This window comes from Adiantum capillus-veneris, chromosome 11, assembly GCF_014529385.1.
Source record: "Adiantum capillus-veneris isolate H3 chromosome 11, ASM1452938v2, whole genome shotgun sequence".
NCBI lineage: Eukaryota > Viridiplantae > Streptophyta > Polypodiopsida > Polypodiales > Pteridaceae > Adiantum > Adiantum capillus-veneris.
This window is the reverse complement of record NC_140941.1, coordinates 135,982,159-136,043,907: the sequence shown is the minus strand read 5'-3', so window position 1 is coordinate 136,043,907 and position 61,749 is coordinate 135,982,159. Positions and strand designations below refer to the sequence as shown.

At 39.0% G+C, this 61,749-nt stretch overlaps 1 pseudogene; it reads left to right on the top strand.

The window, feature by feature from the left end:
- The first annotated feature begins 25,094 nt into the window (after positions 1-25,094).
- LOC147448072 (uncharacterized protein At4g28440-like) lies at positions 25,095-25,611 on the top strand (annotated as a pseudogene).
- The last annotated feature ends 36,138 nt before the right edge of the window (positions 25,612-61,749 follow it).

Here is a 61,749-nt window from a genome sequence, read left to right as displayed (position 1 = left end):
TGTAAGTTTCAATAACTTTTAATACCCTTCTGTTGAACTCACGTGATAGGTTACATTTTTATTACGTGACCTCCCCGGGATTTGTCAAAGAGGTAGTAAGATTACATGGGATCCCTGCAAGAATCATTAGTGATCGGGATGCCAAATTTACTTCTAAGTTTTGGCAAGCCATGTTTCGATCTCTGGGTACCCAACTGAATCTCATCTCAGCATATCATCCGGAGACTGATGGTCAAACTGAGCGAGTGAATCAAGTCATTTAAGATATGCTTCGAGCATACTGCAACCAGTAGCCCCAGCAATGGATCAAGTTTGTTCCCCTAGTTGAGTTTTCTTATAACTCTTCTCACCCCATCGCAGACTTAGAATGTCACCCTTTAAAGCCTTGTATGGTCAGGAATGTTTAGTCCCTCTTCGATTTGCCGGCCTAGCTCTTCACGTTCGTGTTGCATTCAGATATTGTGGACCTTTTGGAATCCTTAGAAAGATAGGAGAACAAGCCTACGAGTTAGACTTACCACCTCACATGCGCATTCATAATGTTTTGCATGTCAGCGTCCTTAAGAAATATGTTGCTGACCCTCTACATGTTTTGAATCATGATGACACCATTCTCGTCAATCAAGAAGACTTTTAAATGGAACCAGAACAAGTTCTGGAAACTATATAGAAGCAACTGCGGCACAGGACAATTTGAGAAGTACTAATCAAGAGGAAGGGCTATCCAGTTGAAGATGCTTCCTGGGAAGATTAGCACCAGCTAATTATCCAATTTCCAAGTTTTGGAGGATGAGCCCATGCAATTCATCTTTTGGAATCAAATCAATATCTCCCTTTTGTCCAAACCCTTGATCATATTTTTGGTTGGTTCTTCGGAACAACTTATAATTATTCTTCAAGATATCGATGGCACTTTTTATGTAATGCGGATATAATCAATCGTCATATTTATGGAATTCAAGCATTTCTAGTCAGTCAATTCTTTTGAGATTCAAACCACCCATGGTGTTTTACAAGTCTAATTGTTATGACATGTGAAATATCTGATTACCAAGTGAAAGATGAGGCATTAAGCTATAGACATAAGAGAAATAAGGATGGAGGAAATAAATTGGGTACACATGGGAGGAGATATTGCAAGATTAATTGAAAGATCAGTATGAAATCCTTAACTATCAAGAACATGGTATCAGTTAGATGATATCAATAGAGAAATGAGTCAACGCTCAACACGGAAAAAGTTAAAGTCTAGGTAAGAATGGTAAGATTTTTACAAAGTGTATTGAGGCTAGATAGAGAGCGAAGTGAAGAAATGATCTTCAGACCTCACAAGAGAAACACAATCCGGTCACACCAAAGATCAATTCAGAAATTAAAGTAACCCCGAGTCATTAAGACTTCTTTATGATTAAGACTTTTGAGTCAGCGCTTGAAAATGGAAGAGAAGTGTATTATTCAAGGTCCATACCAGCTTCACTATCTTTTAATCTAAATACCCTAAAGTTATTGATCATCTTTAATCATAAGTTGATCGAAGATTGAGTCTGACTACGCTCTAAAGACTGTCCCGAGGTGAGGACAGCTCTTTCTTTTTGTTGAGGAGTTTGTAAGGTCCCTTCCTAAACCCTAGGGCCATTCAGAATTTTTTCAACCTAGAAAATAATTTAGAAAAATCAAGACCGACAAAGAAGTCATGCGGACAACGAGATTTTACTCCAGAATGAAAAGACAAGGATATTCTGGATAAGAATTTACGTCATCCCTATATTTTTCCAAAAGATTAAGATTATTTTTATACTTCTTCGCCAAAAGCAGCGTGGGAAATGATCTAGAGCGAGAAGTGGCAGAAAAAGGTACTAACTGGATTGGAAGATAAAGTTAAGAGATGGGAATTGAGAAGAAATTGGGGTTCAATAAGAATTAAGAAGAGAATTGGGGTCCAATAGAAATTGAGAGGAAATTGGGGTCCTATAAGAATTGAGAAGAGAATTGGGGTCCAATAGGAATTGAGAAGAAATTGAGGTCCAATAAGAATTAAGAAGAGAATTGGGGTCCAATAGAAATTGAGAAGAAATTGGGGTCCAATAAGAATTTAGAAGAGAACTGGGGTCCAATAGGAATTGAGAAGAAATTGGGGTCTAATAAGATTGAGAAGAGAATTGGGGTCCAATAGGAATTGAGAAGAGAATTGGGGCCCAATAGGAATTGAGTATTCTATCCACCATTTCCTATATAAGCACCCCCTCTCCTTTGTAATTTTACACATATTGTTAAGATACTTGCATACTTTCCATGCTCAAGATTATGCTAAAGTAAATCAAGGTTTCCATTAAACCTTGCTCTTGCTCTCTCCCTCTCTTGAAGACCAAACCCTTGAGGGTTTTGTGAAGAAGCTTCTCTCTCCTTCCTCTTCATCCTAAATCCCTTTCCTTCTTCCTTGAGCCTCACATCTCTTCAAGAAGGACTTCACTCCCACTTCCCCCTTGTTTAGAAGAGGTAATTTTCATTTCTAGTAGGATTAATTAACCTAAACCATGTGTTTTAGTACTTGGAAGGTTTATGTGCATCATTTTAGGTTTGAGTTTTAATGGTAACCTTGGACTTAGGGTTAAGTATTAATGGTAGTTATGCATCATTAAGTTAAGCTTCAAAGTTAGATTTGCATCCTTAAGCTAAGCTTTAATACTAACTTTGCACTTAGGTATAAGCTTTAGTGACTTCCTCTTATTTTAGGTTTAAGCATGAATGGTAACCTTGGAATTAGGGTTAAGTATTAATGGTATTTATGCATCATTAAGTTAAACTTCAAAGGTAGATTTGCATCCTTAAGCTAAGCTTTAATGTTAACTTTACACTTAGGTGTAAGCTTTAGTGACTACCTTGTATTTTAGGTTTAAGCTTTAATGGTAACCTTGGAATTAGGGTTAAGTATTAATGGTAGTTATGCATCATTAAGCTAAGATTCAAAGGTAGATTTGCATCCTTAAGCTAAGATTTAATGGTAACTTTGCACTTAGGTGTACGCTTTAGTGACTACCTTGTATTTTAGGTTTAAGCTTTAATGGTAACCTTGGAATTATGGTCAAGTATTAATGGTAGTTATGCATCATTAAGTTAAGCTTCAAAGGTAGATTTGTACTCTTAAGCTAAGCTTTAATGGTAACTTTGCACTTAGGTTTAAGCTTTAATGTTAACCTCGCAATTAGGGTTAAGTGCTAAGAGTATTTATACATCATTAAGTTAAGCTTCAAAGGTAGATTTGCATCCTAAAGCTAAGCCTTAATGGTAACTTTGCACTTAGGTGTAAGCTTTAGTGACTACCTTGTATTTTAGGTTTAAGCTTTAATGGTAACCTCGCAATTAGGGTTAAGTGCTAAGAGTATATATGCATCATTAAGAAAAGATTCAAAGGTATTTGCATCCTTAAGTTAAGCTTTCATGGTAGCTTTGCACTTAGGAAAATCATTAAAAGACAATCTTGCAATTCAGGGTTTAGCTTCCATGGTGACTTTGTGTGTGATTAGGGTTAAGCTTCCATGGTGACCTTGTGTGATTAGGGTTAAGCTTCCATGGAAACCTTGTCTCATTAAAGAGAGAAAGTTTTAGTCTCATTATGGTAATCAAGCTTAGGGTTTGCATGGTCTCTTTACGGTAGGAAGAATGTATGGTTATAATCGTCTCTTCCAAGCTTTAATGGAAAGCTCTAGATTCCCATTTTATCTCCAAAGTGAGCTTTAATGGAAATCTCGAAGACTCATAAATTATAGGACGACCTTAGATAGCTTCCTAAATGGAAAGATAGGCACCATAAGAAAAGAGTAGTTGTCTAAGCTCGACAGAAGTAGTTCACTTTTTGGTATTGAAGAGTATTTCTAAAGTTGTCAATTTCAAGCTCGTTTGCAAATATGGGATGGGGGAGATAAGGGATAATTTCATGGAATTGATCTCCGTGTTATTTGAACCAAAAACTCTACAACCTTCCATGGAGATGCCCCATGGATGGCAAAGGATTGCAAAAACCTGGGAATTGTACAAAACAGGGAGGATTGAACTTAAAAAGTTGGAATTTTCGAAGAGGCATTAACCATCAAGTGCCTATGGCAAAAAATCGCTTGTATTTACTAAATAAACTTGGCTGGTAGATAATTAATGAAAGTAGGAATTAAGGTTGATAAATGAATGAACGTAGAAATTACCAACTAGGAGTTAAAAAAGAATCTCGAGAGGTGATAGAGATAGCCCATTGCAAAACATAGATTTAACTAGGAGTTTTGAAGATTGCCTGAAAATGACCGGAAACCAAGATGGATCTTCTTGGGGTCTATTTGATTGAAAGACCAGCCCATTGAGAGGATTCTCTTGGGGAACTTGATGGAGATTGGCCCTTTTTGGCTAGGGTAGCCTAACTGGCAAGTTTGTTATACCTAGGTTATTCATGCCTGAGGGATAAGGGATTAATGGGTTTGTTTTATTTTTTCCCGGCTGGGTGAAGTACCCGAGGTTTCTTATTGGAAAGTGGCCATAATCCGGGTATGGCTTGATGCCAATAGTTGGATGAGAAGGTCATACTCAGGGAGGATGATGTGGATTTAATCAAGGAAATTTGTTTGATTTGGTTTCTTAAAAAGGACCTTGAAAGGCTACGAATATAGGGGCTATCCTGTGCATCTGTCACCATCTAGATGGTGATATACCTCTCGAAATAAAATGTTTAGGAAGGAATGATTAAATTACTTGATGAGCCTTTTTCAAACACTTAATTCTGAGAAATATTGTGAAGGTGCTGCCATTTTGATGGCTTGTATCCGATTATCTTGGTCCTGAGTGAGGCAAGATGAATTGGTGGAAACTAAATGTGTTGCATGATTAGTTAGGAAACTAGTTACAAGCTAATTATAGCAGATAAAGAAAAAAAATTAATTAAAAGTTTCTAAATAAAGATGTGGTGGGAACAACCAGATGAATTTCCGTGAACGAGGGTATGCAACAGATTGCATGGTGCTTGTTGTCTGACGATGTCTAATAGACTGTCTTCCCTGATTTTGTAGTAGTTAAGTACTACCTCGAGAAGGGATTTTCATAAAATGGTTCGGTGGGTGGGCGGATCCGGAGGGTCAGATGGCCAGATGCTGATTTAAAAATTTTATGTTAAACATTAGGACTACGTGGGATAAAAATGGGTAATCGAGGACGAGCGAAACTAGGTAGGATTGCAAGATCCCTCTTCTTAGGGGAAAGTGATAACTGTCATGCTTGCTTGTCAGGAAAAAGGGGTTATCGCCATGAACCAAGGGAGAACAAGAAAGCAAGAGCAATCCGCAAGTTAAAGATTAAGAGAATCAAGACTAAGGACCACGATTTTGGGTGCGGAAAGCTGTCAAGGACAGATTGATTATGAGAAGCGGATAGAATATTGAATGAAGGGATGTACCCCCTTGGGTTGGCATTCAAGATAGACTGGAGTCCTGTCTGAGTGTCGGTCCCAAGTGGGAGAGATACCCGCAGATAGATGTACGCCATTCCCTCGAACGGTCTAGAGGACTGAGGGAGGTGTGTAGGGTTGAGTCTGGGTATGGCCCTCACACGTTTGAATGCTTTAGCCACCAAGGGAATGAGGTTTTGGCCTTAGTGTTCAACAATATGGTGACAGGTTATCCATGGATGAACGGGAACTCTTTTACTTAGAAATCGGGACCAAAGTCTTTGGCATACCAACGAGCACAACTTGTTGGAAGAGTGTTGACCGTAGCTACCTTACCTATCACCAAGAATCCTTTCGTCAATTATTCATCTATATTCACTACAGTCCAAGAGATTGGTTTGCCAACCTCAGACTACTTCAACTTAGAATATGGCTAGGCCTAGAATACATGTTCTACTAATTAGCGATGTGTTCCCAAATGTTAAGAAGTACCGAAGTCGCTAAGAAGTTTGAAGCTCTTGCAGCTACCATAGGAAAAGAAAAGGTGGAAGATAACTAGAGACCACGTTGTCGCACGGGAGTCTATGAGAATACCTTGCTATGAGAGTTAAAAGAATATTTAGAGAATTAGCTCCAAGACACCCATAACATTGTAATAAAACCATAAAGATCAAATATTGATGAATAAAAGAAGCGTAGACTCACTTTTGGTTCGCATGTGTACTAAGTTTTCTCTCTCTCATTGTTTTGTTTTAGATGGATCTTCTTAATTTTCTAGATGAACTCCCGAGTGACCTTGCACAAAGAGTCTTTTTGAGTTATGTGGATGGATTGAGTCTCCATTGGGGAATTAAAGTGGTTCAAGTTTCAAAGGGGACTAGAGATTACCTTGTACCCAACACTTACATAGCATGGGAGCTATATGTTGAAGCTCAGCTTGAACATCAGACACAAGTGCCTGATAGGTTTATGACCAACCCACAGCTTTGGGTAAAGGAAAAGATCCAAGAAGGTGATGTTAAAGTGCAAGGATATGTTCTTTAGCTTAACTTATGCTCTCTTTTGGACATACCGAGTCGTGAACTCATACTTAGTAAGAAGGCCCTTATGTTAAACCAAAGATACGGATTTTGTGAGAAGTTCATAATCAGAGTGTGGAACAAGTCAAATGGTGGCAACTAATTCTATTATGTACCCCAAGATTGGTTCAATACAGTCTATGGACCTATCCTCAAATACAACCCTCACAATGTAACCATTACCTTTGATGACTACGAGAAACCAAGGTGCATTGGTGACTTTGCCCGAGCACAACCAATTGCAGTGAACATGAGTAGATACTTCTACAGAAATGATTTAAATGAATGACATGCTCATGTAAACTGCTTTACTGAATTATCACCCAAGGATGTATCACAGGGGGAAGAATTGTATGAAAAGAAAGAAGTGACTTTTAGTGCACAAGTTGAAGTGCTAAACTTTGACACACAAGATGTGAACAAATACAGAGGTGGAACCTCAGTTGTAGGAACCAGAAACTGGCTCATTAAACCCTTTCGTATTTATGTATCTCGCTAGAAACACTATGTATTTTTTTGGTATTTTGCAGTTATAAAAATTTGATTTTGATATAACACATATTGTTTTGAAGATATAATAATTGAGTTTGAATCTTGATTTTATCATTCTAACTAACTTGAGTGATGGGGTGTGTGTCTAGATGATTGACATCTTACCTCAAGGGATATGGGCGGATATACTCTCTCCCTTATGGTGGAGGAGCATTTCCAAACTAGAGTGAAAGTACAAAGACTTGTCACTACCATGCATAACAGGGAAGAGAAGAAAAGGTTGATGTCTACGGATTTCATTGTATCGACTACCTTCCGAGCTTAGTAACCCCAAGTTTAGACTCCCTGAGTAAAAACCCTCGCCTGTTGGGAGTATTGAGTGGATACTATCTAAGTTGGGGACGGAGATTGTAGTCACTAATCAAATATTTTACATAAATGCTTATGAACTTACCCTAAGTCCATTACTTCCTTTAGTAATGGCTACGTGATGCTTTGACATTGTTATATTTAACGTATGGGGATAACAGTGCAAAAACAATGAGACTGACACACACATCCCTTAAAGAATGATTTTTTATGCGTAAGAAGAAGTTTGATCAGGAACTAAACATAATCTCAAAATACCATTTTAGAAGGGTTTATCTATGCATAAATGATATACTATGACCACAACTCACTTCCCTTATACATAGCTCTAGCTATGTGTAAGGGAAGAAGAACTGCAAAAACAATGAGACTGGCACACACGTCCCTTAAAGAATGATTTTTTATGCGTAAGAAGAATTTTGATCAGGAACTAAACATAATCTCAAAATACCATTTTAGAAGGGTTTATCTATGCATAAATGATATACTATGACCACAACTCACTTCCCTTATACATAGCTCTAGCTAGTGTTGACCTAGAAGGGTCTAAAGTTGTTAACACATGTACATGACAAATCTAGATCTATCCTTGAGGTTCCACACATTACATTATCACATCAATCCAATTAATGCAAAATATCCCCACCACTTTGATCAACCATATGCCATAAGTTCACATGTAGGTGCAAAAACACTTTTTCATTTTTTGAATGTGTGCTCAACATGCAAAACAGATTGTTCAACCTCATACTAGTGCATCAAGATCAGCTCTATAACATAGACTAACAAATTATCATATCAATTTGCACATATGAGACTCATGCTAGCAACCAAGACTAGAAAACAAAACCATTTTATGTAAAACTTTCTATACAATTTGGGATGGCTAACCATATCTACACATGGATTTATAGACATCAAATACATGAAATCAACTTAACAAAACAGACCATAAAACACATATGAACCACTTATCAAGATCGCTAATTTATATAGTACTCCCCCTTGGTAACACCCCTACACAAAGGTAATCCCATAAAACCATAAAACATATATGAACCACTTATTAAGCTCACTACTTTATATGGCGCTCCCCCTTGGTAACACCCCTACATGTATAGGTAACCCCATACAAGAAATGGTTAATAACTTGTACTCATGAAATATTGACGGCGATCTAAATACATTAATCAGCATGTCTAATTAAGGTTTGATTTGGCTAAGTGGGTTTTCTCATCCAAAAAATCCAAGGAGCCTAGAGTTCAAAATATTGACTATGCAGTGGAAAGCAAGATATATTTTAATTATAACTCAGCTTTGGTGGAGTTTTCACGACACATAAAAGAGAAGAGACTCTAAATGATTCTTTTAATGTTTGATGTAATGGGGTTGGCCTAATTCATAGCAGCTTGGGAGATATGGCCAAAATAGTGTCCCTATCGACTACGTGAAAGAAAAGAGTCTTTTTTTTGTATCTATGTGATCATAGGCAAGATGTATGCATATATCAACATGCTAAACATGATGAAACAAGCATGGATAATCCTTGTACATACCTAACAAGCCCATACATTTCTATATACATAGAAAAGCACTCACCGTGAGCATAGTAGAGAGGGAAAGAGATGATGGTTTTGGAGTTTGGAGCTTCTTATCATGATCAAGAAGTGATTACCAGTGATCAAAAGGCTTCTTTCTTTGTTGCAAGAGAGTAGTGATGAAAGCTACATAGAGGATTTTTCCACAAAAGGCTACTTATCATGATCAAGAAGTGATTACTGGTGATCAAAAGGCTTCTTGCTTTGTTGCAAGAGAATAGTGATGAAAGATACATAGAGGATTTTGCCACAAATCAGACATAGAGCACAATACGAGAATATAGTAAGTAGAGAGAGATTGTTCTTTTTATTGTTCTTTTCCAAAACAAGAAAGATATTCTTATGGAGATGGTGATGGAGAGCTTTCACCACTCCGTATAATACGTGCATAGAGTCTCATTATATTTTATGCAAGTAATAGCACTAAATGGTGGGTGCTAATCCTCAGTATATGCTAGCTCTACAAGCTAGAGTTCTCCCTCTACTGCCACAAATAGATTTTTTTTTGGTGCTTTTGCTAAAACCATGGCATAGCTTTTGAAAGCCAACTCTGATGACCAAAACCATTCAATTTTCCTTGCAATAATTTACTCCGTAAACAACATCTAGGTAGCTAATGAGACTGTGAATGAACTAGATTGCACTGCGGTGCTCTAGTATAATCACGACACTTATGTACCTTTTTTGTATATTTATGTTAACACATTTTATTTAAAAAATCTTGTAAAAATCCTATTTAATCCTTTTTCTCCATCATATGTTTGTTTTTTACCCATGTAGTGACCCAAAATAATATTTTTAAGTTTAGATAATTTTTAAAAGCACATTAATTTATGAAAATGCCAAAAAGCAAGAAAATCTAAAAATAACAAAAAATTAGAAAATATATTTTTTTCTAAAATTGAACCATGACTTTTTCTAAAATGTACTTGCCATTCACCCAAAAAGCGCAAAAAGCACTCAACAAGTGAATTTTTACGAAAATTGAACTATAACTTCCTTGAGACTCATACACTAAGAATTTGACCCTGATTTTCACGAAAAAAGGATCAAAAAGTGCAAAACACAAATAAAGATAAAAAATGTAAATTTTTCTAAACTTGAACCAAACGTTTGTTTAACCTACAAGAACATGAAAATGACCTTGCTTTCTACTTCAAAACCTTCCAACATTGTGCAAGAAGCATTCTAGAGCAGGAATTAAAGTGACATTCATTGGAAATCTATTTTTCTTTTTTTAAAGAGAGACCCAAAAATCAGGGATCTTACATCCTCCCAAACATGAAGAATTCAAGGTGTGCTCTCCTTGATATAAATATTAAGTCTAAAATCCTCAATAAACATAATCTATATGTCTATTCCATATGATGTTCAGTTATGATCCTATCCTTGAGAGATTTTGGTTGATAGTATGGAATGATGTTGGAGTACTAGCGAGTCCAAACAAAGTTCTTCATTTTTTCCTTGTTCTCTAGTTTTTGTATGAACACGAGCACTTCATTGATTTCATCCATCTCGAGCATTTTGCGTTCTGCTAGCTTCTTGAGCTCCAGCTGGATGTTGTTGATTTCCTCATGGATGAGGTGTTTTAATGTTTTTGGATGATCTATTTCTTGTCAAGATTGGATTCCCAAGTCTAAAATTTCCTTGGTTCTGCGGTGGTTTCTAGTCTTGATACAAGTTCATTGTGCTTCATTAGGGCTAGGCTATGATTTCTAAAGTTCCTAGTGGAATTAGTGTCTATAGTTATAGTATCATTATTTGCTACCAATTTATAATTTGTGGAATCATTAAATGGACAATCGCAAGATATATGGAAAGGTTCAAATCAATTAGACCAACGTTGATCTCTTATTTTCTTCCTACATAGCATGGTTTCTCGAGTCTGAGAATATGAATTTCTAGACTCATCCTCTAGGCTAGGGGTTTTAAACTCATGATTTGGAATAGTCTATGACTTGTTTTCACTATCCCGTTCAACATTTCAAGCTCAATAGGTTCTTTTGCATTGAGTGCATCTACAAAATGTATAAGCTGCATGCCTTGTAATCTAGTCTTTATGGGATTGTGTAAACTAGACACAAAATGTGCTACCTTGATCTCCTGCAACATTCTCACTAGAGCGTACTTGACAAGGGTCCACAGATGTTGGTAGTATGACTCTAAGTTTGTAGTTCCTTTAGTACAAACAATAAATCCATTCATGCAGTCCAAGTGATATACCTGATTTTAATAGTTATTCTCTAAATGTGATTTAAGATAAGTCCAAGTCACTGTGTTGTAATTATCACTATTCTCATCACAATAATACTTCCACCAATATTTGTCTATTTTGAGTTTAAACTTAGCAATGATGGCATTGTTCTTAGTAGACAAATGATTCATATCAAAGTAATCATCCATGCAACCAATGCATTCATTCCTTGAGAACCTTGCCTATAAATTGTTGCCTTCTCCACGGAAGTTTCTAGGTTGTGACTTCCAAATCATAGCAACAATGTCAAATCAAAGCTATTCATCTAAGGTGCCACTAGGATATTGGTGGTAGCAACCACTCCAGTTCCTCTAGGAGGCATAATTGATTATTGTATCATGTCAAATTCAAAACCCTATATCCAATGACCTATGATAAAAAAGTAAAAGGGTGACATTATGTTTCACTATCCTTCTTGCATTATAGGTAAAAAGGATGGGCATGGGGGAGATTTGTAAACCATAATCTCCTAAGGAATGGGTAGTCATTTATACATAGCCAAAAGAAAAAATCTAGTTATAAGACGCTAGAATTTGATTATTATATCACCAAAACCTTATAGCCTTTTTCTAAAGCAACCAAAAGTCATCTTAGGCCATTGGTTTTACAAAATAAACAATCAAAGCGTAAAAAAATCCCATTCAAGTTTACACAAGAAGACAACTCAAGCAAGTATTATCACCAATCAATGTCACTCATCGGGACTCATAAATATAGTATGCCCAAAGCATGTATTGGTGGTACCAAAAAGGGGTGTCTTGAACACTCCTTTGGTAGCACTTTACAAGCCCCATCTTCATGTGTCACATGTAAAATAAACTAGCATGTTATATATCAATGGATAGATTTTTGCATGTAGAATCTAAAAGTATAAAGTTTGACAAATTTTGAGTTTTTTTGCAAAATATTTACTGGATTCCACTTTTTTAAAGGGTACCACCAAAAGGTGCAAAAAGTGGTACCAGCAATACATGCTTTTACCCAATATTATTTTCCAAAAAACACTTATGAATGAATATGATGCATTACTAACCTTAGTCTCTAATACTAGGTGATAGATACCCCTCCTCTAAATGAGAAATATACAATTTACACTTTTATACAAATTCAAAGTATATCAAGGTTGCAAAATCAATCTAACATGGAGCTTAAGCCAGAAAGAAAAAAAAGAATATTTAAATGACTCATCTAAATGAAACAAGAAAACATGAATTGATGAGTGAAAAAATTTGGATATACCATAGCTTTAAAACCTTAAATGACTAAGTAGAAACACCGGACCCTCTATGGGATTGATGGGTCCACCCATTCACATTCACTCTTAGTACAAAAAGAGAGAATTTTAGTTCAACGAGAGTGAGCCGTAACACCTCCAATTTACTTTAGCCAGACGTAAGTGAAGGTCTCTTTTCCTCCCTCCATGAACACTAGCTCTAAAAGGATTTAAAATACTAGCATGTGGTAGAAACTCAACACCAACCATACCATGTTAGGTGCCATGCCTCTTTGGTGCCCAAGCCAAGGCAAGTATCCCTTGATGCGTTAGCCGTGTAGGCCATTCAACCCTTGATGTGCTAATCATGTAAATTAGCCTAACCAAAAAAACATCCACCCCATCTAGAAAGCCCTAGGTCATTGTCATTTTTGTCTAAGGATTAGTGATGTGGAAGTCTAATATTATATCAATGTTACCATCATGAGAAACATAAGAAATGAGTCCAGTCAAAATAGCATCTTGCATATGCATTAATAGTCCTTTCCAAGGAAAATCAAACTATACAAGGTCTCTATCCCTACATGTCTACCATAAACCATAAAAAAAACACAGCACAATCCCATTCAAAACCATAACCCAATTGTCACTACATGGGTGAGCACCACACCCTACTTTGGCTATGTATATCTATCTTGCAAAACCAACTTTAGCACATAACATGGCTCCACCAAAAAGTTGAGCAGCATTTTGTTGGCACACCCATGACCAAAAAAAATCCAAGAGCCACACTAGATTCTACAATCACAAAAAAGCATGTAAATTTGAAGGCAAAGATCCCCCCTTTGGATCAAACAACCCAGGATGTAAAGTGCTACTAAAGTAGCAAAAGATCCACTTGACATCTTGGCAGTGCTTAGACCTTGGTCTATGCATACATCTACTGACCTATGATACTACAAACTCAATATCCGGCTTCACGTTGAATACATAAATAGGGCCTCCAACATCAATTGGGAAATACTTAAGTCCAAACTTACATAGCAGTGTCTCTATGTAGCTTGTCTAACATAAGGCAATACCCCCATCACACTGCTTAAACTGTATACCCAAGTAATGATGCAATAGCCCCAAATATTTCATGTTGAAAGTAGAATTCAAATCAGCCTTAAATTCAAAAATATGTGCCTCATTTGGACTAGTGACCAGTAAATCATCCACATATCAAACAACATTGAGAAGTACATCACCCTCATGATTTATATACAAAGTGCTTTCTATTGGATTGTTACAAAAGTCGCGCTTAACCAAATGAGTGTTAGCTTTCTCATACCAAGCACGAGGAGACTGCTTCAACCCATACAAAGTTTTCCTTACATTTTTACACTTTATCCTCTTGTCCCTTCTTGACAAAAGCATGAGGCTACGTTACATAAACTTCCTCAAATATGTCACCATTCAAGAAAGCAATAACAATATCTAATTGATGTCCCAACCAAAATGAGTTGTCACTGCACATAAAAAATGCATAGTAGTCATGCACCAAGTGAGAGCAAAAGTCTCTTCATAATCTATGCCTTTTTTATGTGCAGAGCCTTTTGCAACAAGTTGAGCCTTACAGTGATCAATCTCACCATCATATTCTGATTGCATGGAAGCCATCCAATTTCCAAAATTTCATGCTTCATCAAAAGATAGAGCTTCATCTACATCACATAAGCTAGCAACAACCAAAGCATAACAATCTAATGCATAAGATGTATGGTGGGAACTTGCTGAACGAGTATGACTAAACAAAGGTGCATCCAATTTACTGTCATGCAAAGTATGCGCCAGTCATTTTGACATACCTCTTGCCTACTCATTCTCAACCCTTTCCACATTAAGTACATCATGTACATCTACATCAGTAATAGGTTGATTTGTAACATTTTCAAAAAACCCCCATAGGTTGTACATTTGCCTCATTCAAACGTAGATTCAAATTTCCACCACCATTAAAGAGGCAACAAACTGTGATAAATATCTTGTGAGCCTACATTATTGTCTATAGTACATGACCTCAAGGGCTAAAATCTTTCACAAACACAACATCCCATGAAACCAAGATACGCTTTGTTAGTGGATGGTACACGGCCTTATCATCCTTTTTTTGTGCTGCATTTGTGGCACCAAAGCATAAGCCAAACAACCAAAAATGCGCATGTGATCAATGGATGGATTTCTATCATGCCATGCTTCATATGGAATCATAGGCTTCAAATATTTTGTAGGAAACCTACTAAGTACATACGTGTCACACATGATAGCCACGAGCCAAAACAAATGTGGAAAAGCTTGACTTTTGACCATACATCATGCCATCGTTGTAAGTGACATGTTTTCTCTTTCAACAACACCATTGTTTTGAGGTGCATATGGCATTTTACATTGGTGTTTTATTCCACAACTAAACAAAAATGCATAAAATTGATGAGACATATACTCCCCCCATCGATCAAAACGGAGGGTGCCTATAGTACATCTAGAGACATTATCAGCCATAGCCAAAAAATTCTTGAAGCACATAAACACTTCAGACTTTTCTTTACATGGATACACACATGCATGCCTAGTAAAATCATCGATGAAATTCACAAAGTATAGGTAATCGCCCAAGGAAGGAGTTTACATGGGCCCACAAACATCACTATGCACAAGTTGCAATGTGCATGTAGCTACTAGCCCTAACTGAACCATCCTTTGGAAAATTCAAACACTACATCTTACCCAAAATACAACCTTCACAAACATGCTTCACATGTGCTTCAAGGGAAGCAAAGAAGCAACCATATAATTTTTTTGCAAACGCACCAGACTGGCAAAATTCAGATGCCCAAAATGTGCATGCCAAAGTTTTGCATCTGAAATAACCAATTACTTTTGTAACTTTTTGAGACTTTTGTAAAAAAATTGTCAACACTATGTGAGTTATTCACATAGAAAATGTTTTTAGGGAATTATGACCAACACTCAATATGAGTTGATAAAAAATAGTAGAGAGATAAATGAAAGTCTAAAGATGTGTTTCCATTGCCATCTTCGACAACTAATTTGTGCGGATGGACAAAAATTTTCTATTTTCTTTTGAAAGTATATCAAATTGTTGCTAAGCAGGCCCAAACTTCTTTGAAAAATCCCTCAATAGGTATGTGATAGATGTACCAAGCTTTTTTAACTCATATACAAAGACTACCGACATTTTTTACTTCTCCAAGTTAAGCGTTGAAGTGTAATTTTACGTAAAATTTACTAATTTTAGAAAAGCAAATTTTTTTATTATTTTTGAGTTTTTCATGTGAATTGTGTATTTAGAAACCTTTTTCATATCTTGAACCCATAATTAAGAAGCTTCATGAAATTTTGATGTCATATATAGTAGTTATGTTTTATTTACTAGAACCCTGATGTGAGCCATTTTTGTGTCTCATTACAAGTCTAGTGTTAAATCCACAATTGCACTTGCAAAATTCTGCCCACACTTGTCATAAAAAGTGAGATTATACAACCCAAAACATAAAATGCTAGATGCAAAAATTTCATCACCAGAGCTGAGATCATGTACTCTACATCTGTCATCCACAAATTTCACAACAAGACCAAGTCTAACAAGAGTAGATATATACAAAAGATTCCTTTTATCCCACGTACAGACAATTCATCAACAAGTGTGAAAGAACCTCTATTCACAGTAGTTAGCACAATCTTTCCAACTCCCTTGACTAGATAAGAGGCATTATTAGCACAAGCGATTGTATTCCCATGAGGGACATCCTTGAGAGAGATAAACAGGTCATGATGAGAGGTAATGTGATTTGTAGCACAATTTTCAAAGTATCACACATGAACATCTGCAACAATTGACATACATGCATCATGGATAGAAGGATCACATTAGGGAAAATTTGGACTTTCAAAAGGGCCCTATAAGAAGGCTTTGCCTTTGCCTCTCTTGTCTAAAGTGGGCAACTTGGTGAAGTACATAAACGCTTTGTCAAAACCCTATCAACATATCATTGGAAAGATCTTAGAAATAGGTTCTAAATCCCCAAACTCCGACAAATTCAAAGTTGATTCATAGAAGTTATGGCCTCTCCACTGAACCTGAAATGTGGGGAGAGATTCCATTCATATGACGGAGTTGTCACATCCAAAAATGGAATCTTCTAGAATATAAGGAATTTGATGGCATGCTATATATCAATGGATAGATCTCAATGAGTACATTCTAAATCCAGAAGTTCTGACAAGTTTTGATTTTATTTGTAAATTTTTTTATCGTGCGCCCATTTTGGACAAGAGGGAGAAAGTCAAAGTCCTTATAGGGCCCATTTGAGAGTCCAAAATTTCCCTAATGTAAGTGCACTTTGCACTAGAATCCCATTCTGCATCCACATCAACATTACAATCTCTTTTCATAGAAGATTCTACAATTGCTACACTTGTAGTGAAACCAACCTCTTTTTTATTAGCCTCTTTTGCCTTCAATACTAGACACTACTTGATCAAGTGATCATTAGATTTATAATAATGGAAACACATCTTCTATTTTCCTTTGTCTTAACTATTACCACTTTTCCTCTGCATCAATAAATGCATGTTTAATTGCACACTATGTAACCCTATTTTTCCTTAAAAGTGAATCTTGAAATAGCAATGTGTATAATGCATCAAACCTTGACAACTTCTAGATTTCCTTGGGTCATAAGTCTCCAAGAACCAGCAAAAGTTTGGTAAGAATCTAGCAAAGCATCAAGAATAGTCTTCACAAAGGAATTATCATAAATGAATTCACCTATAGAAATCTGTTGCTCATTAATATCCTTGATACCAACAAGGAAAGTTTCCATTTCATCTTCCTCATGCATAATGTTTGACTCCAACTCTTTACGCAACAATGCATTTCTAGCCTCATTGCCACTTGCATAAAGACCAGCTAGAATATCCCACGCCTATCTTGCAGATTTAGTTGAAGGAATGTGAGGAGTAATAGTTCCCTTCAAGGATAATGAGATCAATTCATGAGACTACACATCTCTAATATCCTAATGAGATCGCTTGGCCATAGGCAAAAGAGCTCTAACAACAACAATCCTACCACAAAAACCTGCAACATCCTCAACACCACATGCATCCTCAGAACTAGGATGTACATCAATGCCCTGCACATCATTCCACACACCCTTTAACAAAAGAACATGTTGCATCATGTAAACCAGCATTGGGTAATTATCCCCATCCAATTTATCCTCAACAATAAACATCTTGAACACAGCTGTGTTGTTGTTAGCCATGGCAAATCCTGCACGTGATGTGGAAACTTCCCGAAAAGAGGAGAAACAAAGTGAGACTAATGTGTGCTATATAGCACAACCCAAAGACTGCAAGGGACCTTTATGTTGAAAATGGAACTAGAAAAAATTCTGCACAAAATGACAGAATTGCTTGCACTTCATTGCCTATAGTGGAAAATATTTGTCGACCTGCTAATGATTTCCAAAGCTCATTGAAATTGGAGAAAGTGAGTAAGCGTGTGTTGGCGATAGTGATGACTAAGCCTGGGAGGATGTAAATTGCTCTCATACCAATTGTTGGAAATAGGGTTGCAGAGAAACACAACACAGCTTGGAGAAGATGAAGGAAGCTCAAGGCACACAACAGAGAGTTGTATTACTTAGTGTGCAATGGAAAGATAAGATAGCTCTAGAGTGATGGGCATATATACAATGCACAGGTAACATGTTTGATGAAACCAGAACATCTAGATTTTCCACATCATTGTACCTTTGCAACCATTTTTTTAACTGGATTATATCCAAAACAGAGTGTAAACTCGATTTATAGCTTAGTTACTTTAAATGAGTTACTACAACTAAAAGGTGTCTAGATGAATGACCAATTTTTTGAAGGTACTAGAATATGCAAGAAAAAATCTTCTCAACTTTCCATGAAAGAGGCATGCTGACATAACTTATCAACAAAGATTAATTCCTAGACTTGCTATCGTTTACCATCTGTAAACAACCCCACCATAATTGATGATTGAGGTTGAGAACATGAACTACAAATGAAGGGACTAAAACTAGTCGCAACATGCTTTGAATCATGGTAAGCAAGATCCAAATAGAGAGATAATATTTCCAATTGGATTTTTTTCTCCTAAAGTACTCTCTTATATAGGACTGCCGGGGCATTTTTTCCCTCACTAGGAGATCCCCCCCCCCCCCCCCCCCCCCCGTGCATTGTATTTACACCCATCATTCTAGGACTAAGATTCTCTACAGGTATGCATCGAAATAAAAATTCAATTATGATTTATCGAGAAACAAGATTTTTCATGAACCTTACCCGCAAGAGAGATCCAAAGTTTTGGCATACTTACTTCAATTCTGGCAAAATGATCTATTGGGTCACAAGATTCGTAAGTTGGATCCTGCGGAGAAGTGGGCTTTTTCCGCCCTTGGGAGAGATATTCTATTTTTGGCAACAACAAGGCGAAGAGACAGTCTACTAAATATGCCATGTCGTGACATACCTATTTCACTCCAATCGGGATTATTACCATCCAAAGGAATTTTGCTAGTAGGACCTGTAGAAACTGGCAGATCCTCTCTTATTAGAGATGTAGCATCCAACTCCTACTTTCCAGTGGTGAAACTACCACTCAAAAAATTCATATACAACCGATCTTTTTTCAATAATGTACGTGGAAATTTCATCTCGAAAGAGAACGTACACCGATTAAATATCGTCTTTGAAATAGCGAAAGAAATGTCTCCTTGTACATTATGGATTCAAGATATTCATGAATTTCCAAAGGAGTTGCAAATGGATTTGCCGGTTCACCAACCATTGATGGTTCCAAAACAGCCAGCCCCACAGTACACGCAACAGTCCCTAAGATTACTACAGAAAATATATATGAAAGATCATTTGGCCAAGCGGGTTCTCCATAGTAATTATGTCCCATGCCTTTATCTAATTTTGCCCGCAAAACAGGATCGTTCAAGTCAGGTTTTTTTGTTGTTGGGATGGACTCCTCACTCCCCCGGAAGAATCGAAAGTGCGAATTTCTTCCCATACGGCTCGAGCATATACCTCACTGCCCCATTCTGTAATACAACAAGAGAATAGACGCAAAAAGTATTTTGCTGTGTGGCCTTTCATCCGACTCAGCTCAATACCTTAACTAGAAACGAAGCTTCGCAGATTATCTTGTATCCTATAGTTGCATAACGTATTGTGTTATTTTTGACTTACGCAAAATACTCTGCAGTTGCAACCCTATAGAATTTCAACTCGTTACTACTTTAGCCATCCATTTCTTTAGATCGTTTCTTTACCCCGACGGCGGATATTGTTGCGAAAAATTGGTAGCCGATACAAAAGAAATGTATGTATCCTCTTAAAAGCCGTATATACAAAATTTTGGCGTAGTCCCAGGTCCGGATGTAGAGATAGATTTAGGATTTGACGAGGCCTTCAAAAATCTTCGGTTCGGTCATGGAAAAAGTTCTCCAAACAACTCTCCGAATTCTAGAGAGATGCTTCCACACCCAAGTTTCAAATCTTGATTCCGAAGAAAAGTTGGGGAGAGACGTAGTGGCAGTATCTAACTTGATATCTGCATAGCCTACATATTTATTTTCGTGACGAGTCACACACGCCCATAATCCAATTTTTTTTTCTCTTCCTACTCGATGTCCCGACCGTATTATCCCGGTAGTTTGGGACGACAATTCAATCCACAAAGTGACTTATTATCTGTAAGTACTTGCGGCAACGGAACATCAATTTACTTAGGAAATGAAAAAGAGGGGGTCCTATCTATCTTTCATTTTTGCACTAAGAAATACTGCTCTATGTTGTGTGCCTTGAGATTCTTCATCTTCTCCAAGTTATGTGTTTTTTCCTTCAATCCTATTTCCAACAATATTTGGTATCAGCAAAGGCTGCATCCTTCACCTAGGGCTTAGTCGACAGTATTGCCATCACACATCTACTCACTTTTTCAGATTTGGTGAGCTTTGGTGAGTGACAGCAGGTCAATAGATACTTTGTGCTAGGTTGTAGAGATGCATCTATTGAGAATTTCCATTCAGGATCATTTTGACCTCTGTTTTCACTATAAGTAGTATTACGCATGTAATTTTGTCCTTTTGTGTGTAATTTTTTCCAGTGTCATTTTTTGCATAGCTCGTATCTTACAATATTCTCTAGGTTGTTTTATATAGCACATGCTGGTCTCACTTCATTTCTCCTCTTTTTGGGAAATCTTCACATTAGGTGAAGGCATTCACCACGGCTAACCACAATATAGATATGCTCAAGATGTTTTCTATGGAGGATAAATTAGATGGGGACAAGTACCCAATGTAGGCTTACACGATGCAACATGTTCTTGTGTCAAATGGAACTTGGAATGTTGTGCACAGCATTGATGTATGTCCTAGTTGTGTGGATACATACCATGTTGAGGATGTTGCAAGTTTTTGTGGTAGGGTTGTTACTGCCATATCTATTTTTCCGACAGCTCAGCAATCTTGTTGATATAGTAGAGATGCACAAACTCATATCTATTTTTCCGACAGCTCAGCAATCTTGTTGATATAGTAGAGATGCACAAACTCATACATTCATTGCACAATCTGTGAATTGCACTATTACCGCTCACATTTGTTTAGCTAAATGTGCAAAACAGGCTTGGAATATTTTGGTTGGTCTTTATGCAAGTCACAATAACGAGGCTAAAATTGCATTGCTACGTAAAGAGCTAGCATTGAAGATTATGCATGAGGAAGATGAAATGTGCACTCTCTTGACTGATAGTACTGATATTAATGAGAAACTTATTTCTGTAGGCGAATTCATTTCTAATAGTTCCCTTGTGCATATTGTTCTTAATGCTTTGCCAATTCTTACCATAATTTTACTAGTACTTGGAGACTTATGACCCAAGGAAATCCTCATGTTGTCAAGTTTTATGCATTATGCACATAGTTGTTTTAAGAGTCTCTTAAAAAACAGGGCTAAACAGTATACAATTGAACATGCCTTTATTGTTGCTCAAAGAAAAAGTGGTAGCCACTTCTCATGATTCTTTTGTGAGTGGTAAATCACTTGTTCCTAGTGCTTCTACTAGCAGCACTTCGTGTGGGAATTTTGGTGAAAAGGGCAAGAAGAAGATGTGTTGCCATTATTGTAAAGCTAATAATCACTTGATCAAGTAGTGTCCAAAATTAAAGGCAAAAGAGGCTAGTTCCACTACAAGTGCAGCAATTGTAGAATCTTCTGTGAAAGGAGATGGTGATGTTGATGTAGATGTAGAGTGGGTATTTAGTGCATAGTGCACTTATGATCCTTTTGTCTAGGATGCATGTATGTCAGTTGTTGTAGATTCACATGTGTGGTACTTTGATAAAGGTTCTACAAAGCACATTACCTCTCATCATGACTTGTTTACCTCTCAAGGATGTACCTCATGGGAATACAGTCACTTGTACCAACAATGCCTCTTATTTAGTCAAGGTATTTGGAAAGATTTTGTAGATAGCTACCAATGGTAGTCCTTTCACACTTGTTGATACACTTTATGTACCAGGGATAAAAAAGAACCTTTTGTCTATATCAACAATGGCTGGACTTGGCATTGTTGTGAAATTTTTGGATGACAGATGTACAGTTCATGATCTCAGTTTTGGTGATGAGATTGTTGCATCTAGTATTTTTTGTCATGGGCTATATGACAAGTGTGGGTAGAGTTTTTCACATGCTACTGTGGATTAAAAGGCTATTTTGGATGCAAAGCTTTGGCATGCACGTTTTGGGCATCTAAATTTTGCCAATTTGTTGTGCTTGCAAAAATCTTATATGGTTGCTTCTTTGTCGCTTCTTCAAGCACCTGTGAAGCATGTTTTTCAAGGCTTTGTTTTGGGTAAGATACAATGTTCAAAGTTTCCAAAGGATGGTTTAGTTAGGGACACATGCATATTGCAACTTGTGCATAGTGATATTTATGGGACCCATGCAAACTCCGTCCTTGGGAAATAAACTTTACTTCATGACTTTTGTTGATGATTACTCCATGCATGGATGAGTGTATCTACTTAAACCTAAGTCCGTAGTGTTTATGTACTTCAAGAAACTTTTGGCTATGTCTAAAATGTCTCTCAATGTATAGTGGGCACCCTCCATTTAGATCAAGAGGGGGATTATATGTCTCATGAGGCAAGACAATTTAAGGCATCAGATGAGATAGCATAGAGCAAAGGAGAAAGTGGGCACCCTTGTCTTATGGATTTATGCAATGAAATAACATCTGTAAGAGTACCATTAACTGAAATTCTAGCTGACGCATTCCCAAAAAGAATGTGAAAAAGATTTTGAAGTATGAAATCCCATTCAATTCTATCATAGGCCTTATCATACACTCTATGGACGATTGTTTGTGAGAAGAGAGTTTTTTGTAATTTTGCAGTGCAGTGATCAACATCATATCTAATAAGCAATGAATTATTATGATCTTTGAATGTTGTGTGTTGGTGCTAGTACTACTACTTGTAGCCAGTTGAAATATTGGCGGCTGTAGGATTCATATCATAAGAGTGCAAGCTGCTACTCATGCCTCCTGCTTCCCAATATCGGATGGCCAATTAGCTCTCGTTTCCTAATTGCACCTGCATGATTTACTACTTGACTTCCACCATCCAATGCTCGGCTGTATCATGCAACCTTGTTGCTACAGTATGGGGGTATTATACGTGCAAGTGCCAACTTCGATCGCTCAACCCCAGCCAATTCCAATCCGTCTTCTTGCCATCGATTGGGATCTTGTCCCTAGTCTAGTGTGTGAGTGCTCTAAGTTTTGCATGAGTTGATGAATAGATGAGCAAGAAAGTGCCCAAGGCCAAACTCAAAACCACTACCAAGCCCGAGCCAAGAGGTGGGGGATCTTGTCCCTAGTCTAGTGTGTGAGTGCTCTACGTTTTGCATGAGTTGATGAATAGATGAGCAAGAAAGTGCCCAAGGCCAAACTCAAAACCACTACCAAGCCCGAGCCAAGAGGTGGTGCTCAGATCCTCTATAGGGTCTCCTGGCTCCCATCTTGCAAACCTCGGAGACCACAAGGCCTGATGCCCTCAAGCAAGTATGGGACTACATCAAGGCTCACAAGCTCCAAATTAGTATTGAGAAATCGCAAATCTTATGTGGTCCTCCCCTTAAGTAGGCATTTGGACGAGACAATGTTAGTGCTCAAGTACTTGAGTCCCCACGTGTCAGCACATTTTTTTGTTGATGCTATCAGGCTGTTGGCAATGCAAACGGTAGAGGGCAAAGAAATAGAATGAGTAAACGTCAAAGTGGACATGAGGATAGAAAAGCTTATGATGGTTATAATCCTCAAGTACTCAAGCCAGCGGCTTCATGAGAGCAGCTAGTTGCTTGCACTTTTAGCAGAGTGTGTGAGGGGATTAGTGGCAGACAGCTCAATGTTGAGGGAAAGGCATATCTGGGGAATATTGCAATTTGCCATTGGTGCAAGTCATGGTCTGATGAGCCTTTGGCTTCAGTCGCACTCCTTGTTCAGCTCTGTTGATAAATCAATGCGGGCTACATAATTACAAGTTTGGTTATCAGATGAAGTATGAAGACTTGAAAATACTTACTTTGGACATGCAACATAGTCGAGGGGGGGAAGTCCAAGTAGCTGATGAAGGGAGAGAGAGTGAATTAGATGTTTCTGCGATGATCTTCAGTGCAATTCGGCTGCGAGCTTCCACGCGCATGCTGTTAGTGAGATCCCCTTGGATGGAATGCATCGATAATTATCCAGTGGAAATCACTGAAAAAATAACATCGTCACACAAGAATTACAGTCTGATCAAGTTATGTGAAGATGAAGCAAATTTATATGAAGAAAATCTACGGAGGAGGAAGTTCGAGGAAGAATATCGTGGCAAGCGACAAGCTCAGAATTAATTGAGAGCACTACTATGTAAGGGTATGTCCGAGAGTGGGATTGGCAAATATATGTATGTATTCGGGTGTAATTTCTGGTTGATTTCATAGGAGTGCTAAGCTCGCCATCGTTGTGATAATGGTGTACGCATTCAAGATTGAGCTTCGTTGGCATGCTCTGCTCTACTTGGCCATTTTCAACTGCTTCAGCTTCTCATACTTGGTGTTGTCAGCCCCATCTCTCTCTCTCTCTCTCTCTCTCTCTCTCTCTCTCTCTCTCTCTCTCTCTCTCTCTCTCTCTCTCGCTCTCTCTCTCTCTCTCTCTCTCTCTCTCTCTCTCCACATGCAGACACGCACCTCTAGCGCCTCGCTATTAGCTAGCTTTGCAGAGCTCAAGGAAAGAGTGCAAAGTTTACACGTATAACAAAATACCTCGTCCAGCTTTGTTGATAACATTTGATGAGGCAAGCATTTCGAAACGATCTGTAGACAAACATGAACGGATCACTGATTCTCCTCTCTCTCTCTCTCTCTCTCTCTCTCTCTCTCTCTCTCTCTCTCTCTCTCTCTCTTTGCGTGCGCTCTTTTAGAGAGTTTCTTTTTTTTTGACAAAGAGAGAGAGAGAGAGAGAGAGAGAGAGAGAGAGGGGGGGGGGGACAGAATTGTAGGCATGGCGGCATCAAAGGAGAATCAGGGGACAGCAATTAAGGTGCAAGATCTAAGGCCCGACACAGCCGGCCACAACCTGGTGGTGAAGGTGCTTAGCGCCAAGCAGGTGATGCAGAAGAGCCGCTTCGATGCCCCTCAGTGCACCCCTTTGCGCTTGGCTAATGAGCAACTGGATGTAATGCAGGAAGGTGCCATGGTGATCCTAAACAATGCAAAGGTAGATATGTTTAGGGGCTCCATGCGCCTTGCAATGAAAGTGGCAAGGCTCTATTGAGGTGACGGAGCCTGCCAATTTTTCAGTCAAGTCAGACGATAATCTATCAGTCACAATGCTCCTCTCTTACACACAAGATGCATCTTTGACCTCCACCTCTTCACCTCCTCTGCGTTCCCATTTACCTGACTCCTGCACGGGCGTCCACCTAATTAAGGCCAACTTGCTCAAGGCCTTTTGCAATGATGCTTCCAAACAACAGCCCTTAAGGGTGGCAGCTCCTCTTTCCATTCCCCGTCTTTGATGATGTCTTCTCTCGTCCGATCAGCGTCTTCCAAGACCTCGCGTTTGCGAGGTGCTATCATATCACTTCAATCGTTTCATGTAGCAAGAGCACAAGCTTTGTTTATTTCAAGGCTTAGCTTTGGATCACAAGAGCTTGTAGTTCTCATTCAAGTTGAGCCTCTTTGTGCGCTGACAATTCTCTAATGAGCTTACAATGGCTCGCAGTTAGGTTTTGCAATATGTTTAAAAAATTAGGACATTAATAAGGTTTACTTTTTGAGAATTACAAATTTTTTATCATACAATTGGATCGGCTTTTGTAATGGTTAAATTTTGTGTCAAGCGGTTCAAATTTTGGACACATCTAGTACAGCATTCTGGAGAGAGAGAGAGAGAGAGAGAGAGAGAGAGAGAGAGAGAGAGAGAGAGAGAGAGAGAGAGAGAGAGAGAAGAACAAGAAGAAGAAGAGAGTTTTAACGTCGTAGGAAACTATCCCAAGAGACCTTAAAGATCTAGCCAACGAGGAGAGTTGAACTCAAGACCTGTTATTCAAGAGGGACATTGCATAACCAATATACCACACTTGGGTGATAGAAAGGTTATACCATTTTCCTCTTCTTATTAGCACACACACCCACATCCACACACACACCCGAGAGGAAGATATTTTTAGCGTCGTAGGAAACTATCCCAAGAGACCTTAAAGATCTAGCCGACTACGAGAGTTGAACTCAAGACCTGTTATTCAAGAGGGAAATGGCATAACCAATCTACCACACTTGGGAGATAGAAAGGTTATACCATTTTCCTTTTTTTATTAGCACACACACCCACACACATACACAACCGAGAAGAAGAGAGCTTTAATGTCATTGGAAACTATCCCAAGAGACCTCAAAGATCTAGCCGACAAGGAGAGTTGAACTCAAGACCTGTTACTCAAAAGAGTTTCTTTTTTAGAGAGAGAGAGAGAGAGAGGGAGGGAGAGAAAGAAGTGAGATTTAGCAGTTGCACCTCTCCGCAGTCCGAAGGTCTCCTTTTGCTACCTCTACGCGTCCCCAAAGAGAAGTTCTGAACTCTTGCCTCACAGGAGCGCGTGCTCCCCCTCCCCTATCTTGCTTAGTCCAACAACCACTACGATTCTTCGCATTGGATGCTTAATTGGGTTGGGAAAAACCTACTCAAGCCGCAACACCAAAAACGATGGTGTGACAAGAGATTAGGTCGGGTTGTGTCAACATGCAAAATCCCTCCTTGTGACAGAGTACAAGGTCGCGTGACGCACATCAGCACAAATATGTTGATCCTCCAGCATGCACGATCTCTGCCTCCTCCTCATCTTCCCTTCTAGCCTTCCGTCGTCCATATACGATACCCTCCTCCTCCTCTCTCTCTCTCTCTCTCTCTCTCTCTCTCTCTCTCTCTCTCTCTCTCTCTCTCTCTCTCTCTCTCTCCTCCATCTCTCTCAATCCTCTCTAAACAAAAAGTCCACGCGGGCGTGGGCTCTTTCAAAGAATTTTTTTAAAAGAGTTTGAGAAAGAGTGAGGATAGAGAAAGAGAGGAGGAGGGGTTGAAAAAAAAACGTAGGTTTAGTGTAATCCCACCTGCAAATCTAGAGATTTACCTCTAAATTTTAAATTTGAAAATGAGAAAACCTACAAAATTTAGAAAAATTTATCGTCATTTGGTGTAAAAACCTTCAAATTTAGTCAGTTTACCACTAAAATTCTCATAGAGGTAGGTTTGCCAAGTTCTCAAAACAAAGTTTTTTTTTAGCACTAGTCCTTGCCCATGCGTGAAAGAGTCCGCGTCTCTTTCAAAGAGATTTTGTGAAGGATTTTCTTTATACTATATAGTTGTTGACAATGATAATAGTTGAACTTCAGGACCTTCGTGCCTCGTCTATTGTGAGTTTCCTTGCCCAACTCCTTCAAAACCAAATTTGTCAAGGATATGGGACCCTGAGATTTACCTTTCCTAGCCAACACAGTTGTCTCAATGTGGCACAGTGTTGTGTGTTTTAGCACAACCAACCTTCCAGTTACCCCTTTGAGGGGGTTACCTTATGGGGTGCTAAGGACCGAGGCCTGGTCCACATCATTCTACAAGATGACAGATGAAATGCTAGACTACCATCCATTTGAATTGCTATGAGGCATTGATGGACGTACAACTCCCAAACAGTAAATAGAGTACAAACAAAAATGGAGGGCTAAGCCGCAGTAGGAAAATCATTTCAAAGGACTACAATGACAATCATACACCTTGGCTCTAAGAAGTGTATTCAGCATAGGGGCATCACATGTTGGGCGAGTAATCTGGGTCCAGGCATGACAGACAACTCAGCAGACTAGGAACCCCGAGCAGTCTAGGAGCTTTGAGTTGTGCTCATATTATCATTAAAAATTTAAGAGAAGGTTTTTACACTAAATTTCTCTAAAGTTTGTAGGTTTATTCACCTTCTACTTAGAATTTGAAGATAAATCTCAAAATTTGTAGGTGGAACTACACTAAACCTAGGTTTCTATCGATATAGGTAGATGAAAGAGAAATAGCATGTGGACAAAGTTTTCAAAAGAAAATTGTTCATAGCTTTATCAACCTTGCGTACTATTCTATCAAAGCACTCTTTACAATCCCCCACCGTTACCACCTCCCTTGACACGTTTGTCGCCACCACCTTTAGCAACACCACTACCTCCGACTCCCCCACCCCGGTAGAAGGCTACCTATGATGGTATGATCCAAACTTTAATATATACCATGATGTGGATTTTCTCAAAAGAATAGCTTCATTGCAATAATAGAATTATTTTCAAGTTTCCTCCATTTTCTCTAGAGTAACTTAAAATGCATAGTATGTTATCGTACATCAACCCACAATAACTTGAGGTAGAGCAAGAGAGAGGAGAAGCAGAAGAAGAAGAAGAAGAAGAAGAAGAAGTGAAGAGAAGCTCAATCTTCCAGACTCTCCTTATTCATGAGATTTGTTTGAGTCGCAACAACCTTAATATAAAAGGGTAACTAGATCCAAGAAGAGGAATATCAACATGCCATTGTATGGGTTCCAATTGTTCTATCCCATCAAAGGAAACATTCTACCAAACCCTTGTTCAAGGGTTTTTTCTGTCAAAAATTTGTGGTCGTTTTACCATTAAAATTAGGTGTAATCTTGTTCTGATTTTTTGTTGTGCTTGAAGTCACCTAAAAATCTTGTTTGCTTTTTGTTTTGTATAGTATGCCTTGGACAATCTTGCTCATTTTAGGGATTGCTCGGAAAATCTCGCTCGACATTTGAGATTCCTCGTAATGAATCATGTGATTAGTGTATGGGTTATAACGCATGTTTATCATAAGATTGTGGCAAGATTAAGCAAGCATACATTTTTGGTTTGATGTGTGGAATAACCCTATATTTTTTGGAATGAAAACACTTATAATCATTTAACCTACTTCCATTGGATTCTTATAATTTAGCTTACAACTTCTCAAGTTAAGTTAAGTATCTAGTAGTGGGAATGGCACCCAGGAGAACTTGCTATGGTGGATCACACGATCACGAAGCTGAAACTAGTGATGGTAAAGGCAAAGGAAAGGCCTCGATGAATGAGGATGTACCACTTATTCCACAAAGTGACGTTATTGCTCAAGAATAGGTAGGAAATTTATTTTTGTTTCTTGCATCACGAGTAAATAGGAAGGGAAAAACCGGTTATCTCTTAATTTGTGTGCATCCTTTTTTTCTTGTAGCATGCTTGACGTTTAGTTTTTTGTTTTGGGAAATTGTAAAACTCACCTCCTCTATCATTTTCTCTTGCTCACTGGGGTTGTCAGAGCACTCATTATCTGCATTGTCGTCTCGTTCAAGATGCTCTGGAGAGTTGTAGAACAGCTCCCCCTTTACCTCTTCTATGTGTTTAATTTTTCTTGGTTGTCCTAAGACTTGTTCACTATCATCATCGTCTATTACATCAACCATATAGTATGGAACCACATCATAATCGTCTTTGTCACAAAACTTCATCTTCTCCATTCCTTCGTAATAGCACACACATCTAATGTTACTAGAATATGCATCCATTGTAAGGGTTTAGGGCCTACTCTAAGAAGGGTTCTGAAATGTATTCCTTATCCTCAATAACTCTTTCTATCATACACTCTTACCACTTTAAGATTCCACAATGGGATGTCCCACACATCCATAGTTCCTTTGGTTTACCTAACCAGGCTGGAATCTCAGATCCTACAATGTAGCAGAATCCAATTTCTCTAGCGGGGTTCACATCACATATTGGTAACTATGCTCTTTAAGGTTTATTCGCATAGTGGTTTCCATGTTCTTGAGGTATATGATTATAGCCCCAGTCTTGGACCATCTTTAATTGTTGCATGAATGGTCGTACAAGTATTTTGGCGTAGTTATTCTTCTTGCCAAAATCCACTATTGCAAAGGTATGTTCATACTCAATGTCGCAAGAGGATCTTGTTTCATACTCTCCTATATAAGAGGGTAAATTTCTCAGAGATATAGGCTGACTATCCAAAGATCTCATAGATCCCTTGTCCCCCCAATAAGAGTGAATTTTTGATATCTGCTTGAGGTCCCTCTCAAATTATTCAATAGGAGGAAGAAAGACATCTCTTCCCATACTAGTTTGGTTTTTGGCTCAATTCATTGGCCTGATTGGCTTCTCTTATTTGCTTCCAAAGCCCATTCAAGCCATCATCCCCTCTATACATTTCCGATTTGATAGGTTGAAAACCTTCAGACTCTTGATCTGTGGTATTCATCACCATCCTAGGTCTTTCGATCAATTCCTCCGGTTCCAATTCAATTTTTGGACTAATAGCTGTCTTTTCAGAGTCATGTATTGGAGAGGTTTTTGGTATTGATAATGGAAGCTCTACCCACTCCTCTAGATTTCTTGCCATTGGCTCTAGCAAGGCTTGGGTTGTTTGGATCATCTTTCGACACATTTCTAGATTGTTTTTCTAGCTCTATATAGGGGTATGCCACCCACCTTTGTTCTTGTGTTTCATTGATTTTAATCCTTGCTTCATAGGCATTCAGGAGAGCATCTAGAGGCTCGTTTACTTTCTCAACTAATATATATCCTCCCAATCCCGCACTTTTTGGTTCCATTTTCCTCTCAAGCTCTATGACTTATGGAGTTTTTGGTTTTTGAATAGTTTGACTCTCAAGCCTTTCCAATCTATCTTTGGTTTGTTTTAATTATTTCGCTAGGGCCTTCTATTCTTGGTCTTTCCTAGATTCCAGAAACCCATGCTTTCCTAGCCTTCCATGTGTTTGGATGGCTTTTGCGTTCAATGGTGGATGATTTCATTATTGGTTCTTCAATTATGGGTTCCTCTCTCTCTCTCTCTCTCTCTCTCTCTCTCTCTCTCTCTCTCTCTCTCTCTCTCTCTCTCTCTCTCTCTCTCTCTCTCTCTCTCTCTCTCTCTCTTTGAGCTTATGCTCGTGTGATAAACTGTATATGTATCACCATTTTTTTTCCACCACTGCTTGAAGGGATTGCCTCCAAGATGTTCAAAGTTGTTTTAACCACTTTGTTTGGATTTTTGGGACAATTGGTGATCGAATGATTGATGCCACAGTTTGGACAATACACATTCACTTGAGCAATTTCCGTACAAGGATAGTCTTTCATGAGGTGGTTGCCTCCACAATTGTAGCATGGTCTCAATGGTTTTTGTGGCACTCCTAGAGCTCCCCTCTATTGGTAAGCAGGCCTTGGTCCATCTATACCTCCATTGGCTATGAACAACAATTTTCTTTCCTCCAAACTATATCTACTTTCCCCTGCAACATGTGCCACTATTGGTAGTTCAACATGGCCAATCATGCTCCATGGTTTTGGTGCTCTTAGCTCTTCATGTGTGTAATATGCCGGTTGATCCATATGTCCACTTCTCTCTTCATAATATACACATACAAGCACTGATTCTTGTTCCTCTGGTTCTTCCACAATGGGTATATACCTCACACCTATAGGTCTTGCTCCTGGGAATGGTGGTTGTTGCCCCAAAACCAGCTGTGATCTTTCAACCCCTACTGGTCTTGGCAATTTCCTTGCTATATATCTAGGCATTGGTGGTACTTGGGGAGGTTCTACCTGTGCTTGTGGAGCATACTGCCATTCTCGCACATAACCCTTATTGTAGTATCACTCTTCAATCGTGTGATTTGTCCATTTTTGCTTGATGGAGCACCACTTTGGTTGCTTAGCCTACGGTTTTAGCAAACGAGCTAATCCTCTTTAGCACCTCCATTATGAGTTTCTCTTGATGTGCTGCTAGCTCACTCATTTGTGATGATTTTGTGGACTTAGTTCCACTTTTTTGTGATGATGAATCATCATCATTGTCTTTTTTGTCTCCATCCTTATAGATTGCACAATTGTCTATCAAGAATAAATCCTCCTTGGTTAACTCATTTAGGGTGGGGATTTTCTTCATGTGCAAATCCTTTTGAAGGTCCGCATTTCTCATTCCTGGATAAATATCAAGGTGAGTTTGGATTGAGTCGGTAACTCTTCCACCAGAAATTTTTTTACATATCATTTCAACTGTAAGACTGCTTTCCTGACAGATTCTTCCTCTCTGCTTGAACTTATGGATTGGTGAGACTGTATTGTGGACTATCCCTCTTTGAGAGGATTTCTCCACAAATTCATCTTTGGATGGTCTCAAAATCTCGTCTTTCAACAGAATCAAACCAGGTGGGGGTGTCTTCCTCTAAGGTGAGTCCACATTCGGCAAACTGTGTATCAAATTCCTTGATCTCTTCTTCTCTGATCACTCCCAAGAATGTTGCCACGTGGTCTCTAGGGTCTCTTTTCCCTGAATATTTCTCGTAGCCCATTTTTGGACCTAAGAAGGTCTAACACATATGTGGTCTAGCAGCCTTACTATAGAATCTCCTCATCTCTCTCCTCGTACATGTCCTCCTTCATGTCTGGATGTAGTGTCAAATGCTTCTTCCAACCCGTATTCTCTATAGGTTTTATCAACAGGTGGTTATGCTGCAAATCTTCTTTTTGTCTTGATTCTTTCCATATAGGGGAATCCTGTTGTGGTCGGCATCATCCTCAGTCCTTTGCTCTCCTTGGGATAAGAGTAAGAATAAGTGGGCATTGGTGATACTATGGGGGTCACATATAATCCTATTGCGATATGGATCTCTCCTCTATAGTATTCTCGTTCCATTGTCACTGTCGGAGGCAACCAAGATTGAAAGGTTTCAGGGTTAATGTTCAAATATGAAGGAAAAATTGGCATTTCAACCCCTCTAGATTGACTAGATGGAAACCTGGCAGTATCCTCCACTTCTTCCAAGGTATTTGTAGACTTGCTAGGGGTAGGGTTTGGGCTTTGAGTTGTAATTGGATTTGTTGAAATTATTCCAGTGCCTGTCATTCTCACTACTTCTGCTTTCTCTATCGGCGTCTACTCTCGTCCATAGTTGTCAACATACATTATGAGAATCCCTTCATATGATTTGTACAAAAACAAGTATAAAGTCTTTTTTATGCTTAACTCAAAGGTGTAGGGTGCTAGACACCAGAAATACATTTTGGCCCTACCATTCATGTACTCGTAGATTCCTACCAATCCTTGGTTTGTCACTTCTTTAGTCACCTTCTTGTCAAACACCAGGATGACATTATGAAGGTCTATGCAAGGTGGCATTTCTATCATCTCAAAAACCATCTTCCCTTCTGTGATAGTGTCCCCGTATTTGTTATAGTTCTTTGGGTCCTTAGCAATGAGGTAATGTGTTCCCTCATTATCACAGAATCTGTCCCCACCATCGTACACTAGAAGGGCTTCCACTCCGTTGGCTGGGTTTTCCTCTATGCATATGATTTTGCATCCCCTTGCATCGGCATAAACCAGAGCTCCATGGCCATTTGGTCCTTCTAAGAATAGGGTTGTATACCTTATTGTCCAAGTGGGGTTCCTAGAGGTGCTACCTCCTCCCACTTGGTTCTATTGGTTAATAGTGATGTTTTGGTCAACCATGAGGTAAAAAGACTACTTTGAAGAGGTGTAAGTCCCACTACCATCCTCTATAATTGGTGCTAGGATCTACTCTTTCTTGGGTCATACTCTCCCTATTAGACACTAAGCTGGATTGGTCTCCTAGTAATCTCCGATCTCTTTGGAGATTTTTACCTGATCTCAAATACCTCAATTATGTTAAACATGCAACTATCAATCCAAATCTTTTACCTCAAAGGTTTACTTGTAATCGTTATTTGTTCAGGCTAGTCTTCAAACTTCTATCCAATTTGTTCATTTTTTGTACTTTTATTTGGTCTCTACTTGTTGGACCTTGTTGATGGCTATCTGTACAAAACTTTAGACTCTGCAAATCTTTGTCAATTAGTGATTCTCTTTACTATTCAGTGGTGATTAGTATGATTTTGCGGATAATTTTGGTCCAAAAATTGTTTTTAAAGGACTGGGTCCCTATATATGTTCTTTATACTAATTTGAATTGACAAAGGGGTGCTAGAGCTAGTTGGAAAACTCTGGCAGACTAAATTCAACCACATAAGTCCTAAATCTGGCGCTTAGACATTATACGTGTATGATGTTGATGTTCCAAACTCAACTCAAATTCAAATCTTACGTTCTCCTTGATGTATTAAGCCCCAATCCAATCTCCTTATGTGGTCTTAACACCTAGAATCTGGTTAAATCCTCTTGAAACTTTCTGAATATTTCTCAATTCCCTAAGAGGTTTTCTAAACCAAAATATGACTCAAATTAGGTGAAACTGGGTCCTTAAGTTAGCCTTGAGGTGCTAGACCCCTTGGTCAACCCTAAAGTCAACTCTGGTCTCTAAATATTCCCTTAATACATTGTACGTGTATGATGTCTATCTAGCCAAAATCAGAAGATTTCCACTCAAGAGGTTCTCTACCATGCAAGCAACTCCCAGAAGCTTTGAAAACTTAGTTTCAACACTTTTTGTGCTAGATATGAACAATGCAGTCATTCACTTGCCTCCAATTGTCTTTTGTCACTCCAATAGTGCTTCCCACTTTATGAAATTGGTTCTATGTGCTCATTACGTGCTATAGACCACAAGGGTATACTCGTATGCATAATTTGACTCAATTCTGGCCTCTAAGACATTATACGTGTATGATGTCTTTTTGCCCTAAATGGAGTTCTGTTTCTACCACAGTTCCCCCTAGTGCAAGCTAACACAAATACCATTTTTTGGAGTTCTCATTGTAAAACACTTATTATTTTGATAAATTGGGAATATTATAACTCTTATTTTCTTGGATAAACTATGTAATTAATGAGGCGGGGCTACAAGCTTCCAAATTATATCAACCTGTCATTACCCATCTTTGGTAGAACTCCCATATTTTTAGTTTTGACCACCAAAAATCTTGGCTAAGGTATAAAAGACAATTTTTGTAAGTTATTGTTAAGTTTTGGATAATGAAATACACAGCGTGAGCTAACGGTGCTCACTCCTCTCCTTCTCGCGCTTCCTACTCCCTCCCCGGTTGTCACATTGTAGCCACATTTATTGCATTGCAACCGCAGGTAAGAGCTCTACGCATTGACGTAAACACATCATGGTATTTCATAGCTTTTGGCGTCGCCAATCCACGGCCTAATTTCATCATAACCAGGAATTAAAACTATCCTTCTCCAGACATGGAAGCAGCTAAGCTGGAAGCTTATCAAAATTTGGTAAGAATCACGCAATAAATGTTGGAAAAGCGAAAAACCAAGCTTGAAAGTATCGCAAAACCTGAAGAGCTTGTGGTAAGAGACACTAAAGAAAAACCCGATGTGGTGGTAGAACCCCACCTTGAAACAAAAGAACCAGAACGTATAGTGCCGGACAACGAAGATGCCTTAGACGGAATTCCATTTGTAGAGGAAGACTGGCCAGGACACTTATGGGAAAAAGTTAGAGAGGTCAATGATGGGAGCCTAACTTTAATGTCAACTCCTATAGAGGAAGTTCGGTTGGGTAACATACCTTTTGATATGAATATGGATGTACAATCCTTGTATGGGGATTGAGAATTTGAAGCTTCAAGAATATCGAAACCATTGACCTTGAAAACATTACCCTCTTACTTGGGAGATAACAAAGATGAATCCATAGTGTGTAAGACCACTCAAGTAAAAAGAGTTGAACACACCCTAGAAGTAGACAACATTCATTCAATCATGTCTACACCCATCCAATGCACTCTTACCTTGGGAGAACTGTTAAAACTCAAACCATATTTATGTAATGATCTATAGAAAACCCTAGAGAAGGTGGGGATAACGGGGCTAATCTCAAAAAACTTGGGAAAATTGAAAAAGAAATGGACAACAAAGAGATTCGATATGTTCCAATGAACAAAGTTGGAGAATATTACGAAGAGGAGTAAGGAAACACTACCCTTCCAATGAAATATAATGACTGGCAATACTGGATAGTGAAGCAGGCATAGCCATAACCACGAAAGCAGTATGGGAATCCTGGGGACAACCAACCATTAGACAAACTCGAATGAAATTGCAATTGGCTAATGGTGGACACATGGAGAGACCATTAGGGCTACTTGAAAAAGTGAAAGTCAATTCCTGTGGAATTGAATATCAATTTACTTTTTCCATAGTAGACTTTGGGAAAAAACTCAATTATGAAATCATATTGGGAAGACCTTTCATGCAACAGCTACATCTTATCCAAGATTGGGGAAACAATTATCTGTACTTGAAGCAAGTGGGATCTATAACAATGGTAAATCTAAAAAATCACACTTATAGAGATCTCTTGAAAACACCCATACAAGAGTTTTGGTATCATTTCTGTAAGTTATTGTTAAGTTTTGGATAATGAAATACACACCGTGAGCTAACGGTGCTCACTCCTCTCCTTCTCGCGCTTCCTACTCCCTCCCCGGTTGTCACATTGGAGCCACGTTTATTGCATTGCAACCGCAGGTAAGAGCTCTACGCATTGACGTAAACACATCATGGTATTTCATAGCTTTTGGCGTCACCAATCCACGGCCTAATTTCATCATAACTAGGAATTAAAACTATCCTTCTCCAGACATGGAAGCAACTAAGCTGGAAGCTTATCAAAATTTGGTAAGAATCACGCAATAAATTTTGGAAAAACAAAAAACCAAGCTTGAAAGTATCGCAAAACCTGAAGAGCTTGTGGTAAGAGACACTAAAGAAAAACCTGATGTGGTGGTAGAACCCCACCTTGAAACAAAAGAACCAGAATGTATAGTGCCGGACAGCGACGATGCCTTAGATGGAATTCCATTCGTAGAGGAAGACTGGCCAGGACACTTATGGGAAAAAGTTAGAGAGGTCAACGATGGGAGCCTAACTTTAATGTCAACTCCTATAGAGGAAGTTCGGTTGGGTAACATACCTTCTGATATGAATATGGATGTACAATCCTTGTATGGGGATTGCGAATTTGAAGCTTCAGGAATATCGAAACCATTGACCTTGAAAACATTACCCTCTTACTTGGGAGATAACAAAGATGAATCCATAGTGTGTAAGACCACTCAAGTAGAAAGAGTTGAACATACCCTAGAAGTAGACAACATTCATTCAATCATGTCTACACCCATCCAATGCACTCTTACCTTGGGAGAACTGTTAAAACTCAGACCATATTTATGGAATGATCTATAGGAAACCCTAGAGAAGGTGGGGATAACGGGGCTAATCTCAAAAAACTTGGGAAAATTGAAAAAGAAATGGACAACAAAGAGATTCGATATGTTCCAATGAACAAAGTTGGAGAATATTACGAAGAGGAGTAAGGAAACACTACCCTTCCAATGAAATATAATGACTGGCAATACTGGATAGTGGAGCAGGCATAGCCATAACCACGAAAGCAGTATGGGAATCCTGGGGACAACCAGCCATTAGACAAACTCGAATGAAATTGCAATTGGCTAATGGTGGACACATGGAGAGACCATTAGGGCTGCTTGAAAAAGTGATAGTCAATTCCTGTGGAATTGAATATCAACTTACTTTTGCCATAGTAGACTTTGGAAAAAAACTCAATTATGAAATCATATTGGGAAGACCTTTCATGCAATAGGTACATCTTATCCAAGATTGGGGAAACAATTATCTGTACTTGAAGCAAGTGGGATCTATAACAAGGGTAAATCTAAAATATCACACTTATAGAGATCTCTTGAAAACACCCATACAAGAGTTTGATTTAGTCTGTTCAGCTGAAACTAAGCTTCCATTGTGGTTAAACAAAGACACTCCTATTTGGATGTGTGGAGCTTCAGAAAATGGGAGTTTAAAATGAGAAGAATGTATTCTAGAAAGAGATTTCACAGATGAAGCCTTTGTACCTGAACCCTTTCCAGAGCATTTGTTTGAGCCGTTTGAGTGGACTCAACGTCTATGCCTACTCAATTTTGCAATGAGGATGGCTATGACATAATTCTCATCCAAATGATTTCAACCCTCAACATTGAAAATGAAGATGAGGAACCCAAGGAATCGATGAAAGCTTAGCAAATCTTTTCAGACCTCTACTACGATGCAACAGATGAGTTAGATGAACACTCAGTTACCTCAAAAGATTCAGGGTCAGATAAAGAACATATGAGAGGTAAGCTACTCTTGAAAGAAGGGGAGGAATTTTTTTTTGACTTTCCTAACCAGAAATCAGGAAGACAAAAATGGTATAGGCAAAAAAGAGACACCGAAAAAGTGAAAACATGACCTATGCCATCAGTCTCTAGTAGAACACAATTCTCGATGCAGATAGATGCAAATGATTGTGTTACCAAGGACAAAATCACTCGCATATATCCTTCAAATGAAAATCCAAAAATGTCTAAAACATTAAGAAAAACAAGGAAGGATAGTCAAGCAAACAAACAGGATAAGAAGCCAATCATGAGATGAGTTGAGCGAGAAAAGAAATATCAAGAGTTGAAAAAAGCTCTAAAGGAGATATATACAACCGAAATAGAAACCACGGAAGAGGATGGTAACGATGTAATGAGTGTTCCATCCCATTACAAAAAGTATACTCTCCAAGATCAAAAAATCATAGTTGAACAACCTGTTAGGGAACTACAAAATTGGGGTGAGTCCTACGAAGAGCCTAAAAACGCTAAAAAGATAGACCTAGCCGAACTAGGAGAAGAGCTTAGGCCTACTTACATTGCAAACGACCTAACAGAGAAAGAAGAAGAGCTCTTGCTAAGCTTGCTAAAAGAATACTGAGATATCTTCACTTGGTCTTACAAAGATCTCAAGGTTGTTGATCCAAAAATTTGTCAGCATACCATACCCCCATGAGAGATGATGTGAAATCAAGTAGACAAAGGCCATACACGTATAATGAAACATTTGCCAGGAAGATAAAAGTAGAGATTGAAAAACTAAAAGAAGCCGAATTCATTTACGAAATTGAACACATAGATTGGGTGTCTCCAATTGTGGTAGTACCCAAGAAGAATGGAAAATTACGAGTGTGTGTCAATATCAAAAAAGTGAATGCAGCTACCATTAGAGACAACTTTCCTCTTCCAATCATTGAGCATGTTTTAGAACAAGTTGCAGGAAAAGAAGCTTACAGCTTCTTAGATGGCTTTTTTGGGATACAATCAACTTTTGGTTGACCCAAAAGATCAACATAAAACTGATTTTGCAACAGAATGGGGTATTTTTGCCTATCGGGTTATGATGTTTGGGTTAACTAATGCTCTAGGCACATTTCAAAGGTTGATGAGCCATGCTTTTAAAGAATATCTTAGGAAAATCTTATAAGTATATATGAATGATCTATACGTACATTCATCAATCCGGGCTGATCATTTTAAATACCTCAAAAAAGTATTCAAAAAATGTAGACTTTATAGGATTTTCTTAAATCCTGAAAAGTGCACATTCATGGGTAGACAAGGAAAAATTCTTGGACATATAGTGTCTAAAAATGGCATAGCTACTGATATTGGAAAAATTCATGTCTTGCTCATTTGCCTAGACCAACAACAGTCAAGGAGGTACAAGCCTTCATAGTTGTGGATATTACAGATAGTTCATCTACATGTACGCTATAATTGCAAAACCCATGTATAGCTTGATTACACACTACCGAGGCATGTGAAGAATCCTTCATGAAGCTTAAGCAAGCTCTAACCTCATATCCAATATTGAAAGCACCAGATTGAAATAAGATATTCCACATACATGTAGATGCTTCCAATTTTGCTATCGGTTGTATACTAGCTCAACCAGGAGACGAGAAAATTGACTTTCCTATTTCTTATGCTAGTCGACAGTTGAACATGGCGGAAAATAATTACACCACCACCAAAAGGGAAGGATTAGGAATAATATATGCCGTTAAAAATTATAGACATTACCTATTAGCCAATAAGTTTGTGTTCTTTGTGGACCACCAAGCTTTGTTGTACTTGGTCAACAAGCCATGCAACACATGAAGAATAGTGAGATGGTTCATCATTCTTCTGGAATTTGATTTCATTGTGGTTGTAAAAAACGGCACTACACATCAACGAGAAGATAATTTGTCAAGGATTGTTTGGGGAGAATCACCTAAAGGGGTAGACGATGATCTACTAGATGCCTATTTGTTCTCCGTAAAAATGATACGTCGACGATCGGAAAACATGGTGTCATTTGTTGGAATTAGGGTTGTAGAGAAATGCACACAGCTTGGAGAAGACGAAGGAAGCTCAAGGCACACAATAGAGAGTGTGTTTCTTAGTATGCAATGGAAAGATAGATCGCCCTAGAGTGATGGGCGTGTATACAATGCTCGGGGGAAAAAACCTCCTAAAGAGGGAAAAAATGGCCCGGCGGTCCTAGTGTGTTCACACACATCACTACCACATGTATATGGTAACAAATCCCCCCTGGAGTGATGCGGTGAACGAGAGCTGGCACATGAGTAAAGGGAAGTGCCATGCCCTGAGGACATGATCAGTCCACAAAGGGGAGTAAGCCCAAAGCTTTGTGGAAAGCTTCAAGCTTCTCACGAGACAATGCCTTTGTGAAAAGATATGCAAGGTTGTCCTGTGTTGGCACATAAGCCAAGCTGATCTCTCTTGCTGAGAGCCTCTCCCTGACATAGTGGTAATGCACCTCAATGTGCTTTGTGTGAGCATGAAAAACTGGGTTCCTCGCAACTGCCAATGCGCTTTGACTGTCAGTGTAGATAGTGTTGGCAGTGTCCTGTCCAACACCCAAATCATCCATAAGGCGTCTGAGCCATACACATTCAACCGTACCTGTGAAGACTGCCCTGTACTCAGCCTCACAACTCAAAGTGTCCACAGTAGGTTGCTTCTTGCTCAACCATGATATACATGAACTGCCGAGCATGAAACAAAAACCACTTGTGGACACTCGTGTGTCAAAACAACCAGCCCAATATGAGTCTGAAAAAGCATGTAAGTCTGGCGGCAATGATCCCCCCTTGGGATAAAACAAGCCAAGATGTAAAGTGCCACTAAGGTAGCAGAAAATCCTCTTGACAGCTTGCCAATGCTTAGACCCTAGGCTATGCATAAATTTGCTGACCTTCGAGACTGTAAATTGAATATCTAGCCTCGTGTTGCATACATAAATGAGGCAGCCAACAGCAGTTTGGTAAAGAGTGACATTAGCAAGATTGCCAGCATCATGTAGACTCAACTTCAAACCTGTTTCCATGGGAGTGGTAATAGGTTTGCAATCCTCAAGTCCAAACTTACATAGCAATGTCACTATGTAACTTTTCTGACACAAGGCAATACCACCATCACACTGCTTAAACTGTATACCCAAGTAATGATGCAACAACCCCAAATCTTTCATCTTGAAAGTAGCATTCAAATCAGCCTTAAATTCAGTAATATGTCTCTCATTTGGTCCAGTGATCAACAAATCATCGACATAAAGAACCACAATGAGAAGTACATCACCCTCATGCTTTACATACAATGTGCTTTCTGTTGGACTGTTACAAAAGCATTAGGAAAAATGTGGACTCTCTTTGGGCCATATAGGATTAAGGTTAATTAGGCTCCATCCAATAGGAAGAGAGCAATGTATATAAGTCTAGAACCTAAGAAAGTAGAGAGAATAATAGGGTTGTCCACTCATTTATTGATTTGTATCCTAGAGGGAGGTGGATGGGTAAAAAAGGGAGGGGGGGAGTGGTGGGTCCACAGTTACGTTTTTGCAAAAACCCTAAAATTTCAAAAATTTCAAAAAAAAATAAATTCAAAATATTCCATCCAAAACTCCCCCCAAACCTACCCTATGATCAAAAAGTCATTTTCTCACTCTAGAACCTTTTTTCCAAGACTCCCTTCCTCCATAGCCCCTTTCCATAACACAAAGCTCTCACTCTCTCTCTAAACTTTTACACCTTCCTCCTTCTTCAAGCTCTCCATTGCAACTTTAAGCTCCCACTCTCTCTCTAAACTGTCTCCCTCCTCCTTCCTCAAGCTCTCCATTGCAACTTTAAGCTCCCACTCTCTCTCTAAACTCGGTTTCCCTCCTCCTTCCTCAAGCTCTCCATTGCAACTGTAAGCTCCCACTCTCTCTCTAAACTTTGTCTCCCTCCTCCTTCCCCAAGCTCTCCATTGCAATTTCAAGCTCCCACTTAAGCATCCATGGCAAACAATGGTCAAAATAGACGCCCCAAACCCATCATTCAAAGTATGGTTCTCCACAACTCGAAGAATGAGGAGCAGCAATGGGAACCTCAGCTTTTTCAAGAAGGTGCGTGGGTCTACATGCAACCTTCCGCAATCGGTCCCCATCGTGTTCGTGAAAGAACAAACGTTGATCTCCATTGGAAGGGAAGACTACTAGGCTTCAAGCAAGTAAGAGACAAGGGTACGGTGGCAATCGTTCAACATGTTTTCATGTTTGGACACATGCATCTACGAGGGATCACCAACCCAAGGGATTTTCCTTGTAATTGTATGTCCCTTGCACTTCAATGGTTTTGGTGGTAACAAAAAAATGGACTTTTTACATCTCACGGACTGTTTTGTTTCTATGTAGATGTTTTTCCTTCTAGCCTTGTGGAGGAGCAACCACTCTCGTGCCTTTCAGGCACATTTACGGCCATGCATGCAAGTCTTGGGGATATGCTCTTCTCCAACACAACTTCATCAAACCTTGCACGATAGAGGGTGTTCTTCTACACCCACAAGTACATTGTACCTACAGATGAGGAAGGCTACGGAGAGCTACAACCTTTGGAGGCTACAACCTTGCGTAGCATGGAGTGGCCAAAGCCAGATGCATTCACTGTAATGTCTTTGAAATCCAAGATTGTAGCTGATGTGAGAGCATCATTAAAATTTGGAAAAGCCTCGCATTCCGTTGGGCTTGGATGGTGTTGTCCTGCTCATGTCTTCGCTAGCATCTTTGGATCTTTGCCTTTCCATCATACAAATACTATGTATGTTTGCAAAGATCTACAATACGATACATTGGAAGCCATCCTTGGGGAGAAGTGGGGGTATCTTGAAGGACTTCACAACGGAGATCGCTTTCGGTGTCAGGTTGGAAGTTTCGGCATTGCTATCCGTTTCATCAAGGTGCGCTCCACTCTTTACGTGCGGTACTTCTAGGAAAGGTGGATGTGCAAGCTTGGTGAATGGATTCCATTGCAATCCATCAATGCTACAATTGAGGTATTTGATATTGCAATCAAATTGTCGAGTGGTGCCGTTGAAACCGTCCAAGTGAACAAGCATTGGACATTGGCCAATGTGCGGGAGCACTTAATGATAATGGGTTTAGAGCATGGAGAAGATACAAAATTTTGCATTGGACGACATAAGGTGAATGATTTTTCTCTCTTAATTATGTTATATTTATGTTCTTTTGATTATTCTCTGCTCTAAGTTGGGTATGCTAATTTATTTATTTTTTGCTAAATTGGTAGCCGCATGGAGAGCACGATTCAAATTGAAAAGGCGTGGACGACGGAAGAGAATTTGATTTTATCATTAGAGTAGTTATGTTTTGTACTTAAATTTTTTATAATATCACAATTGTAAGTTCAAGCAGACTGTTGTATCAAATTTTGGCAATGCACATTATCTTAAAGTTGTAGTGATGTGTTTTTTGAGTTAAATGATTGTAATTTAGTTTGTAAGTTTTTTATAACTTCTTGTTATTTGTGTTACTTTATGAAAATTGTTTCATATTTTAATTATTGTTTTTTTTTCGGGGGGGGGGGGGGGGGGGGGGGGGCGCGTGCTATATAAAGCCTCCTAAACCCTACCATTTTCACACTCTTTGCCTGTTCACACTCTCATTTGAGCTCCAACACTCTTTGCATTCCTACTTTAAGAGCTAGCATTATGGCATCCTCCTCCACCCCTCCCGAAGCCACGACGTTACAATGCTTCCAAGCGTTTTTACAAACAACCGAGTGGCAAGATCGTGACGATCTTCACAATTTCTTCACCCAATTCCCTGATGTGAATGCAACTATTCACCTAAACAGCCAATCTTTTCAACGTATCTTAGAATTTTTTGAATTTTACATCGACAAGTATGCTGTACCAATTGTCGGACAAGGGGAATTGTGGATTCCATGCGATTTGCTTCGCTACATACATAAAGGCGATCGGCCTTTCACCCAGCGACTTCAACGATTTTGTGTTATTGCAAGTGAGGCAAGTCAGTACATTGAAGATTCACGTTTGAAAAAGAAGAAGGTCAGCACCCAGTTTCTAAGTCGCTTCGCGACTTTTGTGTTTCTTCTTGCGGAGGAGCCTGAAAGATCTGAGGTGAATTTGCCTGATCTGCGCCTTGGGGGTGTCATCAAGGACACAAAGGAGCCCATTATTGCGCCCTGGGATGCAAGCAAAGAGGGAAATGTTCTTGCCCTAACCTACCCAGGAGGTGTCATGGATGCCGCCAGATCCATGGGTGTTGAGGGTGCAGAAGCATCCTTTAAGCCCGCTGCAGATGCGTCGGAGGAGACATTAACCCCGGAGGTTTTTTTTCAACACCTCTCCCCAATTGTGATAGATGGGGAGGAATATTTGTTTTTACATAATCTTGAAAAGACTTTTGACATCCGCATGGATGAGTGTCTGTCCATCCTCTGTGCCACTGTAGAGTCCTCTGCCATTGACCCCTCTTCCGATCCTTTGGATCGAAGCCTCCTTCCCCTTGGAGAGAGTGTGGTAGATACAGTGGAGTTGGAAATGGTGGTGGTGACAGATGCACCGCACTCATCTGTGTCGGAGGATGAATTTGTAGCTACACGCGCATTGCTTGAAGCCCAATGCACTCCTATGCCTGTTCATATAGATGAACTTGAGAGTGTCTCTATGGCTCCCAATTCATCTATTTCTCTTGACAGCAAAGGCATAAACGATGAAGACGATGAAAAAAAAGAGGTATTAATTGATTTTTGTTTTGTGATTACGTTAATTTTCATTGTTGCATTCTGAAATCTTATTTACCTATTGATTTCTTTGTAGAATGTTGTGGAGCTGGATGAGCATGCAGGTCGGGGAGGAGATGGTAGGCGCCAAGCTTTTGGATGGCAGTTGTCTCTTGTGCATTACCTTGGCAAGCTCCCCCAGGACGGCTTTGCGATAATCCACAAGGAGTACACTCCTTGTGGTCAATTTTGGGTGTCAATGATGAAAGCAATGAGCCGCATCCTATGCCTGTCAACCATATCTCAAGCCTCCCAAGTTATATATCTTGTAAATAAATCTCTGGCCAGTGCTGCATTTGCGACACACATTCGTGGTCGTGTGCTTTGTAACGTGGCCTTAAGCCAAGTTGTAGGTCTAAGCAATGTGGAACAAATTGCTTGGGATGTGTTGCAAAAACAGCTTCCTTGCGCCCAAGAGCGCCGAGAAAACATTGCTCGCCATATCTTAGATGGCTCAAGCAGTCAATAGATGCATAAATCTTGTAATTAACTCATTCAAGTATGTAATGAGATATCACATCTTTGTACTTTGTTATTTCAAAATTCGAATGGAAATTGATTTTAACTGGTACTTTTCAACTTCTATATTGAGTTTATTGTACGATAGATAGTATATGATTGGTTATATCTTGTGATACACTTGTGTAATTCTCTGAATCAAAATATAGAGTTTTTTTCAGTCCAATCTCCATCAATAAAAACATAATAACATTGTATTTTTATAATTTTGGCATAAAAAAGCTTTAATTAGGTTGTCTAAAGGCCTGCCGTAGAGGCGCGCGAGAAGTCAGAAGTAACATTTACTTTTGGCTTCTCGCGCGCCTCTGCGGCAAGCCTCTAGACAGCCTAATTAAAGGTTTTTTAAGCAAAAATTATAAGAATACAATGTTTTTTTGGTTATTCAATCAACGAAACTTGGTTGACAGTTCTTTTATCCACATCTGTCTCTCTCTCTCTCTCTCTCTCTCTCTCTCTCTCTCTCTCTCTCTCTCTCTCTTTTCCTCTCTCTACTTAGCTTTACTTATCACTTAAAACAAATGTACACGACTCATTATATTTGAAAAAGCCACACGACTCGTTATATTTCAAAAAGATATCTTTACATTGGCAAAATTGCCTAAAAGTAAAATTCAATCTCTTTGTCCTCTGATTCGACGTGCAAGAGCTAAATCTTTGGGCATTATTGTCACCCGTTTTGCATGAATAGCACACAAGTTGGTGTCTTCAAAAATAGAAATTAGATGATATTCTGCCACTTCTTGCAGAGCTTCTACGGCGATACCTTGAACTCGAAATGCCATTCGATAACTTTGCATGATCTCTTTTACCAAACGTGCGAATGGTGCCTTGCGTATGAGAAGGTCTGAAGTTTTTTGATAGTGACGAATCTCTTGCAACGCCTTTGGAATGCGTCGCTTCACAGCAGCAGCCCGTTGTTGAGGGATGGTAGGATTTGGGACATGGGCGTTGCGAGGGTGAACCTTGAAAAACTTTTTCTTTTTACGAGAGGGCTTGCGAGGGGGAGCTTGCGTATCTTCAAGGCCACCATGTGCTTCGACTGGCTCTTCAACTCCACCCTGCGCTCCAACTGGCTTGTCTGCTACATCCTCAAAATCCTCTTCATTTAGTAACCCATGATCACCTCTAGGCTGATCTGACGGCAGAGCGCCGAAGCCACGTGGCAATGTCTTCCCGACCGGAACTCGATGATTGCTTGGGATCTCCTGTCCGCTCCATGGTGGGCTTTGTGCTTCGTTGTCCGTTTCGATTTCTGTGTCTGATGTCACTACCCGTTTCTTCTTGCGTGAAGGTTGTCAATGGTAGCACCTTCACAATATTGCCCAGAATTAAGTGTTTGGGAAAAGCTCATAAAGTAATTTAATCATTCCTTCCTAAGAATTTTATTTTAAGAGGTATAGCACCATCTGGTGACAGATGCACAGGATAGCCCCTATATTCCTAGCCTTTCCAGTTCCTTTTTAAGCAACCAAATTGAACAAATTTCCTTAACTAAATTCACATCATCCTCCCTAAGTATGACCTTCTCATCCAGCTATTGGCATCAGGCTATACCCGGATTATGTCCATTTTACAATAACAAACCTCAGGTACTTCACCAGACCGGGCAGAAATAAAACAAATCCATTCATCCCTTATCCCTCGGGCATGAAAGACCTAGGTATAACAAACTTGTCGATTACGCTGCCCTAACCGAAAAGAGCCAATTTTCGTCAAGTTCCCCAAGAGAATCCTCTTAATGGGCCGGACTTTCAATCAAATTGACCCCAAGAAGATCCATCTAAGTTTCCGGTCATTTCCAGACAATCTTCAAAACTCCTAGTTAAATCTATGTTTTGCAGCGGGCTATCCCTATCACCTCTCGACATTCTTTTTTAACTCTTAGTTGGTAATTTCCAGGTTCATTCATTTATCAACCTTAATTCCTACTTTCATTAATTATATACCAACCAAGTTTATTTAGAAAATACAAGCGAGTTTTTGCTATAGGCATTTGATGGTTAATATCTCTTTAGAAATGCCAACTTTTTAAGTTCAATCCCCGTTTTGTACGATTCCCAGGTTTTTGCAATACTTTTCCATCCATGGGGCATCTCCATGGAAGCTTGTATAGTTTTCGATTCAAACAACATGGATATCAATTCCGCAAAGTTATCCCCTATCTCCCCCATCCTCTACTTGCAAACAAACTTGAAATTGACAACTTTGGAAATACTCTTCAATACAAAAAATTGAACTACTTCTGTCGAGCTTAGACAACTACTCTTTTCTTATGGTGCCTAGCTTTCCATTTAGGAAGCTATAAGGTCGTCCTATAATTTATGAGTCTTTGAGCTTTACATTAAAGCTCGCTTTGGAGATAAAATGGGAATCTAGAGCTTTCCATTAAAGCTTGGAAGAGAGGATTATAACCAGACATTCTTCCTACCGTAAAGAGACCATGCAAACCCTAAGCTTGATTACCATAATGAGACTAAACATTTCTCTCTTTAATGAGACAAGGTTTCCATGGAAGATTATCCCTAATCACACAAGGTCACCATGGAAGCTTAACCCTAATCACACACAAAGTCACCATGGAAGCTAAACCCTAAATTGCAAGCTTGTCTTTCAATGCTTTTCCTAAGTGCAAAGTTACCATCAAAGCTTAATTTAAGGATGCAAATCTGCTTTTGAAGCTTAACTTTATGATGCATAGATACTCTTAGCACTTAACCCTAATTGTTTGTGAGGTTACCATTAAAGCTTAAACCTAAAATACAAGGTAGTCACTAAAGCTTACACCTAAGTGCAAAGTTACCATTAGAGCTTAGCTTAAGGATGCAAATCTACCTTTGAAGCTTAACTTAATGATGTATAGATACTCTTAGCACTTAACCCTAATTACGAGGTTACCATTAAAGCTTAAACCTAAAATACAAGGTAGTCACTAAAGCCTACATCTAAGTACAAAGTTACCATTAAAGCTTATCTTAAGAGTACAAATCCACCTTTGAAGCTTTTTTCCCAAAGTCTACTATGGCAAAAATGTGTTGATATTCAATTCCACAGGAATTGACTATCACTTTTTCAAGCAACCATAATGGTCTCTCAATGTGTTCGTCAGCCAATTGCAATTTCATTCGATTTTGTCTAATGGCTGGTTGTCCCCAGGATTCCCATACTGCTTTAGTGGCTATGGCTATGCCAACTCCACTATCCAGTATCACCATGGTTTCAATGTCATTATATTTCACTGGGAGGGTGGTTTTTTCTTCTTCCCCTTCATAATATTCTCCGACTTTGTTCATAGGAACTGATCGAATCTCTTTGTTTTACATTTCATTTTTCAATTATCCCAAATTCTTTGCAATTAACCTAGTTATCCCCACCTTCTCTAGGGTTTTCTGTAAATCATTCCACAAGTAGGGTCTGAGTTTTAACAACTCTCCCAAGGTAGGAGTGCATTGGATGGGTGTAGACATGATTGAATGAATGTTGTCTACTTCTAGAGTGTGTTCAACTCTTTGTGGTCTTGCACATGATGGATTCATCTTCGTTATCTCCCAAGTAAGAAGGTAATGTTTTCAAGGCCAATGGTTTCCACATTCCTAAAGCTTCCGATCCGTAATCCCCGTACAAGGATTGTACATCCATGTTCATATCAGAAGGTAGGTTATCCAACCATACTTCCTCTATAGGAGCTGACTTTAGAGTTAGGCTCCCATCATTGATCTCTCTTACTTTTTTCCATAAGTGTCCTAGCCAGTCTTCCTCTACGAATGGAATTCTGTCTAAGGCATCTTTGCTGTCAGGCACTATAAGCTCTGGTTCATTTGTTTCAAGGTGGGGTTCTGCCACCACATCCGATTTTGCTTTCGTTTCTTTTACCACAAGCTCTTTAGGTTTTTCGATACTTTCAAGCTTGGGTTTTTGTTTTTCCAGAATTTCTTGCGTAATTCTTATCAAGTTTTGATAAGCTTCCAGCTTAGCTACTTCCATGTCTGGAGATGGATAGTTTTTCCACTTGTTTTTCATGTTTTGGTTAGCTTAAGATTGGTAGGCTTCCAAGGCAGCATCAATAGGCTCAAAAATTTTATCAACCAGAATGGATCCTCTAGATTTCACGGTTGTTTCTTTGAATTCACTTCCAATTTCTTTCAACTTTTCTTGGAATAGCTTTTTTGCTTTCTCCTTGATTTCTACCCGTTGTTTTTGTTTTCTCATCTCATATCTTTTCCTTCTGCTCCTTTTGATTCTTTGAAAAGAAACTTTCATATTTTTTGAATCATCAGAGGAGTTGTGTTCCTTTTTCTTGGCCTGGGCTCTAGTGATTACCTTGATTGGAACAATCGGTTCACTCTCTGATGAGCTACTAGGTATCACTTGGACTACGTTTACTACGGTTTTACCCTTGTTCAAAGGATTTTTAGGACAATCTTCCGGAAAGTGTCCTCCCTTTTTGCAACATTGTATGCAATAGGCTTCAATTGGTTTGAGGTTTTTGTTAGGCTTTGGACATTCATTTTTCCAATGATCATTAGCACCACAGTTATGACAGTTTCCTATTCTTGGCTTCATCATGGGTCTTACCATGGGAGGTCTGACACCTTGATTAGCTACATAATACATTGGTGCGAGCTCTGGTGGAGCATAAGTCACGATTTCTTCCGTTGGTGGTGGATGTGGATTATACCAATCTCCTTCTACCATTACTGTAGATGGACTAGGCTCTGCATAGGGTGTAACATGCACTAATGCTTGTTCCTCTATGACTCCTTCAAAGTGCATGTACTTTACATGCACTGCATTATGTCCTGGATACGGCAGTTGTTGTCCCAACACCAGTTGAGGTCTTTCCATACCCATTGGTGGTCTTTGAGCTTGGGCCATATTAGGCTGATATTTGCACATGGGTTGTCCTTGTGGCCTCATGGGCACGTATTGAACATTCCCATCATACTTTGGTCTGAAGTAGCACTGGTGGGTCTCATGGTTTGTCCATTTACCCTTGATTTCACACCATTTTTGCGGCCTAATTGGTTGTCCCTGTGGAGATATCCCTTGTCCTGGTCCCCTCATAGGTGTTTTTTGCATGCTGTTCATCATTTTGTTCATTCTTTTTAGCATATCTTCTATGGATGAGAGTGGTGCTGCAACAGCCGTTCCCACTTTTGCTGGTTTAGTGGATGCTGTCTTTCCCCCTTTGGTTATTCTTAGGAACATCTTCTTCGTTGAAAATTTTGCAATTGTCTCCTAAGTCAATACCATCCAACACACACGCTTCTGGGGTTGTATGTTTTTTACTATAGAGTATAGCATGAAGTTCTTTGTTTAGCAGTCCCTCCAGAAACGAAGATACAAGTGGTTCTTCTATAGGTATCTCCAGCTATGGGCATCTGGCAATGTATTGTTTCATTCGAGTTGCATAGTCCCTAACATATTCACCATGTTTCTATTTAAAGCTATAAATTTGTGCTACTGTATTATGTTTGATCCTCGTTTTGAAACAAGCAGCTACAAATCCTTGAGCTAATGTGTTCAATTCCATGATTGACCTTGGTGGAATGTTTTGGAACCATGTCAATGCTTTTCCTTCTAATGTCATTCCAAACCCCTTGAATTGAGTATGGAAATCGAATATATGCTCTACTCTTAGCACTTTCTTAAAGCTTGCTAAGTGGTCGTATGGATCCCCTGATCCATTGTATTTTCTGACCCATTTCTGAAAATCAACTGGTCTGACACGTCTATTTGGTTCAACTCCCGGTCTCCTGGCAGTTGGTCTTGTTCCGAGTCCTTCAAACCAGTCTATTGGAAATAGTGACTTATGTAGCCCTGGACTGGCCTTGGTGTCACCCATTTTTCTACGTGATGAGGTGGTTTCTGGTTTCTTTACATTACTCTCAAATGATCTCTCACGGTGTTCATCTCTTGGAATTGTTTCTGGTCCTGGCCCCAATAGCCAATCCCGTATGGAATATCCTTGGTATTTGGTTTGTTCTACCTCCTCAGCAGTCATCATAACAAAGTTGTTGTTATAACAATCCCTAAACAGGTAGGTTGGTAGGTCCACTGATCCCTTATCTTTGATCTTAAAGATATAGATGATCTTCATGGTCGTTAATTATCCTGGTTTGGCATGAGAAGTCCACAAAAGATCTTTTACGTTTCTATCTTCCCAACAATAGACCCCAATCCTAGGATTATCCGTACTAAGCCGTTTCAAGGTCTTCAAGTCTACTTGTTCGTATCCTTCGAATTCTAAAGTTGGTGGTCCTTCCTTTGCTGACATATCTGGGATTATGGTGTTTACTTCTAACCCCCATTTGTCTATCACATCAGGGTTTTCGACTTGTAAATACTGAGTTCCATTTCGATCCATGTACATTTTTCCTTGTTTGTTTACCCTAATATCTTCTTCAAACTCAATACCATGGTCATCAATGCGAATATCATACTCCTCATTAGGGTTCAAGTAAACCTGGCCTCCATGATGGCTAGTCTTGTAAAAAGATTGTATATGCCTATAGCGCACTGTCGTTCCGGTTTTTGAGTGAGTCGAGTAAGAAGACATTTCGGATGTTGAGTCTGAAAAAGTGTCTGAGACTTCTGCAAGAACTGTATGCAAGGAATTGCCTTGATTCACACTTTCTTGGGTACATACTCTACTGGAGGTTTCTCTGAGTATGCCCTGATTTCCTAGTACATGACTAGATCTAAGGTTCATATAGACTTATGAAGCCCTGGATAGAGTACTCACCTTTGGATTGACTTGTCGTCAATGTCCACTTGATTCAATTGCAACTTTCTGTCAAGCCACTAATTCCTCGTCTGCAACCTTATTCCTGTATAAATTTGATCAAGCTAGCTATTCTTCTATAAAGACAGTAGAGCTCTTGAGAACTCTCGTGAATGGTCTCTGTGTATCACTTCAAATCGAGTTATGGGAGTCAAAATTTGACTTTCATATTCGACTTTAGCAAAAATTCAAAGGTTTGATCTGCAACCTGTAAACTGAGTGTACATGTATCAATTTTGATCCGATTGAACCCCAAATTTCCCGGCGGCTTAATATTATGTTGGTCTAACACTGTCTAAGTCAAAATTGATGTCTCTAGATAGTAGAAGTAAATAATCACGATTATTTACTTTGTCAAATTTTTGCACTTTTTTGATGGGTTTGGCAGGTATACAACTTGTTAAAGTCTCTGGACAAGTTTTAACAAGTTTGGACAAAATCTGATCAAGTTTATCAAATGTTTTGTATCCGCAGACTCTCATTTCGAGAATCTAACTTAAGTCTCACTTTTGGGATCAAAATTTCACCAAAATGGATTTGTGAGGTCTACTTGATATGCTAGGCCTTGTGGTATACTCAAATTTGCAAAATCATCAAGTTTTAAAGCAAAATGTAAATAATCGTGATTATTTACTCCATCTATAATTTTGTAACTTTTTGCCCCAACTTTGACACAGATCTGTTAAGCACCTTAAGTTAAGATCACTAGCCAAGTTTCATCAAGTTTGGATAATTTTTGGTCAAATGGTCATCAATTATTTGTCCCCGCCGTAGACTAACTTTGCAATTTTAGTCACAATTTTCACTCCAGTGATCCAAACCTTACCGAATTTGGTTTGTGGGCTTATTACAACATGGGAAAACTAGTGGTATGTTGACTTGGTCAAAAAGGTTGAAAAAGTGGGTAGACGTAAATAATCGAGATTAATTGTATTTGACAAATTTTTGCAAATTTTTGGTCAACTGAGTATGTACACATGTTTATCACATCAACATAAGCCTATGAATCAATTTTCAACAAGTTTGGACAAATTTTTCCCAATTTACACTCAAGATTCAAAAAGTCAGTACAAACTTTAGTTTTTACCTAGTTTTTTGTCAGTTTAGTGATCCAAATCTCTTGGACCTTTACAAAAGTTGTTTGTACATGCAATGAGTCAATGGTAAGAACCTTAGTCAATTTAGAGCAGAAAGTTAATAATTGCCATTATTGACTTTAGGCTTGAAATAAGCACTTTTTTTGCAATTTTTTCAAAGAGAGTCTAATTTGAGCTATTTTAAGCCTATGAATCAAGTCAAAACTTAATTTGGCCTAAAATGTCAAGAACAAGTAAATAATTTGAGTTTTGGCCAACCATTGAAATTTTTACCTCGAAGTGTCTTTGAGCTTACCAATTGGTTCAGACAACTCTTAGGCTTACTCTCCAGCCGGATTGAGTGCTTTCGAGTCTTTTTGAGCTATTTCTAGTCGTAGACCTGAAATTCTGCAACTTTCAATAACAACTCACACTTGATTCTTTCAGAGAGAGCAATGTTCTGAAATCCACCTCGGATCCTACTTAACCTACTCCTAGATTCTCATGCAATGAAGTTGTGGAAAGTGTTCACAAACACTTGTTTTCTTGTTTTTTTATGGTTTCTTGAGCATTGATCTTAAAACTTGTCTTGCCTTTTAATCATTCTTCAAATTCTAATCTAAATCTACCATTACTAAAATCCTAAAGGCACTCAGTAAGTACAATTACTTCCAAGCTACCTCTACACATCAAAAGACGACAATCTTAAGCTATGCGATTTCTAATAGAAATTTTTGAGCTCTAGGCAAACCTAGAGGAAGTTAAAGGACAACTATACAAGACGCACTTGTTTTTTCCTAGTTTAGGTATCTTCATTCCCCGGAAACAGTGCCAAATGTGGGACGCATGTCTAACCTCACAATCCTATCTTATTGCAGTTAGCGAGAACCACAATTAATTTGTCAAACCATGGGACAAAGCTGACTCGACTAGTGCATAGAGGCTACAAGAGGTTGTCAATCTGTCGAAAAAGAACTAACAACTCACATCTAACTCAGGCTACACTCAAGTGACTGAAATCACCAAAAGCCAATCGCTCATCGACAAACAAATCACATCCGTTACAGTATCAAATGACATCCAAACGTAACAAAACTTCTAAGACAAGTTTATAAGACCTAGGCACACATGCTTATGGTCTCAAACCCCACTTTTAGGTCAAGTTCCAAAATCACAATTATTAACAGCAGTGGAATTTTGACCTAGTTGTTTTTGATCCAGAATGCATCTAAATGCTTAGCAATGATGCCCCAATATCCTGCCTATGCTTAGTTTTTGATTTGAACATATAAATTCCTAGTTATGATGAAATTAGGCTGCGGGTCGGCGACACCAAAAGCTACGAAATAATGTGAACTGCTTACGTGAATGCGTAGAGCTCTTACCAGTGGTTGCAATGCAACAAACACAATCGCAATGTGATAATTGGAGAGGGAGTAGAAAGCGCGACAAGGAGAGGAGTGAGCGCCGTTAGCTCACGCTGTGTATTTCTTATCCAAAAACTTCTAAAAAACTTACAAAAATTGGCTTTTATACCTTAGCCAAGGTTTTTGGGTGGTCAAAACTAATAATCTAGAGTTCTACCAAAGCTGAGAAATGACTGGCTGATACAATCTGGAAGCTTGTAGCCCCAGTTCATTAATTACAAAGTTTATCCAAGAAAATAGGAGTTACAATATTCCCGATTTAACAAAATAATAAATATTTTACAAAGAGAACTCCGAAAAATGGTGTCCGTGTTAGCTTGCTGCTAACAACCTCCTCTAAACAAGAGGGAAGTGGGGTTGAAGTCCTTCTTGAAGAGATGTGAGGCTCAAGGAAGAAGGAAAGGGATTTAGGATGAAGAGGAAGGAGAGAGGAGCTTCTTCACAAAACCCTCAAGGGTTTGGCCTTCAAGAGAGGGAGAGAACAAGAGCAAGCTTTAATGGAAACCTTGATTTAATTAAGCATAATCTAGCATGGCAAGTAGCTTAGCAATATGTGTAAAATTACAAAGGAGAGGGGGTGCTTATATAGGAAATGGTGGGTAAAATACTCAATTCCTATTGGGCCCCAATTCTCTTCTCAATTCCTATTGGACCCCAATTCTCTTCTCAATCTTATTAGACCCCAATTTCTTCTCATGTCCTATTGGACCCCAATTCTCTTCTAAATTCTTATTGGATCCCAATTTCTTCTCAATTTCTATTGGACCCCAATTCTCTTCTTAATTCTTATTGGACCCCAATTTCTTCTCAATTCCTATTGGACCCCAATTCTCTTCTCAATTCTTATAGGACCCCAATTTCTTTACAATTCCTATTGGATCCCAATTCTCTTCTCAATTCTTATTGGACCTCAATTTCTTCTCAATTCCCATCTCTTAACTTTATCTTCCAATCAAGTTAGTCCCTTTTTCTGCCAATTCTTGATCTAGATCAGTTCCCACACGGCTTTTGACGAAGAAGTATCAAAATTATCTTAATCTTTTTGGAAAAATGTAGGGATGATGTAATTTCTTATCCGAAATATCCTTGTCTTTTTATCCTGGAGTAATGTCTCATTGTCAGCATGACTTCTTTGTCGGTTTTGCTTTTTCTAAATTATTTTCTAGGTTGAAAAGTTCTGAATGGCTTTAGGGTTTAGGGAGGAACCTTACAAAATGTCACTTTGGGAGCCATTTGTTACTACAAAATAGACATTCAAAGAAATTACAATGATTTTGTTTGAACACTTCAACCATAACTCAAACCAAACACTCCCACTCAAGAAGACAAGTCAAATAAGTATCACCAGCCAATGTCACTTATAGATGCATCATGAATACAATATCTTTTTCTCAAATAGCATGCATGAATGCATGTATGATGTATAGCTAACTCGACTAGAATTAGGCTTTAGGCTATCCCCATCAGCTTAAGCATTGCCTCTGATACCACGTGAGAGATACTCCTCCCCGGGTGTCTATGCACAAAATATAAAATCTACACTTTTATACAATATACATCAGAGTTGCGGAAGCATTTGCACAGGGGAGGAGTTCTCAGCACCCAACCAAGCATGGAGTTTAGGCCATGAGCCGGGGACTGCATCCAGAGGTACCTAGCGACTAGTGCTACTCCTGAATGGGTTGTTATGAATGAAAGCGTACTCAAGAAAATATAACAACACCTGACCAAGCATGGAGTTTAGGCCATGATCCAGACTGCATCCAGAGGTACCTAGCGACTAGTGCTACCCCTGAATTGGTGTTATGAATGAAAGTGTACTCAAGAAAATATAACATTGTGGAAGGTGAATATATGTCTACACCGCGTTGGAGGAAGAGTGAGAGAGAGAATATAGTGGAGGGTGAAATAGAGTGCACAGAGACATGAGAAGATGACAACAAAGAATCTTTAAATTCCCATTTAAATAGACGAGGCAACCATGTATTAATGCAATGACAAAATCTGGGTATACCATAACATTGAAAAAAAAGAGTTTATGACAAAATAACTAGGAGAGCACTGGACCCGGTGTAGGGATCCACCCATCCACTTCCACTCTACTACGGACAGAGAGAATTTCACTTCACCCGGATCGAGCTAGAACACCTCCAACCTACTTGAGTCAAACATAGTCTGAGTTTGCTTCACCTTCCTCCATGAACCCGAGCTCTGAAAGGATCCCAAGTACCAGTAGGTGGTAGGGTATCAACACCAACCATACTAGTTTAGACGACATGCCTCTTCAATGCCCAACACCGGGTGTTTAGGAGAATCCAAGGCAAAATCCCTGATGCGTTAGCCATGTAGGTCATTCAACCTCCGATGGACTAACCGTGTAGATGAGCCTAGCAAAAGGAAGAAGAACTAGGCAACACCCCCGATCCAACAAAGCCCCAGGTCAACAACCCTTTAGTCTAAGGCTAAGCAATGTAGGTGATCCTAGTCTTGTAGCAATGTTTCCATGAGAAACATAACACATGAGTCCAATCAAAATAGCACTTCCCATATGCACAAACAATTTTTTGCAAGCAGTTAGACTGTATAGGGTCTCTACCCTTACACATTTTCCATAAACCATCTAAATTAATTCATGATTCAATCCCAAAATCATAAACCATAATCCAATCACATCACATGGACGAGCACTCCACCCAGTTGAGTGAGGCACGACCAATCCTGCATAACCACTTTAGAACATAGCATGGCTGCAAAAATTTTGGCTGCATAACCAAATCCAGGAAAAAAAACCATGAGCCACACCAGCTTACACCATAGAATATCAACCATAATTCATAAGGGAATCTCAACCTTAACCATGAATCATAATCACACTGAATCAACTCCCACACTTGGAGTTTGACACATCCCCTGCAATCAATAGGAGTCTACACAAATGTGACCCTTAAGACGTGATTCTTTTATGCATAGACCAGTACCTAATAATGATATAAAAATCCAATTTTGACCACATCCAACCATGCAAAGTTGATGCATCACATCTGCACTTCACCTCCCTAGCACATAGAGCTAGTTTTGACCTAGGAAGGTGGAAAGCAATCAGAACCATGCATATAAGGCATCCACATCAATCCATGAGTTTCCATAAATCATATGATAACACTCCATCACCATAAACATGATGCAAAACAGCTCCGATCTTTAGGTCAACCATAAACCATAACTTCACATATATCCAAAAAACAACTTTTTGGCATTTTTGGGTGCATGTAAAACATGAAATTGAAAATATTTGACCTCAAACCAATGCATCAAGATCATATCCATAACATAAACTATCACTCTATCACATCACTTCACCCATATGGTACTCACATAACAAACGGTAACCCTAAAAGAAAGCCACTTTAGTCATATCTGTCTATACGATTCAGGATGTTTAACCATATACTCCCATATAAGTTTATGGACATCTAATAGTTGAAATCAACTCACCAAAACAAACCATAAAACATATAAAAATAGCTCGGTTAACTCACGACGTCATATGGTACCCCCCCCTTGGTAGCCTACGAGTGTAGGTAAAACCGGTTATAGAGCGATTAATAACTCGCATTTCCGATGTGATAACAGAGACCTAAATTCATTTATCATCAAGTTTCAACAATATTTTCAATTGATTAAGTGGGTTTTCCCATCCGGTGAATCTATACAATGGTTCTCCAAGAGCCTCGAGTCAAAAAATTTGGTTAACTATAGTGGACAACAAGCTATTTTTGACCATATCTCTTAGCTGATACAACATGAAAGAAATAAAATTTTCTAAATGGTGTGTTTGGTTTGGGTTGATTCATAGCGGTATGTGATTTATGACCAAAACACTGTTCCTATTGCCTCTATGACGTGAAACAAAAAGTGCTTTTTATGCATGCACATGACCATGAACGCATCATGTGGATAAGTCAATGTGTTAAACATGATGAAATAATCACGGGGAAAATTTGTACGTAATCGGTTAATCCATACATGCACTCGTATGCGAAAAAACAATCACCGAGAGGGTAACTACTCAGAAAAACGACAGAGAGAGAGAGAGAGAGAGAGAGAGAGAGAGAGAGAGAGAGAGAGAGAGAGAGAGAGAGAGAGAGAGAGAGAGAGAGAGAGAGAGAGAGAGAGAGAGAGAGAGATGATGATGAATTTGGATTGTAGAGATTCTCACCGTGATTTAGAATCGATTAGGGAGTGTCAAAAAGCTTCTTTCTTAGCCACAAGAGAGCGGTGATGAGAGCTATGTAGAGGTACCTGCCACAAAAGCTTTCGGAGAGAGCATACACCGTGAAATGAGAGAGAAGATAATAATCAAGTAGAGAGAGTGTGTCCAGAGAGAGAGAGAGAGAGAGAGAGAGAGAGAGAGAGAGAGAGAGAGAGAGAGAGAGAGAGAGAGAGAGAGATAAGAGCTTATGGAGATGGTGATAAAGAGCTTGCACCACTCCGTATAATAGATACGTATAGCCTTGCGGTAGTAGACACAACAGATGGCACTGAAAACTGAGGCTTGCAGGTGAATTTATAGGCTCTGCAACTGGTTGGAGTGTTCCCCAAGCAGGAAACTAGTGCTAGTTTTTGATCCAAGAATAGCTACATCATGTTCCAATGCTCAAATATCCAGTTTGAAAAAGTAGAAATCATACACGTATGATGTCTATACCTATGATAGAGGAGTTTTGTGAACATTCTGAACAACTAGATTTGTAAATCATGGTACATGTAGCCTCTACACCACGTTTGGGCACCTTTGGGCATGTTTTGAACAACACACTCATCATTTTTCATATCAAAGTGTCATAAAAAACTTCTATGGCCTAAGGCTCATAAGCACTAGTCCAAATTCTTATTTTCACACACCAGAGCCATACACACATCATGAGCTTCCTCTGCAACAAGTTTGAGCCAAAAATGCCAACCTAGACATCATACATGTATGTTGTCTAGACCCCTTGCATTGACATGCTATTGTGATTTTGGGAACTCTAACACTTTATACACATCATTATGAGCTCCCCAACAAATTTTTATCACATTTGGATATCTTTTGACCTTCAATCATCCAAAAAAGCGGAAATTTAGATGCAAAAACCTCTTCAAGCTCTTTGGCACACCCATTCACAAGCTCAATTTCAAATTTGAAACCATGGACACCATGCACAAGCTATACACAACTTACCCAAGGAGTTTCAAACTATTTTGCATTAGCACAGACATTATACAAGTATGACATCTCTTCTCTCATACATATGCCAAACTCCACAACTTTTATTAGAAGCATGTTCACCACATAGTATAAAGACCATGCATTCAATTTGGACAAGTTTGAGCAAGATTGTGACTACTTGGAGCCTAATATCAGAAAATCCTAGCAAAAGACACATTCTATGGCCCCAAACACATGACTCATCTCTCTCTCTCTCTCTCTCTCTCTCTCTCTCTCTCTCTCTCTCACACACACACACACACACACACACACACACACACACACACACACACACACACACACACACACACACACACACACACACACACACACACACACACACACACACACACACACACACACACACATGCACACACACCAATCCATCTAGAGGTGTTTCTTGGAAACTTTGGATAGGGTACTTTGTCTTCCACCTCTCAAAGACTCACACGATGCTACTAGTTGTTCCAGCTGAGGATGTTATAAACTCAATTGCTGGCTCATGCATTTGTTTGGCATAGTCAAGTGAAACTCATCCAAAAAAAGTGTAATCAAGGAGTACAAAGCAAACAAAAAGCATGCAGATCATGAGGGAGTCAAAGAAAGGGAAGCTAGAATTAAGCAAGTCAATTTCAATGAATTTAAGCGTCACAAAATTACTACCCAAGTGATCAAGTGTTTCAAGCCTTTGAGGGTCTTGAAAATGAGGCAAGGGGGAAATTCATTGGCAACATTCTAAAGCATTGTGCATTGAGAGGTATGAAGATTCAATCTACACGAGTGAGGGTTTCCAATGATGATTAGAAGGCTTTGATAAGTGGAATGCACAACACTCTCAAAGAAACGAAGAGACAAAATATCTTGAAAGAGTTGTGTATTAAATGGGCGAGTATTATGATGGTTATAAGATCAATAAACATGAAGCCAAATATAACAGCTGCATCGAGGCTTCCTGGTTTACATTGAAGGAACTTCTATGCAGCTAGATCCCGCTTGAAGCATAATCATACACAACTGCCCATACACCAATACAAAAAGTTGATTGCTACATCTCCTTGTGTGACATAAGTTTTCTTTTCTTCTTTTTCTCGATATTTGTTTTGTCAACTTTCAGGTCTTCAAATATCTTGACTACTACCATGTGTGCACTATTTGAATCCTCAAATGGAAAAATGGGTAGCTTCTTTGAAGGCCCACATGAGGAGCATTCACCCATCAAACATTTCAGTGCAAAGAAACTTGAACCGCTAGCCTTTGAGCATAAAACTGATTTGTATAGCTTTGTTAGGCTAGGAAATTTTTTTGTATGAGCATTGCATTTCACAATTGTACCACAAATGTCACATTGAAAAGCACATTCTTTACCATGAAAACCATAAGAAACTTGCCCTATATGATTCAAGGCATCCCTCAAGAATTAAATTTGAACATGCATGATGCAACAACAGCTATATCAATCTTCAAGCTTGCATACAAAATAAGGCTTCAACTTTTCAAATGTTCTCTAGTGAATTGTTACCTTTGGGTGATTCTATTTGAAGGAAAGAAACAATTCTACCTACATTAGATAATGATAATCAATACACATATTGGAAAAACCCA